At 34.4% G+C, this 72,089-nt stretch overlaps 1 protein-coding gene across 3 annotated transcripts; it reads right to left on the bottom strand.

Annotated features, from left to right (window-relative positions):
- Positions 1-26,508: 26,508 nt before the first annotated feature.
- LOC136306236 (sulfotransferase 1 family member D1) lies at positions 26,509-66,884 on the bottom strand. 3 transcript variants are annotated; one of them, XM_066232618.1, is made up of 9 exons: positions 66,726-66,838; positions 54,414-54,539; positions 51,680-51,837; positions 47,941-48,066; positions 46,791-46,888; positions 36,298-36,424; positions 33,210-33,304; positions 29,181-29,361; positions 26,509-26,863 (listed from the first exon to the last, which is right to left on the bottom strand). In XM_066232618.1, the coding sequence occupies exons 3-9, from the start codon at positions 51,825-51,827 to the stop codon at positions 26,751-26,753; spliced, it is 888 nt and encodes a 295-aa protein (XP_066088715.1). In that variant the 5' UTR covers positions 51,828-51,837; positions 54,414-54,539; positions 66,726-66,838; the 3' UTR covers positions 26,509-26,750. The 3 variants fall into 3 exon arrangements, with proteins under 3 accessions (XP_066088715.1, XP_066088714.1, XP_066088716.1); XM_066232617.1 differs by lacking the exon at positions 54,414-54,539 and having other exon boundaries at positions 66,726-66,884; XM_066232619.1 differs by lacking the exons at positions 54,414-54,539; positions 66,726-66,838 and adding an exon at positions 51,937-52,057.
- Between the last annotated feature and the right edge of the window lie 5,205 nt (positions 66,885-72,089).

Raw genomic sequence — 72,089 nt, 5'->3', positions numbered from 1 at the left:
TAATAGATGAGAGAATAAGAAAAACTTACAGAAAAGATTCATGGTTTGTTCATTTTTTTCCCTGAAAGCTTTGCTGTATACACATTAACAAGTCTAAACAGAAGTATTTAAGAAGTTTGAATGCTTTCAATGCTACTAAGAGTCTAATAAAATAAATACATACACTGTATGAGTTAAATAAAAATTAGAAAATTATTTCATTAGTTAGGAAAAATAAAATTTTCAAAGCTAATTAAGATTATTAAATATTTGCTTTTTCTATTTATAAAAATAATTCTACAAGGTACAGGAAATATGAATTTAAATTTGTTCTATATTTAACTCACAGAAACAACCACTATTAATATTTGGGTATTTACAGAATATTATTCTAAAAAATTTTAAAGATATTTCGCCCAAAGCTATTTTATTATACATACCACTTTTGAGCTGAATTTGGCTATTAAAAAAACATTTTCTAATACTGAAATTATTTGAGAAACAGGATAGTTAAATCAAAGGTATGTACTTTATAAAGTTTATGCCAATATAAAATCTCATCAGTAGAATATTAATGTACTTTACCCATCCTATTGACTAACATGTAATATGGCCAACTTTTGTGGTGGTGTACAATTTCAGAGACAAAAATTGGCATTTCATTGTTTTGGTTAGTTAGTATTTCTTTAATTCCATCAGAGCTTGACTTTTTTATGCTATTCTTCTTAGTTTTTTTTTTAGAAGGTGAGCAAACTCTATGAGTCTATTTTTTTTGTATTAAATTATGTATGTTCTTATGATTTTAAGCACCCTTTCTACATAAAGAACATAATAATTTTTCTTCCACTATGGGATAAATATTTCCCAAGTTGCCATTTTAATTTTTTTTACTTGTCTCACAGGAATTATGGTATGTAATTTACCTATGCATAGTACCTTAATATTTACAGAAATATTTTAATTTTTTATTATTTATATTTTTATTACATTTTTATTATATTATTTATAATTTCCCTTATAAAAAAATAAATTTTTTGAATATAAGGACTGTGTTTTATGCTATTAAAAATTGCATATTCAAGACAAATATTAAACATATACTTGCCCTTTTTAAATGTATTAGTGATGAAAAGGGCCTCTAAATTGCAGCCACACATGTTTATAACAAATCCAATGTTTATTATTTTTCACCATATTTTTATAAAATAATACTCTCAAGTTGTCAATCTAGTACTACTGAATAATGTTCTATATTTAAAGAACATGTTCAAAAGTGGGAAGTAAGAAGAAACATTAGAAGTGGAAATGTTGTTTTTGTATGTTTAACTTAAGGTAAAAGTGATGATATTTTCTGATGATGTTTTTTTCTAGTTCCTGCTTGCATTGTTAGGACAATTTGTTTTTATTTTTGCAGGAAATGTGTTTTAATATCTTAATATCTATGTTCTCAAAATTTCTTTTGTTTATGGCAGTGGTTTTTATATGTATAATATTTTTCTCAGTGACCTTTCTTATTTTTTAAAATTTATTTTTGTATTTTTCTGAAGTTGGAAACAGGAAGGCAGTCAGACAGACTCCCACATGCGCCCGACCGGGATCCACCCGGCACGCCCACCAGGAGGTGATGCTCTGCCCATCTGGGGCATCGCTCTGCCGCAATCAGAGCCATTCTAGCGCCTGAGGCAGAGGCCACAGAGCCATCCTCAGCGCCCGGGCAAACTTTGCTCCAATGGAGCCTTGGCTGCAGGAGGGGAAGAGAGAGACAGAGAGAAAGGAAAGGTGGAGGGGTGGAGAAGCAGATGGGCGCTTCTCCTGTGTGCCCTGGCCGGGAATCGAACCTGGGACTCCCGTATTCCAGGCCGACGCTCTACCACTGAGCCAACCGACCAGGGCCTCTCAGTTACCTTTCTTATGTATCCAAAGAAGTAACCAATCTTTCTTGCAACTATTTACTGCCCCTTAAATTCCTGATCAGGTGGTTGCGCAGTGGATAGAACGTCAGACTGGGACATGGAAGACCCAGGTTCGAAATCCCGAGGTTGCCAGCTTGAGTGCGGGCTCATCTGACTTGAGCAAAGCTCACCAGCTTGAGCCCAAAGTCACTGGCTCAAGCAAGGGGTCACTCAGTCTGCTGTAGCCCCAGGTCAAGGCACATATGAGAAAGCAATCAATAAAGGTGCCACAACGAAGCATTGATGTTTCTCATCTCTCCCCCTTCCTGTCTGTCTGTCTATCCCTCTCTCTGACTCTCTCTGTCTCTGTCACACACACACACACACACACACACACACACACACACATCCTGAGCACTGGACCATCTTTTTCCACCTGTAATAGCAATAATGATAACAATCACATCCTTGATATTTTTTGTGTCATCATAGCCAAGGTGTCAGGGATTAGGATGGAGATGAATCTACTTCCGTCTTTGAAGGAAGGTTACACTGACAGTTGTCATCAGAATGCTTTATTCTTCACTTACACCTTCAAAACTGGAGAAATCCTCATCTGAATATTGACATCATTGCATACATCATTCATCTTTAATGAGGAAGAAGGATGATACCAATAAAGGGTTATTTATGTATTAAAAAAACAGGCACGAGAAATAAAAATTATTGAAATTAGAATATAAATAAAAATATCCAAATGTAGCTTGACAGAATCTGGATATTCATTCCTTAAATGTTTTTAAAAACAAAGAAATTCACTGCTCAATACCAGTTCAAAGTCCATTGGTAGCAAAACTTGAGGCTTATTGTTCTTTATGAAGTAGATGTCTGTCAAGGTTCAGGTTGTGACAGTGGGCTCTGTAGCACAATATGAATGATACCTCCTGGAACTAAAGAGTGTACAATATGCACAATTGTACTTGCTGGTTTTATAGACTAATAATAATCTTGACCCTTAGAATATACTTGGTAATTATTTTGATAAATTAAAGACTTTAGACTTATGTTAAAAATCATTCTGATTTTTATCATATTTAATAAGGAGTTTTAGTCTTAGATACAGGAAATAGATTAATCTTGTTTAGTCAGTTGTGCTTGGTAAATATTAGAATACAACTAATTTTATATATTTTTTAATTTATTGATTTCAGCAAGAAGAATGGAGAGAGAGAGAGAGAAAGAGAGAAAGAGAGAGAGAGAGAGAGAGAGAGAGAGACAAGAACACCAAACTGTTCCTGTATGTGCCATAACCAGGAATCAAACCAGCAACCTTAGCACCTCAGGACAATAGTCTAAACACCTAAGCTACCCGGCCAGGGTGACATTTCTTTATCTTTAATTATTAAATTAACCCAAAGTCCAAATAATGAGCATTCAATGAAAATATAGTACAGTGATGAGATCATGAATTTCAATCTCTGGAATAAAACTTAAGCTTAAACTCAGATTCTTTCACTTGGTCCTTTTGGAGGAAACACTATTAAAACCACAATGAGCACAAAAATAAGTTCTCATACACAACTGCCACCAACCAAATATAGTCTCTTCTTCCTCAAGCAAGGGAGGTTTGTTTGGTTAGGCAAGACAAGATTCTTGGGACTATGGATATTGGGTATGTAGTCTTTTTTCTTTCCTTCTCAACAATAAAAATGAATATAGAACAATAGATAGTGACAACAGTGACTCTCTCAGCACCAGAGTTGTAATCTTGGATTAGCATCTAAGATATAAGAGTACTTCTTTATAAGCCAAAGAGAAAAGCCCTGTTTGACAGCTGTGCTTTTCGTATATACAGCTATCCTCTGTGTTTTGAAAGTTCACGTTAGGCCGTTTGTCTTTTACAAAAAAACTGCATTAGTACCTGTTCTCACGAACCAAGAAAGATATCTGAAAAGAATTTGGCTTTTGTTTAAAAAAGGTGAAACTCAAAGCTAGTGTTACGCACTTGTTTTGAGCCTACAGAGAAGCAGTGAGCGCAAGAGCGGCCCCACCAAGCTGCCTCCCTGGGAAACCTCGCCACCATCTCTCAGCATCAAGCTCTCAGAGCTTTTGACTGTGTCCATGAGCATCCGTGCTTTATCTCAATTTATTTTGTGCATTCCTGAACAAATTGCATCTCTACTTTACACCATTTCAGCTTATGAAAGCTTTTATTGGAAGATTCTACATTTGAATCGTAAGGGAAACCTTTACTTCCAACCTTGTCTTGTTCCTGGAGAAAGAAATAATAATCAAGTCTCCAACCTGATGTCCAGTTTTTATTAATATACACCCCTACTACACCCCACAACACACACACACACACACACACACACACACACACTCTTTCTTTCTAGGAAGAAACAGAGGACAAGAATTGCTTTCCTGAGAACTAGACCGACACATGAATTCCAATGCACTAAAATACAGGAAGGGTAACCCCACACATGCTCACCGTTGAGCTTGCATTGAAGACCCTTCCCTCTCTTTACCAAGATGAGGGGAGAAGCAATTAAAAATGCAAGTTGGTTTTTTCTTTCAGTAGCCTCAGGAGACATGGGCAGCTGCCTCCACTGCCCCATACTTTTGCCAGATTTTTTCATTTCCTGAAAAAAAAACCCTACAAACTTTCTTAAGGAAGGTGTCTTTGGTCTGAGACCTCATCAGTTGCCTGAACATTATATATCCTATTAACAAATAATTTGTAGTTTAGTACCCCAAAATTTACCTCATCATTCCTCCCTCCCTGATCTCTACAGCTTTGAAGATACCCCCACTCTATATCCAAACCTCATCCACTTTCAGCCCAATGGAGTGTATGGTTGGGCAAGAGTTTCCGTTGAATACATTGCTTGATATATGTTATAAAAATTGAACATTTAGAGCGTCGGCCTAGCGTGCGGAGGACCCGGGTTCGATTCCCGGCCAGGGCACACAGGAGAAGCGCCGATTTGCTTCTCCACCCCTCCGCCGCGCTTTCCTCTCTGTCTCTCTCTTCCCCTCCCGCAGCCAAGGCTCCATTGGAGTAAAGATGGCCCGGGCGCTGGGGATGGCTCTGTGGCCTCTGCCCCAGGCGCTAGAGTGGCTCTGGTCGCAATATGGCGACGCCCAGGATGGGCAGAGCATCTCCCCCTGGTGGGCAGAGCGTCGCCCCTGGTGGGCGTGCCGGGTGGATCCCGGTCGGGCGCATGTGAGAGTCTGTCTGACTGTCTCTCCCCGTTTCCAGCTTCAGAAAAATGAAAAAAAAAAAAAAATTGAACATTTAATGGTTTGTATTCTAAATTAAGTAATAGCGCTTTGTGAATATATTTAACAATTGAGTCAAAATACAATGTAAGCAATTTAAAAAGAATCTTTAGAAATTGTGGTTTTGTAGCTGAATCGGTCCTTAGAATAATTTTTTGTTGTCTTTTAATTGTCTACCTTCTATATTTTTATCCAAATTGTTTTAAAGATAATTGCTACATTTGCTGCTTTAGAAGAAGTACTGCTTCTACTGCTTCTGATAATTTTCACTTTCAGAGCTGGACTGGGTGAACCCATATCAAAGAGTAACTGATCTAAATGTTTGCTTTATGACCATGTGAAATACAAATGATTGTTTTTGATTTTACCTGCATTAAATAAAATAGATCTTGTTTCTTTTAAAGAGAGTAATATTTTCATTTTGATTTTAGTACAATTATGGTGATATTATACATTACAGCTATTAAACTTTCCAGAGTCTAACTTGAAAACTGTGAGACCCTCTAAAAGGTCTTTTAAAAAAAATCAAATAACTGAGTTTAGAGTTTAATTTTATGTCACCTGGCTATACAGGCCTTTAACTGACATAGTTGGGTAAATATAGACCTTATAAATATCTCAACATACTCAAAAATAATAAAAAACTTTAACCAGGAAATAAGTATAAGATGGTGATTTAGACTTCTATAAACATAGGTGGCTCAGGCATGTGCTATTCTAGATATAATTTTTAACTTTTCCCAAAAAATTATAACTTCCTGATACAGGTTTATTACACTGAAAATTTGTAAGAGGTAATGTTATATGAATGACATATAATAATAACATGTAATAATATACTAAATAATGATGATGATGATATATAATGATAATGATATATTACAACACACCCTAAGTCCTTGTACAATGTTGTCAATCTTTTGCCCAAGCTGTAGTCAACTGTTTTATTTTATAATGACTTTATTTTTAAATTTCTTTTACTTTCTGGTCTATGCCATTATTGTTAGAAATTTAGGATTGAGGGTCAGAACTGAAGATACTTCTTAATTTGGTCTCTGCCACTTTGTTATCAATAACAGCCTGGTAAATGTTTTTTTAAATTCTTCAGTGTCAATTTTCTAATTTATAAAGCACTGACTTTTGTCAACATAAGATTTTATAGCAAAGCAGAATTGCTTAGATTCAAATCCCAGTTCCGCTAGACATCAAGGAACTTACTATCTCTGTACTTCATTTTTATACTACTAGTATATACAATGGAGATAATAATGTATCAAATTCATAAAAATAGTATTCAGATTTAAAAAGTTGTTTGTGAAATACTCAGTACCATGTTCCACTGGTAGTCAGCATTGTGCAAGTGTGAACTTTCATTATTATTTCTGCTTTCACTTTCTAATTCAATAGCAGAAAAGGCTGGAATAATGGATATTGCTTATAAGAGTGACTAGGCAGAAATGAGCTGTTTTGTTGAATTCTTAGTGAGCCAGAAGCAGTTATGCTTACAGAGTTTTATAAGCACAAGTCATGACTTTATACCCCAGAAATTACTATTTAGAGCTGACTTCCTTCTCAACTATTCTAACTCTACTTTTCCTTAGAGAGCAGACTTAGAAATTATATTTAAGTTTTTTCTTTCTATTGTTTTAGAAATTTCCATCAGGATACAAACTATTGCCACAATATATCTACCTAAAGATGCATATAAAACTCTAATGTATATCTGCATTACTCCCCTTCTATAGTTGTCTTACTATTCTCCTTTCATTTAATACCTCAACCTCCAGAACTCACACAGTAAGCACCTATGGGTTCTATTGCTCACTACACTGTTTACTTAGCTTTTATCATATTTGCACTCAGTAATTTTTAAGCCATTATAGTACCTTGGATATCAATGCTCTTACTATAGATACAACTGAAGGAATTGTAAATTCTGTTTCACTGAAAATTTATTTGCTTCCAAAGAAAAGTAATCATGGGTTGTTGAGCTAAAATATGGTTTTGATTTATTAAACCTCTTGGTATAATCTTTAGCAGATATCTAACAAGGGAATATAAGTAGGACATACATATAATTGCAAACTGCTTGACTGTCAGAACCATATAAGAACAGATGTTATTCTTTTCTGAAATTGTCTTGTTATTCTTTCTGAAACTGTCTTAAATGGAAAGTGCTGGTGGTCTGAGAGTGAAGCAGAACATATGGCTTCATAATTTATTTATTAGGGCTTGCTTAATGTAAAACTGTTTTTTTTTTCTTTTTCCAGTTTTGTTCCAGCTGAAAACTAATTGAGTCTGGCTTCATGAGCACATTTTGGAAAGTGTTGCTAGCAATAGAAACCACCACAATTCATCAGAAAGCCCCACAATGTTGAAGCCAATGTCATTTTATACTTCATTTCTAAAATTTTGTGTGATCTCTGCTTTTTAATTTTGGGGTAAAATGTGCACAAAAGGTTTTAGTTTGTGCAAATATGTAGTAATTTCACCAGCAGTTCCTAGAAATTGGAAAGAAAAAGTAAAAACACAAAACAAGATTTTTTTAGTGTGACAGACAAAATGCTAAAAGAATTCTTTCCATGATAAAGTAGAATTTATTAAAGCACATATTATAGAACTAAGGAAAACAAAGAGACCTTAGAATGAAAGCTGACTCTTCCTAATAAAACTCTAAGTTGAGAATACAAATAATACCGTTACATTGGGTTTGTTAACATAAGCCTGAGAGTATGCGGGTCTGTGACTAAATGTGTACTCTTTATGAAAGTTTGAAAATTGAAACCCAGACATTAAAGCTTCAATAAAATTATTTCAGGGTTGAATGGACAGTGATATCTGAGAGTTACAAATATTTACTAAAGAAAAGTATTTTAAATATGGGTCTTTAAAGATTCCAACATGTTACTCTACAATACCACTCATGGGGGCCCAAATACTTCTGATCAAGGTCCCACCACCAAAAAAATTCCAACATGCAAAGTTTACACAATTATTACTTCACAATAAAATTACATGACACTCAAGGAAAAAGTCCACTTGGGTAAAGAGATGGTAGAAACAAAGATAATGCATATAAATCTTTTGATATGTCAGAAGTATGTAAAAATATTTTTAGAAATATTAAAAGTTAAATTAAAAATTGACTTTTTTTGTAGCTATAAGAAAACACAATAATATTAAAAATATAACTTTATTGAAGCAAAAAATTCATTTAATGAGCAAACAGCAAAATAGTAAAACTAAACAGCACTAAAAGCTGAACAGTTCTGAAAAAAGACTACAGCAAGAAAGATGAAAGCAAAGAGTAAGGGATGCAGAAAATAAGATAAAATTAGGAATTCTAATAAAACAGAAAAAAGATGGGAAATAAGTTATTTAAAGAAATTATAAATGAGGATTTTCCAGAAATGGTGAGTAAATGTGACTTCCCAGGCTCAAAATACACAACATATCATAAATAATATACACATTTTTTTTCAATGCAGACACAGAGCTGTGAAGTTATAAACAACAAAAATAAAAGAGTACATTTTAAAGGTAAGAAAGAGACAACCTGTAAAGAAATAAAAATTGTAGTGTCAATAGATTTCACAAGCAACAATGAAAACCACATAATTTAAATTTTATAGATATTTTCTCACAGCACTTTTGTATGTTACTTTATGGCTTTTGGTCTTTGAAACATACTGTCCAGAGAATAAAAAGACAAGCCACAGATTGTAAGAAAATATTTGCAAAAGACATAGCTAATAAAGAACCGTTCTCCAAAACAAAGAACTCTTAACGTCTAACAAATAAGCGAACAACACAATTCAAAAATGGGCCAAAGACTTTAACAGACACCTCACCAAAGAAGATAAACAGAGGGCAACTAAGCATATGAAAAGATGTTTCATATAGTGTGTTATCAAGAAAATGCAAATTAAAACATCAACAAGACACCACTATACACTTATTTGAATGATGAAAATCGGAAACACTGACAACATTAAATTGCTGGCATGGTGTAGAACAGCAGAAACTCTCTTTCATTGCTGATGGGAATGCAGAATATTGCAGCCACTATGGAAGACAGTTTGGCAGTTACTTACAAAAGTAAGCATACTTTCACCATCTGATCTAGCAATTCTGCTTCTTGGTATTCATCCAAAAAAGTTTAAAACTTAAGTTCACACACAAACATGCATGAGTTTGTAGCAAATTTATTTATAATTTCTAAAAGATGGAAACAATCAAGATAGTCTTCAATAGATGAATAGATAAATAAACTCCAGACTACACAGTTTTATTCAGCTCTATAGAAAGATGAGTTATCAAGTCATGAACAGGCATAAAGGAAATCTAAATGCTTTTTACTAAGTGAGATAAGAAAATCGGGGGAGGCTACATACTATGTGATTCTAACTATTTGATATTCTGAAAAAAGCAAAACTGTGGAGACAGTAAAAAGGTCAGTGGTTGACAGAAGTTAGGTGAAGAAGAAATGAATAGGCAAAATACAGAATCTGTATGCAGTGAAACTACTCTGTATGATACTATAATGGTGGATACATTTTATATAATTATAAATGGATATGCTTATATATGCATACCAAGTTTATGTATAAAATACAACCCATTATTTAGTGAATTATCTTTAAAAATAAATTTAGCTATGTTTATACTGCTTAAAATTTTTCAGGGATCTCCCATATCTTTTGGTTGAAGTTATAAACCCTTATATACTGCTCACAAAAATTACAGATATTTCAAAATGAATATGAAGCAATAAAATATCTCCTAATTTTTGTGAGCATATATTTACATAAATAGGGTCTTAAAGTTCCAGGTTGAGGTTTTTCAAAATATAAAATATATTTCCATTTTTTTCAGCATAGTAACCGGGTTTATTCCTATTTTTTAAAATAGAAGTACAAACCATACTAATGGGAAGGATTCATAAAATTAGTTTACCTTTGGTTTAAATTGTTCAAGGAATAACATGTAATTCTGTTCTTGTTAAAAAGATTGTGGCTGTGGTCAGGTGGCTCAGTAGATGAGAGTGTCATCTCATGCACCAAGGCTGTGGATTCCATCCTGGTCAGGGCTCATATGAAAACCAGCCAACTAGTGGATGACAAAATGAATCAGCTGAGTGGAACAACATGTTGATGTCTTTCTCTCAAAAATCAATAAAAAAACATTTTTTTAATTTTTAATTTTGATATCCAGTATTTCTAAATTTCATATCCTTAAGTAAGATAATGAATAGGAAGCAGTGGAAGATAATTTTTACTTTCCCACTGCTCAGGTAGTGGTCTTTCGGGACACAGACCACATATATAAAATGGAATTTATTCTCCTCTCTCTCTCTCTCTCCCTTTTTTCTTCCTCTTCTCTATTTCTTAATAATTCTTATATATTATTTTAAATATTTTTGTTATTAACATTTAATATAGAAATTCTGATCTATATCCATTTATTATTTTGAATTTAATGATTTCTTTGTACCTTCTTAGTCTATCTATCCATTTATTTATTTATTTATTTATTTATTTATTTATTTATTTATATTATTTGAGAGAGAGACACACAGAAACATTGCTCTATTTCTGTATGCGCCCTGACCAGGAATCAAACTCACAACCCTTGGGTATCTGAACATGCTCTAATAACCAAACTATCTTGCCAGGGCCTTATTCTTATTTTTTGACTTATTAGTAAGTGAATGTTTAATTGTTTAGATAATTAGTTTATAAAATTCTTTTAAAAATACCTAACTCTTTTCTCCTAGAGAAAAAGAGCAATATTAACAGGCAATATGCACTCTGTCTTTTCCAGCTGAAATAAACATATGGAATTCCAGAGCTATTTAAAGTGTAAAGAAATCAGTTTAACTCGGTGTTTCCCAACATGGGACCCACGCCCCACAGGGGGGGCAATTCGATAGTTAAGGGGGGCAGTTTGAAAATGGACTCGACAGGACTTTAACTCTTTCGCCCCGGGCCATTTAAATGCAATGCTAGATATCGGTGCCAAATTTAATTAAAATGCAATTCTTAAATAATTGCGGTAAATAATGATTAAGTATAATTTCGTTTGACGAGACCAAAATATCAACTGGGTGATTGGCGTCCTCAAGTAAACTTCGTCCTGGGTTCACCGAGGAGTGTGCCGTCTGCCGCAGGGAACCCCGGACGTTTTAAAAACTCGCTAAACAACGCAGTTATTCTCACCTAATTGGCCCATCGCAACTTCTGTAGTGTTTCACATCATTCAGTTGGTGTTAATTTGAAATAAGTGTCAGTCAAAACTGTTGTAAAAGCTCATTGATTTAATAAATATACATATATATTATATAGATATAATTGGTAAGTATTTGATTTTATTTTTATCAATATTAAACTCTTTATTAAGTACTTCTTGCATCGGGGCTAAAAAGCAATAATATTTTATAAATATTATTGGGGCTATAATAGTGCATGCCCGACAATTTTAATTTTAGAAGCATAACTTTCCAGAAAATTTTGTCAAGTGGAAAAAATATAGATACCTTTTGATTTGCGGTGGTAGTGTAGTAAATGTGTTATATACATTTAAATAAATATGAATTTTTAGTATACGTTTACTCTATGTCACATTGAATATATTTTAACACATATTTTAATATTAGTTTTTAATTGATCTTATTTTTATTATAGCCCATAGTAAAATGAGTGGTGCAAGCAAGAAAAAAACTCGTCAATATTCAGAGGAATATTTAAAATTTGGGTTCATACCCGCTGTTCACGATGAGCGGATTCCTTTTTGTCTTTTATGCCAGCAATGCTTGACCAACGAATCAATGAAACGAGGTCGTCTTGAGGCGCATTTGAAGGCGAAACATAGTGCTCATATTAATTCAGGTTTGAGTTACTTTAAAACTTTAAAGAAAAATTTTGGAAAAAGAACAACATTAAAGTCTCTATTTACTGCTCTTACTTCAACTAATAATCGTGTTCTTGAGGCTAGTTATCAAATTTCTTTATTCATCACTAAAACTGGAGAAAATCACACTATAGGAGAGAATTTAATAAAACTGTCAATATCAGCATTTCTTAACAGTTCTTGAAAAAGATGACAAAGATCTAAAAGCTATGCCACTCAGTAACAATTCTGTTAGCAGAAGAATAGACGAAATGAGTGAAGATATTGAAAAACAACTTATTGAAAAGCTGAAAACAAGAAAATTCTCCTTGCAAATGGATGAATCAACTTTGAGAGACAGTGAGGCAGTATTGATAACTTACATAAGATATATTGATAAAGGACATTTTGCTGAAGAAATGTTGTTCTGTAAAAGATTAGAAAGCACCACTACCTCCAAAGATATATATATTGTAATAAGCTAAAAAACTACTTAGATGTCAATCATATACCAATGAAAAATATAACATCTTGTGCTGCAGATGGTGCTCCCAATATGATGGGCAAGAAAAATGGCTGCTTAAAATTGATGAAAGATGTGAATCCAGAAATGATTCTTGTGCATTGTGTTATTCATAGGGGAAACTTGGTAGCTAAAAACATCTCGCCTGTTCTGAATGAAGTATTACATACAGTAATAAAGTGTGATAATGCTATTAAAGCTAGTGCCAAATGTGAGCATCTTTTCAAGCTATTTTGTGAAGAACAAAATGAAGACCATGTGAGACTTTTACTGCATACTGAAGTAAGATGGCTATCTAAAAGAAACTGTTTGAAAAGATTTATGGAACTGTTTGATACTCTTAGTGATTTTTTAAGCGACAAACCTGAAATGAAGTATCTGTTAACAATAGATGGTAAAGCATTTGTGAGTTATTTAGCCGATATCTTTGAAAAACTAAATATTAATATATTAAATAAGCAACTTCAAGGAACAAATAAAACTCTTGTCGATGCAAAAGCAAAGATATTTGGTTTTATTACCAATATTGAGTTATGTCAGAAACATATTAACAACAAAAACTTTAAACAGTTTCATTGGCTCCAAAAATGTGAAGTAACTGATACCACTTTACTTGTTATTGTCAATCATTTGAATATTCTATTGGCTGATTTAAAAGAAAGATTTTCTGATTTAAAACAAATTGATTTCCCAACATGGATGATGCAGTCAATGTTAGTGGGTTTGTCTGATATATCAAATATGCAGTATCAAGAAGAACTCGCAGAATTGCAAAATGATGAGTCAGTTAAAGCTTTATTTAATATCAAAGGAGTGATGGCATGGCTTTGTGAGGAAACAGAAATCAAATACCCAAATTCAACCAAATGTGCAAGAAAACTATTGCTACCATTTCCATCTTCATTTTTAACTGAATGTGGATTTAGTGCTCTAAATGATTTACTGGTAAAAAAAAGAAATCGGCTGGATATAACACAACGTGGAGACTTGAGACTAAAGCTAACCAAATTGGAACCTAATATAAAATCTCTGTGCAGCAAGCATCAAGCGCAAGGATCACACTAAATTAAAATAATAAATTAATATAGAAAAATGTGTATTAAAATTATTTGGAATTTAAATTTCTGTTTTTCATTATATGTTTTGAAATTTTACTTACTGTGTTTTGTTAACAATTTCATAGTGATTTCTTCCTAGAACCTATCATTTATGTTTATTAAGTGAACAAATCAATTTTTTAATGTTAAAAATTATGTATGTTACATAGGGGGGACATAAAAATTTTAGAAAGGCTAAGGTGGGGCATGGCACAAAAAAGGTTGGGAAACACTGGTTTAACTCATAATATGCAGTCATGCATTTCACTTTAATTTATTCATTTGTTAGCTCCCCCAGAACAGAAAGGAGCCATGTGCTCTGTTTGTTTGTTTGTTTGTTTGTTTGTTTATTTGTTTCTAACTTTGACTGGATAGTAATAAAAAAATAGATACACATGTTTATTAATTGGTTCACAGGAATAAGTGAACCAACTATAGAAATATATTGTTTAGAAAAACATTCTTTTAAGAATTATTTTAAAATTCTATTTATTAATGTTTCATAGGTTTCCATTTTTCCTAATGTTGTTATTCTAAGTAGAATATGCATGAATTTAAGTCATATACTTTTTATTTATATTCTTCTACCATAGGAGCAATTCCAATTTTTGCCTTTCTTTCTTTGAGTTCTTTTAAGCAATAAATATTCCAAGATATGTTACCTAGGATTAGTTTACTTGTGTGTAATGTATATAATATTGTATGGTAACTGAATTTATAAAACATTTGTACATTTTATAAAGTTGTTTAATCAACTAGAAATGAGTGATTTAATATGATGTATCAGTAGGTTATTGGACTGTTATATTAATGACTATCACAAGAAAAGTGACTACACATTATTCACTGTAACATAAGACTGTTGCTTTGAGAACCACCTACAATCTTAATCTTGAATACTTATTCCTTCTATCTCCATTTTAGTTTTCAAAGTAAAGTGTCATGTGTTGCATTTAAAATGGTATCTGAGAAACTGTCTTATAATTTGTTTTAGGTGAATGTGAGATATTCAAAATAAAACTACCACATTTTCTAAAAAAGATTGAGAACATGCCAAACTCAATTATGCAACTGCTAATTTCAATAGATTGAGATTTCCTAGCCTCAAATCAGTGCATTTGGTGGTTATTATAAAAGTAGAGTAGTTGAGAGTTGAAAAGGACCTGTTTGTTGAATTTACATGAAATTGCAATATTTGTCAATACCTTTTATATCATTTGTACATCAAATATTTTACATCAAAAGTACATTTTAGATAAGTTCATTTAAACTCTTCCATTTAAATTCTTCCACAATATTTTTGAAACCCAAAATATTATTTTAAAATATTTTTATTGATTTTTAGAGAAAGGAAGGGAAAGAGAGAAAGAGAGAAACATTGATCTGTTCCTGATTGTACCTTGACTGAAGATAAACCCACAACCTCTGCTCATCAGGATGACACTCCAACCAACCAGGCTATCTGGACAGGGCCCAAAGTGTTATTTTTATACTAATTAGTCAAGAATTACAAGTGCAGTGTCAATGTTTTCTGAATCAAAACACTGGTGGCATAATTTGAAAAAAATATATATATATATGTAAGAAAAAAGAATAAAGCATATTAATTCACCAATAAATTAGTTGTGAAATGTTCTTATTCCTGAAAAACACAGGATAGTTTTTTCATTTAAAACTATTGGGTTTTTTTTTTTTCTATTTTGGAAGAATCAAGTTCTATTTGCATATTTCATTTGAGTAGATAAACATTTGAACAAATGAAAAATAATGAAAAATTACAATGGGTATAATTTATACTAAGATAAATAGAGAACTAGTCTAAATTATTTTTGGAATTTCATACTTAAAATGCGGCATTATATAATTTATAAATTTTGCTTTTTCAGAAGCAGTACTTTTGAAATAAGTAGAATATTTTATTTCACTTTGGAGAACCTGAGAAACATAGTAAAGGTGTAGATAATTGAGAAGAAAAAATAAAAAATAAAACTTTCCCCAGGAAGAAAGGAAAAGATTGACTCCCTCTGTCTTAAAAGACTCTGTCTCAATTCTACAGAATGAATATATTTCTTTTCTTTTGAAACAGTCTGAGTATAGATTTTTTTTTCTTCCTGAAAATTCAATCTCTTTAATCAGCTTGCGTTAAACTGCTTTTCTATTAAGAGACTAATGGATAAATCATTCAACCACATTTCACATATAATTGAATAATGTAATGCCATTATTAAAGACCACCAAATGCTAATGAACATTATTTTCCTATATATGTTATTCTATAAACAATAATTTTAAAATTAAACTATTGAGAAAAATATTTGATCCAACCTTCCTTCTATCAAAGTCATCATAGCAGTTTGAACAAATTTTTTTCTTTCTTTTTTAAGTGAGAGATGGGGAGATAGAGAGACAGACTCCTACCTGCGCCTGACCAGGATCTACCTGGCAACACCCCTCCTGGGGCTAGAGCTCAAATCAACAAAGCTATCCTCTGTGCCCACCCAGGGCCAATACTTGGACAAACCAAGCCACTGGCTGTGAGAGAAAGAGAGAGAGAGAGAAAGAGAGAGAGCGAGAGAGAGAGAGAAAGAGAGAGAGAGAGAGAGGAGAGGGAGGGAAAAAGAAGTAGGTTGTGACTTCTCATGTGGACCCTGACTGGGAATCAAACCCGGGACATCCACATGCCAGGCCAATACTCTATCCACTGTGCCAATTGGCCAGAGCCTTGAACACATTTCTATGTTAATATTTTTAATATTTGCTGGTTGATATTACAAGACCATTAATCTTGTAGGACAAGGGCATATTCATCTCTGTATCCCCAGAGCTCAGAGCTAAGTGAGCAATATGAATAGGTAGCCAAGTACCCAGTAACTAGAAAGGTCCCTCCCTTTTAAGCTTCCCTTTATCACATCCTTCAATGAAGCCTTAGAAATTTCTTAAATTGCACCGTAATTGATTTTCTTTAACTAGGTTTTATATCAGGCTGTAGTTACAGAACTTTCTCAAAACTGTTTTTTTCTTAATTATTATATTTAAATTTTAAGGTACTAGTAGATTCATATAAAGTTATAAGAAATAATTCAAAGATTCTAAAAGCCTTTTATCTAGTATTCCTCAATGGTAATATATTGCACAGCTGTAGTATATTATCAACACCAGGATATTTAATAGTTAAGATACATAATATTTCTATCACAAGATCCCTCAGGCATTCTTTTTATAGCTTCACCTACTTCACTGCAGTCTCTTCCTTAAATCCTGTCAACAACTAATCAGTTCTCCACTTCACAAATGTCATTTCAAGAATTTTATATTATTAACCTTAAATGTAACAAATCAAAGTGAGAGGAAATATACATTGATTTAAAATCAAAGGATTACAATTCTGTAAGTACTGATTCAGGCAGAATCCAAAGGGTGTTCCAATTTTAGGGTGAAGTCAAGGGGTTTTATAAAAAAAGAAAAAGGGAAAGATTGCACAAATAAAGAAAGGAATTTTCATTGGTGTTAACAAGTTACATTACTCTCGAGCCGTACATGACTGGTTACTAATTCTAAAGAATGTCCATAATCTTTAGTCCTCAGGTCAGGATGTCTTCTTTCCCTGTTAGATTCACAGTTGTTTATAAAATAATACTGGTTTACATCAGTTCAAAGATTATTTTGCCCCAGTCAAACATTCAAAGGTTTCAAGGAGTAAGACATGTTAGGTTCAGGTCCAAGGCCCCTTACCAAAAAACCTCTACTAAAACAGGTTAAACTTTAAGTAATCTGGTGCCAGGGCAGTTCCCATAACTCTCCACCTGAGCAAACCTGACTGAAATCCCACCTCCCCTCACCCAACCTCCCACTGGGACAACTTTCTCGGTAAATGATCCCCTCATCCAACCTTCTGATTGAGCATAACCTTTCACCCAACCTCCCACTGGGGCAACTTCCCCAGTAAATGATCCCCTCATCCAAACTTCTGATTGAGCATAACCCTTCACCCAACCTCCCACTGGGGCAACTTCCCCAGTAAATGAACCCCTCATCCAACCTTCTGATTGAGCATATCCCTTCACCCTGACCCAAATTTTTGCACTAAAACTAACCTCTTAGCTAAACCTTGCTCACTAACCCTGCAAAAGCTTAAACCCCCAGACCCTCAAGGCTGACACCACCAGGATCTCAGCCCATCTATTTGCAAATGTATAAATAAATTTCTTATAAAACTCATCAGGTTTTTGTGTGTCTCTTGGCAACCTAACAAGATGTGCAAAGCATTTTCTCTGAACTGGCGCTTCTGACTCCATTTTGAAATGGCTCTGTTTTTTTATTTTTTACAATATAAATGAAATAGTTTTTGATCTTTGAGAATTAGTTGTGTTTACTCTTCATAAATCCCTGGAGATTTCTCCAAATTCTTTCATGTATCAAGAGCTTGTTTCTTTTTATTGTTTAGTAGCAAATACTGGGTAAAAGGTCTTGGTCTGCAACTAAGAATGCTTAATACCGGAGGGAGAATTACTATTAGCGAGTACTCTGAGGTAGGCCAGAAGCTGGGGAAGGAGAAGTCTGATTGAGAGGTGAGCTTATAAAAAAAAAAAAAAGAGAGGTGAGCTCATTGTACATGAAATCCTGACAGAAGGCATCCAAATCTAACTAAATATTGCAACCAAAGGTTATTCCTGCTGGGAAAATTTTGAGCAAATATCACCAACTACAGAAACAGAATTTTATAACAGCTTCAATATGTGACAAACAATAAAAGTAAATGGATCATCCTACACTTTTTGCTCTAGATGATACAGAATTAGTGGTGTTGACCAATTCTTTTGAAATGTAATGTATCTGAAATGAAGCATTCTGATATTATGAGTGATAAAATTATCTATGTTAAAGTCATAATGTCTAAGGTATAAAATTACTTCAGAGTAAATCAATGAGTTAATTGTAATCTCTGTCTAGATGATGACCTAAATGCTAGAGTCAAATTATATCCTCCAAAATCCTGGGTTCTAAGAGCATGAGAGACTGAGTATGAAGTTAGGGGAAATCTGTAGTCAGTCAAAGGTAGTGGAGCCTCTGAAAATAAATAATATATAGTTGGTAAATAAGTGTGGAAATTCTTCTATGGCAGAGAACAAGACAAAGATTATTGTCTGTGATTTATAAGATTGGTCTCCAGTGTAGCATGCATGCACTCCATGGAGAACCAAAGACAAAAAAAAATGTGATTAAAAAATATATATATCGTTTCTATTTCTGTCTGTCTCTCTCTCTCTCTTTCTACACACACACACACACACACACACACACACTTCTTAGTTATATAAGGACAAAATAAATAGAGATTGATCTTTATTTCAATACAATTTATAGATTCACACTGGCATCCTTACTTTGTCCTTATGTCAGTGTTGGGCAGATAAAATATATTATGCTCACTTTGTTAGAGATGGCGCTGCCCACGTGGAAGCCCGTCACCCAGGTGATATTAATGTGTGTTGGGGGCGGGCTGTGGGCAGGTAGGATCCTTTTAGCCTGGGGCTTGGTTTTAGGACTAAGCCTTTCCCACCTTTTTTTTTTTTTTTTTTACAGAGACAGAGAGTGAGTCAGAGAGAGGGATAGACAGGGACAGACAGGAACGAAGAGAGATGAGAAGCATCAATCATTAGTTTTTCATTGTGCGTTGCAACACCTTAGTTGTTAATTGATAGCTTTTTCATATGTGCTTTGACCGCAGACCTTCAGCAGACTGAGTAACCCCTTGCTGGAGCCAGCAACCTTGGGTTCAAGCCAGCCTGCGCTCAAGCTGGTGACCTTGGGGTCTCGAACCTGGATCCTCTGCATCCCAGTTCGATGCTTTATCCACTGCGCCACCGCCTGGTCGGGCACTTTCCCACCCTTTTTGATGTGGGGTGGTACAATCCCATCATGCCTCAGATAAGTGACTTTGTATTAGAGACTTTCCTATTTTGTATATTAGATTAAAGGTTTTGATATCTACACTATAAAGTGGGGACAGAACAGGAGCTTGCGCCTTCGGTTCCTGAGATTAGCATTAGAGTAGAGAGCAGAGAAAGGCCACGTGGAGGAGGCCAGAAGAAGCAGCCAAAATGGTGGAGTGCTGAAGGAATAGCCAGTTTGTGCAGAGTTTGTGCAGGGAGAAGGAAGGAAATGGGGAACAGAGGTGAATAAGTCTGGTGAGCTAGAAACCATTGATTCTAGGAAACTCGGATAAAGTCAGTAGCTTTGTGAGCAGTGAATGAGTGGGTTTTGGAGCCCAGTGTGTGTTTTTACTTGCCCACCAGGTGCAAGCTAAGATTAAGGAGGATGGCCCATCAGCTTTTGGCTCCATTGGTTCTTTACCGACTGTCCGAATCCAATGCGAACCTGCATGGGCCAGGCTGCTGTGATGGTAGCCATGCCTATTGGCTTTACAGTCAGATAACCATGAGTCATGTATGATAGCAACACAAATATTCTGAGAAAACATAGAAATCCTCGGAAGACAGACAGTTGACAATGACACTCTAAATTGTTGTTGTTTTAATTAAAATATAATTTATACATAACATTATATAAGTTTCAGGTATCCAACAAAATGATTCAATGATGTATATATTGTAAAATGATCACCGCAATCTTGTTAATGTTAGGTTCAGGTCCAGGGACCCTTGCCAAAAACCCTCTACTAAACTAGGTTAAACTTTAAGTGATCTGGTGCCAAGGCAGTTCCCATAACTCTCCACCTGAGCTAACCTGACTGACATCCCACCTCCCCTCACCCAACTGGGACAATTTCCTCAGTAAGCAGTCCACTCACCCAACTTCTTGATTAAGCATATCCTCTCAGCTGGCCCCAAAATTTTGCACCAAAACTAAGTTCCTGGCTAAGCCTTGCTCACTAACCCTATAAAAGCTTAAATCCCCAGACCCTCACAGATGCATAAATTTCTTATAAAACTCGTCAGATCTTGTACGTCCCTTTTTTGGTGACCTAACATTTGGTGCCAAAACCCAGGAGGGTCTCACATGCGCAGGATCCGAGCTAGGATCCAGTGCCCCACCATCTCACAGAGTAGTAGGCAGTGCTAGCTCATCCTGGGCTAACCTCTGAATCCTGCTCAAGGTCTGGGGACTGACATGCACTGGTTCCCTCCCCCATGACCTTCCTGAGCCAGCCAAGGAAAACACAGGATGTTGGGAACTTCTCTGGATTGTTGACTTTCAATGAGTGATCCTACAGTCCCCTTCACAAGGTCTTCTGATTTGGCCACTAACTCCCTCTCACTTTCAAAAGTTCTAGCATTAGGCACTAAGCCAGAAGATTCCTCCACCTCTGGGCTCAGGGTCCATTAGACTAGGGAGCACCTGACTTAAGGGACTTCCCTCACTCTCTCCTGGTGGCTCCTGGATGGGGACCCCTGCTGACAATGGGACACTTTCTGGAATTATAGTCAGTCACTCACTCATCCCTGCTCTTATTACCATTCTCTCTTCACTATGTGCAACACTCAATCCACATCTCCAAAATCCCTTAGGGTGTCTCCTCAAAAATTTAAGTCATCTCAGCCTTAAGGGATACATTAAGCTAAAATCATTCTTAATGCCGGGAGAATGGAACTTTCTATTTCAAAACTTTACCAGATTTCAACAACTTCTGTCAGGGCAATGGAAAATTGTCAGAAATTTCTTATGTCTGGGCCTTCTTCACTCTTCACTCTTCATTCTTTCATTCCTGACCCTCTCTGTCAGTCCTGCTCTGCCAGTCAAATTCAACTCAAAATTAGAAAATGCTAGCTCAAAAGATTATACTATATCAATGAAAAACATTAAAATATACTGTTTTTATAGTATATACTCTGTAAAATAGTCTCTCGATATTATTGTTTTAAAATTAGAATATGTAAGGAGCACTCATTTAAACTTAAATAAAATGGAATTGGGGATCTATTCTAAACATATTCCTTTGTTCTGTAAGGTATTGGCTTATTAATTGTTATGCTCTAGAAATTTTCTGTCTCTGACATTTAGGTTTTGTGTCATCTGGACCTTATAAAGGTCATTAGCACTACTGGTTAATGTGAAATAAGTTTTCAAGACTGGTGTCTCAGTCCTTCTTTCTGGAAGATTTGGTTTATAAATACCTTTTGTTTGAGCTGTGTCTCTATTTTATATTTTGTTTATTATGTTATGCACCAGCTTTCATGCTGTTCTTATTAAAGATTCTACTCAGAAAGGAAATAAATTAATAATTCAAAGTAAGAGGAAAGATCACATTCCCCTTTTATAGAGCAAAACTCAAAGGGAAAAAAGTTCTTTTAAACTTCTTAGGGGCTCTTCCTGGAGGCTCAGGAGCAGCTGTAATCCTGAAAACAATAAGATAATGAACATCATAAAGCCTGTAAAAATGGGTGTGGGATAATGCCATAACCTCAGAGTAAAGAAAAAAAAAAGTGTATATAGCATTTTTAAAATCCAAGCAACTCAGTAGCCTGTCCTCTCCCTTCTCTTTGACATCCTTGGAAGGACAAATGAAGAGTCTTGCCTTCTCCAACTATTAAGAATACTCTACATATAATTTATAATAAAATATAAAAGTATTCCAAATATTTTTAACCAGGTAGTCTAGAAAAACATTTGATACTACTAGTTTGAATTTAATTAATGTATTTTAAAGTTCTTGACAAAAAATATATGTTTGTGTTGTCTAGGTTTATAAAACATTACTTTATTTGTTATGTCTTTTGAAAATATGAGTGTGTTTGTATAAAGGTATCAGTCTAAAGAACGCTGACTACTCACCTTTGGTTGTCCCTGAAAGTTATTTTTATTTCTGAATGAGAAAGAAGGTTTGTGAAAATTGCCGAAGGTTTGTGCAGGTCATGGCCTCTCCCCAATACTGGCCTGTGCACAGCAGTAATTCTTGGCATCCTGAAGGAAGAAGACTGAAGGAGCCCAGCCTCACCGTAGACCTCCACTCCACCATTCAAATGACAGAGCCCCAGGTAAGTCTACATGTTGCCAATAAGGCCATTTCTTTTCTATTATATATGAGGACCACTAATTTGGCACTCCCCAAATTTTCAGGACTGCTGTCTCCAACTCCATCTCAATTATTGGGGTCACAGTATGCACACTAACCTACTGAACACTCCCACTCTCCTCTGTTGACTAGGAAGTCACCCCCTTACCCATTCTTTCCTCATTATTCTCACCTGTCCAACTTTAGTCTTAGGGTGAGATATTATTATCCAAATTTAAAGCCTCTCTAACACTAACAGCTCAACTCATCCATTCAGATCCCTCTCCCCTCCTCCTCCTTGCCGCCCCTGACCTTAAAGATTTCCCATTATCTCCTTCCCAGATTAACCCACTGGTTTGAGACACATCCACCACCCCCCTCAGTAGCCCATTGCCATACCCCAATATAAATTCAATTAAAAGACCCAATATTCCCTCTTCTTAGAGAGCCATAAGGGCCTACAGCCCATCATCACTTGTTTTCTCTCACAACACCTCCTCAAGCCTGCCTATTTACCAGGTAATGCTCCCATTTTACCTGTCAAAAAAACAGATGGTTTCTATCACTCAGTTCAGGACCTAAGAATTATTAATCAGGCTGTTCTCCCCATTCATCCAGTTAGTCCCAATCCCTATCTTATCCCTCATTCCCTGTAATGCTTCTCATTTCACAGCTCTTGACCTTAAGGATGTTTTCTTCACCATTTCCCTATATGCACACTCTCAAAACCTATTTGCTTTCTGGAGTAATCCTGTCTCACTACAGTCTCACAAACTCACTTAGACAGACCCCCACTCAGGGCTTCTGAGACAATTCCCACTTTTTTGGCCAAGTCCTAACCTCTGACCCATCTACTTTAGACCTAAACTCTAAAGTTCTTCTCTAATATGTAGACGATCTTCTTCTCTACAATCCTTCTTATCAATATCATAACAACATGCCATCACCCTTCTCACCTTACTAGCAAAAAAAAGGTTACTGTGTCTCTCTTAAAAATGCCTAAATCTCAACTCCCCAAGTCACTTACTTAGGACAACTGACCAGAAAAAATACTTTATTTTCTCCTTATTCATACCAGCCTCAACAAGAATTTCTATCTTTCCTTGAATTTGCAGGTTGTGTTTGAATCTGAATTCCTGACTTCAGTTTCTTAGCAAAACCTCTTTAGCAGGAAACTAAGGGTCCTTTATTAGAACCCAGAGATCCCACCGTAAACACCTCTCTCTCCTTTAAAAAAAACTCTAACAAGCCCTTGTCTCAGCTTCTGCTTTTACTTTGCCAAAACTCACCAAGCCCTTCAAACTTTATACTGATGAAAGGGAGGGTAAAGCTGTCCGTCTTTTAGGACAAGATCTAGGACCAGACCTACAAAGATGGCCAACCTGCCTAAAGGCTCTAACAGCAGCCACCCTTCTCACACAAGAGAACAAAAATTCACTTTTGGACAACCAACAACAGTTTTTTTCCTCCTGCAATCTTTCTAACTTACCATTTCACAAAGCTACACAAACTCTCATTTTCTCTTGAATGCATTTGGTCCCCTTGGCCAAATGCATACAATTTAATTCTGCCTCTACCTGACCAAGACACCACGTGTTCATGATTGAGCACTCTGGATTTCAGAGTGTCTCTCTTTCTCCACATCACAGACCAACTCTTGACTAATGTAGACCATGTTTGGTTCATTGAAGGCAACTCCTACATACACTAAGGAAAATGGGTAGCTGGGTATGCCATAGTTTTCCTCCACCAAACTATCAAGGCCAAGTCCCTTCCCTAGGGACCACATCTCATCGAGCTGAGTTAATAGCTCTCACCAGAGCCCTCACTCTAGCCCAGGGATGTCAGGGATGCAAAGTTAACATATACACTGACTCTAAGTACACATTTCACATCATACACTTGCATGTTTTAATATGGGAGGAAAGGAGATTTCTAACCACTAACTGTTTCTCAATAACTAATGTCCCACTAATACTCAAACTACTACAAACATCCTACCTCCCAGAGTCAGTAGCTATAATCCACTGCAGAAGCCACCAGACAAGGGAAGATCCTATCAGTCAGGCATAACATAATGAACCAAGAACCTGGATCACTGGCTCAAAGGACAACACCACAAAACAAACTCTTGGCTATCCCAGCTATAGCCCTCACTATACTCTTAAAAAACAGGTGAGGATTAGTTCTCCCTACAACCAAAAAAAGGGGGACTTTGCCTCTTCCTAGAAGTGAAATGCTCTTTATATATCAATCAATCAGACCTAGTTTGAAATGCAGCTCATAAACTAACTGAAAGAGCTGCTAAGATAGGAGAATATCAATACAACAGCTGCAGTGCTTAGTTAGACAAGACAGATTGGTATGCATGGCTATTCCCCTCATCGGTTCTATAATTTTCTTTATCCTTGCTTTAATTTTTGGACCATGTCTTGTACGCCACCTCTCTTCTTTTCTCCAGGACCGCCTTAGAGTATTTACCAACCAATCGGAGAGATTATGTTACTTCAAGTCACCATACCAGGCCCTAGTGTAACCCTCAGAAGATGGATATCAACAATCAGCCAACTCCCACTGACCTCCTCACCCTAAATGCTTCAGTGACCCTAGCCAACAAGAAGTAGCTACAAAAGAAAAAAGAAAAAAAAATACCTTTGCCCTTTTTTTGGTTAAACAACAAAAGGCTGAAATGTTAGGTTCAGGTCCAGGGCCCCTTACCAAAATAGCTCTACTAAACCAGGTTAAACTTTAAGTAATCTGGCGTCAGGGCAGTTCCCATTACGTTCCACCTGAGCAATCCTGACTGAAATCCCACCTCCCCTCACCCAGCCTCCTGATTGAGCATATCCCCTCACCCCGCCCCAAAATTTCACTCCAAAACTACCCCCTGGCTAAGCCTTTTTCACTAACATTAAAAAAACCTAAATCCCTAGACCCTTGGGACTGAGGCCACTAGGGTCTCAACCCAACTCTTCGCAGATGAGTAAGTAAATTTCCAATAAAACTCATCAGCCGACCCTGGCCGGTTGGCTCAGTGGTAGAGCGTCGGCCTGGAGTGCAGGAGTCCTGGGTTCGATTCCAGACCAGAGCACACAGGAGAAGTGCTCATCTGCTTCTCCACCCCTCCCCCTCTCCTTCCTCTCTGTCTCTCTCTTCCCCTCCAGCAGCTGAGGCTCCATTGGAGCAAAGATGGCTCTGGGGATGGCTCTGTGGCCTCTGCTTCAGGCACTAGAGTGGCTCTGGTTGCAGCAGAGCAACGCCCAGGAGGGCCAGAGCATCCCCCCTGGTGGGCAGAGCGTCGCCCCCTGGTGGGCGTGCCGGGTGGATCCCGGTTGGGCGCATGTGTCTGACTGTCTCTCCCCATTTCCAGCTTCAGAAAAAACAAACAAACAAACAAACAAACAAACAAAAAACTCATCAGCCTTGTGCATCCCTCTTTTGGTGACCTAACAGTTAACATCCATCACCTCATATAGGTATCATTCTAAACATATAACAAAGAAGAAATTAAAGCTCTTTAAGAGGATATTTTGGTACTAATTGATCTATCTTGAAGACTCCACATAAATAAAATTAAAAAATAAGAAGCCTGACCTGTGGTGGCACAGTGGATAAAGCATTGACCTGGAATGCTGAGATCACCAGTTCGAAACCCAAGATTTGCCTAGTCAAGTCACATAAGGGAGTTGAAGCTTCCTGCTTCTACCCACTTCTCTCTCTACTCTCTAAATGAATAAGTAAAATATTTTTTTAAAGAAGACTCCCCTAAACATCTTCTTTGCAAGTCCAAAAACCCAGAATTTGAATTTCAAAATAAAGCAGGTAAATGTATAGATTTTAAACTTTATTTTATTGTTTAGTTTTTAAGAATAGTAAAAACATTGGAACATAGAGACATTACTGATTTTTCATATGTAAACTTTGAAATTCTTTAAAAATTTTATTACAAACCACTAATATTAGTAAATAAGGGAAATGCTACATATAGAGTTTTCTTTCACTAAATGCTTAAAGAGATTTTATTTTCTAATTTAAATGCCAGCTAAAAGAGTTGGACAAGGAGCAGATATTTCTTAGATCTCTGAACGAAACTTTAGTGTAGACCCTCTCATTTTCTCTTCATAATCTTTTTCAAATTTCTCATATTGAGCATCAGTGAAGTGATTCTTCCAGTCTCCTGAAATACCTAAAAAGAAAGATAAATGTTAAATTTGAGATTACTATGAATTTTTCTTCTAAGATAAGTTTTATTATGAATTATCACACAGATTCTTAAGCCTTTAACTTTAGAATGTCATATTTACTCCACTACTTCATTCCTTAGCTCCTAGTACCACTTCCAGACTCCTAGATCTTAGTTTTCCAAAAATTTCCATGCATTTTCCCCATATCTTATATGAAGAAGAATACTTCGAGTAGTTTCAAGAAATGTCACTCCAACATATCAAAATATTTTTTCTTTGGCTTAAAGAGATATATCAACAAAGAATACAGATAATTTTTCAATTTATTTTAAAACTCATTTCCACTGTCAAATGATAATTTAAAAACATTTATGACCAAGTAAAATTGGGAAATTTCTGGATTAAATGTGATAAAACGTATGTCTTTATTATAAGATTCAATTTTCAAAATACAAACTATATTTAAAACCTCCAAGGAAGGACACAATTACAATAATTGTGTGACAAAAACAATGCCATTTTCATAGAATATCTCACAGAAGACAAATCTGGAGTAACTAGAAGACATATCTGGAAGTTGAGTGTTAGAGGGAAAAAAATGGAAGGAGATAAGCCAAAGTAACTTTGTCAACGTGGCCCAGGATTTTCCAACTTTAAAATTTTACTTATATCTTCACTTTTGATATTTGAAACAAGACTTTTTTTTTTTTTTTGCTGAGGAGGATGTGTGGATGCCCTGGAGTACATTGGAGGATGTTTTTCAGCATTCATGGCCTCTACATATTAGATACCACTTATATACCCTTATCATGACCATCAAAAATACCTGCAGATGCCAAAGGTCTGCTTGAGATTTAGATATTCCCAGGAAGACTTACTAATGGCATTCTTCATCTAAGTTTTTAAAAGAAAAATCTAGAATTCATGAAGACACATTATAATTAAAATTACCCTTCATTGTCCCTTTATAAGCTTCCAAAACACTTTCTTCAACACTGTCTCATTTTGTTTTGTTTTTTTTTTTTGTTTTGTTTTTTTTTTTTGTTTTTTTTTTTTTTTTTTTTTTTTTTAAATTTTTTTTTTTTACTTATTTACTTTTTTAGATTTTTTATTTATTTATTCATTTTTATTAGAGAGAGAGGGGAGAGAGAGAGAGGGAGAGATAGAGAGAGAACAGGGGGAGGAGCAGGAAGCATCAACTCCCATATGTGCCTTGACCAGGCAAGCCCAGGGTTTTGAACCGGCGACCTCAGCATTCCAGGTCGACACTTTATCCACTGCGCCACCACAGGTCAGGCAACACTGTCTCATTTTGTATTATTCACTCTCTCCTTCACTGTAAGATTTTACACCTTTGACAACTGTCATGTGTTGTGTGATTCCTTCCTGCTTCACTAACTTTGGGCTTGAATTTTTTATAAACTTTGGCCATTGGAATTAAAATATATGCAATATACCACACTTGAACAGAAATTTTTAAAAATTATTGCAAGTTTCCACTACCTCTCTTCCTCTATACCATGCTACTGGTCATATCTCATAAACAAACAGCTCTCTCAGGCTAGGTTTCAGAAAGAGAAGAAAAAAAGAGGATAAGCCCATGACAGCCAATACACACTGATCAGACTAAGAAATTGTTGAGAAGAATTGCAATAGCCAGAGGTGACTAATATTCATCAACATTAAATGAAAAATATCTCTTGGTTTTAAGGGGCTGAGATTTTTGGAGTTGTTTGTTTTATAACAAAGCTGAACTAACAGAATCAGTCTCTCTCTCTCTCTCTCTCTCTCTTACACACACAAATGCATTTCAATTCAACTAATTTATTATTTACTAATTAATTATTTACTAATGCAAGATGCTAGCTATACATTGAGTTCAGTGCTGACGGTGTAATGATTTACTATAATAATAGCAACAACTTCAAGGAGTTGACTCTCCCTCATTAATTTAGTATGCCTAATATCATGGAAGCTTGATACCTACCACAGTAAAATTTCTAAGGAATGAAAAATAGGTATCTTGATAAATCAGATAAATAAAGGGTGTTTTCTGATATAGCAATGGGTGCCAAGACTCACTCTTATTAATACATAGGTTCTTAAGTAAATATTTCTCATTAAAGACTCGTCTTACATGTTAGTATTATAGCAATAACAAAGTTTCTTTGCCATAAGTAATTTTCACTAATGTTTTTGGTTTTCCTAAATTTTTCTCTCAACTTCTTTCCATTTCTTACAATACTGCTCTTATTAATCCACCTACATGATCTTTAACATGACTAGCAAACTATAGAAACTAGTGTTTGATGTTCTTACCCTTTCTCATGAAGGGAGACACAGACTGATCCATGTCAAATTCTGGTACAGTAGTATAATTTGCACTAGGATTCTGCTTCATCACATCAAAAGAACTATGATGCAAGATTTTATTCACAGTTTCTTCTGGCAGGTCTTTTTCTAGAAATTTTAACAATTTCTGAATTTCACGCTTAGGATTCTAAAGAAATTATAAAGACAAGAAATTATTTCAGGTAGAGTTTATCACGAAATAGGCAAATACATTTAATTAGGTTCTACATATGTCAATGTGGTGGAGGAAATTATTTTAAACTTTTATACAATTTTTCACTTTGATTTCTCAAGTACATATCCTACTCTTGGTTATAACAGGCAATCATCTGCTAAAAGAAATTTGTTTCCAAAATGTGTAGAGAAAAAGGCTGAATTAATATTCAAACATTTACATTCAAAAATAAAATTAACTTACAGAATAACATATGATGATAAAGAAAATCACTATTATTGTAACTTATAATTTTCAAAATCACCTAGTCTGTTTTTTTCATAGATAACATCAAGAATAAATTATCTAGCAAAATTTTAGAAAGAATTAATACAGATTGTTCTCAAACTCTTAAAAAAAATAGAAGGGAAGGGAACACTTTTCAACTCATTTTATAAGACCAGCATTAACCTGATACCAAAGCCAGACAAAGACAACACAAGAAAATTATAGGCTAACATCCCTGATGAACATAGATACAAAATATTAGCGAACAAAATTCAATAGCACTTTTAAAGGAATGTACACTATGATCAAGTAGGACTTATTCAAGAGATATAAGGATGGTTCAACATCATAAATCTATAAAAGGGATATACCACATTAACAAAATAAAGAATAAAAATCATATTATTATCTCAAGAGGTGCAGAAAAAGCACTTGACAAAATTTAACATATATTTATAATAAAAACTCTCAACAAAGTGGGTATAGAGAAGACATATCTCAACACAATAAAGGCAATATTTGACAGACCCATACCTAACAGACTCAGTGGTGAAAAGCTAAAAGTATTTTCTCTAAGATCAGGAACAATTGGTAACTACAGTTAATATACTTTATCTGAAAGTTGCTAAGAGAGTAGATCTTAAAAATTCTCATCACAAAAAAAATTGTAATATTGTGCGATGAGGGACGTCAACTAGATTTATTTTGGTGATCATTTCACAATATATACATAAATTGAATTATTATATTGCACGCCTGAAACTAATATTATTTGTCAATTATATCTCAATAAAATAATACTTATTTTAGAGAGTTTTCTTATAGTGGAAAAAAAAATTTTTATTCCTCTCATACCCACATAGATTTTTTGGTAGTATGAGTCCATTGGATAAAGTAAGATAAAACCCTGTCCATTTTCTAGCCTAATGATGGGGCAAAGAAATCGGCAACAGTAAAGGAGACTCATTTAATTTATTTATTATGATTTTTCTTTTCTGTGCTTCAGACTATACACAAGACAGCATGTTAGATGAAATGAAAAGAACAGCATTCAGGCCAAAGAGTTTGTACCTTGCTACCTGTTGGGGAGGTGTTTTGGGGGGGGCACAGACTAAACTGAAGCAGAGAGACATAATCTCAATGACTTGGTGAGATTGGAAAGAAGGGAAATCTGAGCTTTAGGTTTCCTGAGCTATCCATCACAATTCATGGAACCAAAACCAGACAATTTCTGTAGTGGCTCTAAAAGAGTCTATTTCTTGTAACTATTCAATACAAAACTGAACTTGCTAGGAATTATTTTATTTTTTTATTAGGTGAGAGGATGAGAGACAGAGACAGACTCCCACTAGTGCCTCAACCAGGATTCATCCAGCAAGCCCCCTATGTGTGATGCTCTGCCCATCTGGGGTGCTGCTCTGTTGCTCAAAAATTAAGCTATTTTTAACATCTGAGGTAGAGGCCACAGAGGCATCTTCAGCTCCTGGGGCAAACTTGCTTCAATTGAGCCATGGTTGCAGGAGGGGAAGAGAGAAAAAAAGAGAGAGAAAAAAAAGAGAAAAAAACAAGAGGGAAAGGGTTGGAGAAGCAAATAGTTGCTTGACTTGTGTGCCCTGATGGGTCTGACGCTCTGCCACTGAGCCAACCTGCCAGAGCATGAAATTGCTAGAAATTAGACATACATCTTAATTATTCTGGTGAAAGAATTACAAAAAGTCGAATTCACAGTTGTGCTAAGTTTATTATGTGAAAGTTAAATGGGAGAGTGATAAGGAAAGGGTGGACTGCTCAATCTTGTAATGAGAATTTGGGGTCTATCTGATGACACAAAGACTCTGGGATCCTTGAGAAACTTTCTGTTAGCAGATATAGATTTTCCTCTCATATTTAAAAAGACTAAAATTCCTTTGCTGAAAGACCTTATTATGACCTCATGGGAAGTTTTCTTCTAAAATAATGCCTATCTTTGTCAAAAACTACACCAACCACTACTTATTGATTCTAGACTCACAACTGAGGTATCACCATACTTGAGAATCACAGGTACTAAATGGCTTAAACAGGATGAAGAAGAGACTGAAAATTTGACTAAAGAATTTACCAGAGGGGTCCACCTTAGCTGGGTAAGGTGGTTTCCCGAGAGGCTGTAGAAAAGATTTTCCAAATAAGAGATGCACGTTAGGCCTAGTCATTTAATGGAATAGAGAAATCTAAGGGAACAAGATAAGGCTGAGTCAAGGTATTAGACTCTGAACAATTGAGACAGAATAACCAAATACACTGTGGGGAAGGATATACTAATGACATGTTTTCCAGGAATCCCAGCGCATTCCTGTTCTTATTATGTCTTATATAATTTACCCTTTGACCCATACACACAGATACCATGTTAATGAGAAAAGAGATGTGTAGACAAGCTATCTGAGAAACAATTAATTTAAGAGATGTAGAACACTTCTTGAATGGATTGTTTAAATTACCAGATCAGAATAAGTTTTTTTGTTTGTTTTTTTATTTTTATTTATTCATTTTAGAGAGGAGAGAGAAAGGGAGAGAGAGAAGAGAGACAGACAGAGAGAGAAGGTGGGGAGGAGCTGGAAGCATCAACTCTCATATGTGCCTTGACCAGGCAAGCCCAGGGTTTCGAACCGGCGACCTCAGCATTTCCAGGTCGACGCTTTATCCACTGTGCCACCACAGGTCAGGCAAGATCAGAATAAGTTTTTGATGAAATTAAGAAGTGAATTATTTTTCATTCTAATAATTAGATAAAACATGATAAAGTTAAAACTAAATTAAATAAGAAAATTACATTGTTTTCCCACTGTGCTCTCCATTTGGGTAAACAAGCATGGACAAGATAATTTTAGTCTCTATATTCAAGAAGCTTACATTATAGTAGAGGGGACCAGGAAAACATAAAGAAACACATACATGAAATAATGAGAAGTTACAGTAGATATTATGAAAAAAACAATAGCAGCAAGAGAGACTTTCATAGATAACGACAAGGTAAATTATTTGACATTGTGGACATAAGAGAACGTTGTGGAAAAGTAACATTTAAGTGAAAACATGAAGGATAGGAAGAGATTAATCTGAAAATAATTGGGAAAAAATATTTCAGGTAAGCTCACGTACAGACAAAGGCAACGGTGGTACCAGAAGAGGTTGGGGAAATAGACAGGAATTAAATAATGATGAATTTTATGAGTTGTCCTAATGATTTTTATATTTCAGATAAAGAAATAAGCCATTAAAGATTTGAAAAAAGTTGACATATTTTGATATAGGTTTCAAGATCATTTTCTTTGAGTAGATAATAGATGCAAAATGAGATTCAGTTGTCTGCATAAATAGAGAAGATTGCCTGAACTAGAGTAGGAAGCAATAGAGGTAGAAAGAAGTGAACTGAGTGAAAGATGAATTTTCAGTGCAGAGTTAATAGTAGATTAGTTATATTTATAAATTGAGAGGAAAAGAAAATGTGATACAAAGAGGGTGAAACTTAGGTTTCCCTAAAAGATAAAGAAGAAATTGTTGTTGTCTCTTACCTCTTTCATGTCTTCATAGAATAGGTAGAGGATACGATAATCTTTCCTTTTCTCCCACCAGCCTTTCACATGATCATACCAAGAACCAAAAGCCACTACATTGAAAGATAAAATCTTTGCAAAATTAAAACTATTGTATTTACATGAAATAATTGTTACATCGTTAAATGTTATTTTAAGTCATCACTATCAATATATATATATATACATATATACTCTTACTTATTTATTCAAGAAAAAGAGGAAATATATCAAATCACCTCTGCTCTCACTGAATTTACAGTAAGTCTAGTTTGAAAGAATGAAATACTTCTGTAATGGGATGAATTGTGTTTCCCAAAATTCTTAGTTTGAAGTGCTAAACCCTAATCAGTTTTTCAAAATATGACTAAATTTAAACATGGAACCTTTAAAGAGGCAATTAAGTTAAAATTGAGGCCACTAGAGTAGTCTCTAATCCAATAACTAACAATTCTCAAGCCTTAAAATCCAATAAAATTTGCTTTGCTATGTTTCAGGGCTTTTTTCTTTCTGATTTCTTTCTTTTTTTCATAGGAAAATATCAGTTTTATGGCTGTCTCACCATTGTATTTTGGAAGATTATTTGGTTTCACAAGATCACAGCTAAAGATTAACTTTGTCTTAGGATGAATCATACCTTAATTACTAGCTATACCTGATTTATATAATATTTAGATGAGAGTTCAGATTCAGAGTTAATGCTGAAATAGTTTAAGACTGCTAGGGCTTTGAGGATGGAGTGAATGCATTTTGCATGTAAGCACATAAATTTGAGGGGACAGAAAACAGAGTATTATGGGTAAATTGTGTCAACCTCTAAATTCATGTGTTGAAGTTCTAAGTCAACACCTTAGAATGTGACTATCTTTAAAGGAAATGTCTTAACAGAGGTAATTAAGTTAAAATGAAGTAATTAATATGGGTCTGTGGAGGTTTAGAATGAGTCTCGCCAAGATGTGCCACTCTGACATGCAGATTATTTCAAGCTAAAAACAATCAAGGCTCAGATGCTCAGAAAGTAGCTTTGGCTTTCCCCTCTACTAACTAAAAGAACTTAAGATAGTGGATTTGTTCCAAAAATTTGAACTAGCTATGTTAGACAGGAAGGAACTTAGAAAAAACCCATTGGATCAAAGTCCTTCATGTGTCCCATTGTTTCAATATGGTCCATAAACATTTATTTACTAAAAATCTCCTTATACGTTTGCTTTACTTCCCTGGTTCAACCTCCTTGATCCAGAATGACATATATACCTCATTTTGCCTTCCTGTCCTTGAAATTTTTATGTTTCTGTGAATTCCCCATATGCAGGTGTTAAAACTTAATTTTTTTCAAGATAAATATTTTTATTGATTTAAATTTATTGTGTTTACTTAGATTCAAGTGTCCCACCGAATACATCTCCCCTACCACTGTGTTCCCCTCAATATCCCCTTTGCCTCCCTCCTTTCCAATGCCCTCCCCTGTTTTCTCCATGATTTGATTTTTTGCTCACTATAACGCTGTGTTATATATATATAATTTCACCAATCTCTTTCCTTTCTCTGATCTCATCCTCTCATCCCCTTTCCCTATGACCACTTTCCCTCTGGTCCCTTGATCCATCCTCTGTCTCTATTCTGTTCCTCAATTCACATTGTTCATTGGATTCCTCAAATGAGTGAGGACATATGATATTTTTTTTCTCTGCCTGGCTTATTTCACTTAACATAATAGTTTCTAGGTCCATCCATGTTGTCACAAAAGGTAAGATTTCCTTCCTTTTCATGGCCCCATAGTATTCTATTGTGTATATGTGCCATAGCTTTTTAATCTACTTGTCCACTGATGAACACTTGGGCTGTTTCTAGATCTTGGCTATTATAAACAATGCTGCCATAAACATGGGGGTGCATTTTTTCTTTTGAATCAGTGATGTGCTGTTCTTAGGATATATTCCTAAAACTTGATTTTCTTTTGTTAATCTGCTTTATGTTATTTTAATTATTCTACCAGTCAGAAGAACTAAGTAGGAAAGGAGAAATTTTTCACATCCCTGACACTTTCTAATCCAATATGACTGGACTCCTTATAAGAAAAGGTAATTACAACCAAGACATATATAAAAAAAAGACCATGTGATGACACAGAAATATAATGTCCATCTATAAGTCAAGGAAAAAGATCTCAGAAGAAATCAAACATAAGGACACCTTGAAGGAAGGACTTCTAGCTTCTAAAACTGTAAAAAAAAAAAAAATCTGTTGTTTAAGCCACTTAGTAGTACTTTGTTGTGGCAGCCTTAATAAATGAATATAATTTTTGATAATTAAAACTAGAAGAGCAAAATATCTGATAGTAATTCAGACAGTAAGTGGTACAGAGTTCACAGGAAAGGGAAAGAGGGAGGAAAACCAAAGGGATGGAGAGGTGAAGAAATGACTGTGGAGGATGTACACTATATCTTGTTCTAAGAAGATCTGGGTATTAATAATAAGAATGAATAGACATACCATAGACAGAGAACAGTCCAAAGGCAGGAGTACAAATTTTGCAAAATACCACTAAGATATATATATATTTGTCTTGAACATTTTTTATTGAAAAATATTTATGTGAAAATTAAAAGTAGAGTTACTACCATGGGTATGAGTATATTTTCCTGAAAGAGAGGATAAACAGACAGAAAAAAAATCTTGAGGATAAAAATCTTCATTCAAGGATTTTCAGTTTACAGAATAAAAGTGAAGGAATAGTAAATAAAAAGGAGTACAAAAATATGTATAAAATTCAAACAATACAATGATATGGACAGCAAAAGAAGAAAGCAATGAGCAGTAGTCACCAAGTATTAATGAAACAATAAGACTAAGGTCTGAAAAATCTATATGTCACATATTTCCCAAAAATCATTAAAGGGAAGGGAAAACTATGTACTCTTCTTCTATTATCTTCCTAATGCAATAGTAGAGTGCTGGGCACATATTAAGTGTATGATAAATACAAAATTTATATCCAAACTTTATATCTCCTTCTAAAAAAAAGACTCTTTATTATGGAACTTCATGATTAAAGAGTTGGACTCACCCTTCCCATTCATGAATTTATCCAGAAATTCCTCCCAGGTACCAGGCTCTGGGTGTATTTTTGCCATTTGGTAGAAATAATAGTAAGACACAGCCACATCTTTAGCATTTCGTGCTACATAGACCATCTGTGGGGAAATATAAAAAACCATAATTTTTTTTTATTTTTTAATGGTTTGTAAACTTTTGTTTACCTTGACAGAATGTTTATTTTCTCTTTCTTATTTCCTTCTTGATCTGGGTATGACTATATCCTTACATAAGATATTCACACCTACTTAACTGTTTTAACACAGAGACTTCCCATCTCTCACATGCCCGTGTTCTCATTAGCCTTTGAAAAGAACATCACTTGAAATACTGAAAACCAAGTATAATAAGAATTATAGTAAATATTAAATTAATAAAATTAATATTGTTCTAAAATTTAGAATATTTTTATCATTACTTACTAAAACTAATAAGAAGAACCAGTAATTTTTAGAGTTTAAAAATTTCTTATTTTTTATTAAAGAAAATACTATTTGGCTAAAATTAGTCAATAAAGATTAAACATTCTTTATTCTGTCCATGTTTATAATGATTAGTGTAAAATTAAAATTTATTTTATGGTGAAGGCCTCCAGTCTACTTAAAGGGAGAAATCTCGGACATATTTCCAAATAGAAATGACATTGTTATATTTCATTGGTAATTGGGCTTTCAGTCAAGTCCAGTAAACTCCATTAGGTCTAATTCTCCCCTGAAGCACCCATGCAAAACATATTCCTAAGGAAAATGCATTCAGGAAGAAATCTGCTTTTATGTAAGCCAATTCAGAGCTTCCTTCTTCTCTTCCAATTGATAAGAAAAGGAAATGAAAACTTTATATGCCCAAGTAACTAGTAGTAGTTCTCATATTCTGGGACAAGAATAAGAGAAGAAACGGAATGCCTGAAAAAGAATCTTGCAAAAGATTGAGTACAGAATTCTAAGAGTTGAGACTCTGCTGCTGAGGTAATTTCTTGAGAAAATACTATCTCTTATAAACATTATCAATTGCTTCCTATTTCAATACCAGGAGACTATGGTAATGAACAGTTTTTTGTTCCTATCATCATCACCTTAAAATCTTAATAAGGTCTCCTTCCACTTGCCTCAGTGTGGACAAAAATCTATCTAAAAGATACCCTCTAGTTCTCTCAATAACAAAGTCATGTGATTCTGGGGGCTTCTGTGATTTTTTAATTTCTGGAATAAATAGTACACCTTAGTTCTACTTCTTATCATTTTTGTTTTTTATTAGATTTAAATGAGAAAGGAAATCACATGTACAAAGACTTTTTGTATAACAAAGTTGAAAGTGTAAGCCACCAATTTTTCAAAAGAAAAACAATAGCTATTTTGGTCATTCCATTAAAGATATTGTGGTAAAGCATACTCTTTCACAGATCTAAGATTAATGACTGCCTACCTTCCCAGATTCACTTTTTCACTACACTGAATCACTTGTAAAATTTGACAGGTCTTGCTGTTTTACATATGTTTGCCTATGTACACGGAGTTTTCTCTCTGTAAAATGACCCAGGCATCTGAAAAAAAACCTCCTATTGTCTTTAGGATACTGATCTAATTTTTCTTCATTTATAAGATGTTAATTATCCCAGAGTATCTTTTATTTCATATATTAGCACTTATCTTACTAATGCATAATGATTTTTCATATACATACATATATATAGATATGTATGTTATATATATTATATATACATATATCTTTTCTCCACTACTTGAGATATTCTGTAGGATCATATTCTGTACAAGGCAGAGGTCATTCACTATGTAAACCATTGCGTAATATAGCCCTGGAAAGTGACTTGCAAGCAGACGATGCTCTATATATTCATAGAAATTAAATAATGTAATATGCTCTTAGATAGCAGAGAATGTCCTATTCATATTTGCTTTTATAATGACAATCACAATATCTGGTATATACATGGTAGCCCTTCTGTAAATGTTCACTGATTACATGATTATTAAATGATTTTGCTTATAGAAAGCTGAAGCAAAATTCCGAAAATGAAGAAATTATAGTCAGATTTCTATATCTTTCTCTTAATAACTAATAGAAAAATATGAAAAATGAGAAAGTTGAAGTCAGTACTGATTCTATGGACATTAGAAGAACATTAAAGAAATATCATGACAAAATTCTGACAATTTAAATGAAATAAGCCAATTTCTTAAAAGATATAAAACAAAGGCAGATTTAATGGTGAATGCACAGGACAGGTGCCCCAGATCCCAACTTCTGAAGAGCTCTGCAAACCCCAACTTGACACTTTTTTCTAATGACACCAAGTTTGGTTTCATATGTGCAATTTTAACATTATTAGTACATAATATTTTTTATTTATTTAAAAATATGGTTAACAGGTACTTTTATTTTTCCCTCTCTCTTTTTTTAAAGGGCCTAATATTTTATTCTGCACCCAGGGCCTCCACCAACTTTAATCCATCTCTGGACATATTGTGCAAGGAACCTGACCAGGCTGTGGCGCAGTGGATAGTGTCAAACTGGGATGCAGAGGATGCAGGTTCAAAACCCAAGGTCACCAGCTTGAGCATGGGCTCATCCAGCTTGAGCACAGGCTCACCAGCTTGCACATGGGGTTGCTAGTTTAAGCATGGGATTGTAGACATGACCCCATGGTCGCTGGCCTGAGCCCAAAGGTCGCTGACTTGAGCAAGGCATAATTTGCTCTGCTGTAGCCCCCTGGTCAAGGCACATATGAGAAAGTAATCAACAAACAACTAAGATGCCACAACAAAGAACTGATGCTTCTCATCTCTCTCCCTTCCTGTCTGTCTGCCTCTATTTGTCCCTCTCTCTGTCTCTCTCTTTATCTCTGTCACACACACACACACACACACACACACACAAGATTGTGCAAGAAAAAGAACATAACCTGAATAATGCTGTTTCTGTTAAGTACATTAAATTTGTAATTTAAAATCTTTTCAGATATAGAAAATTCCAGATCTAGATTGCTTCTGTCATGAATTATACAAAATATTTAAGAATGCAATAATACCAATTCCAACCAAACATTTCCATAAAATTAAAAAAGAGTAAATATTTCCCAACTATGAGGCCAACATTATCTTAAAGCCAAAGGGATTATACTATAATGACAAACACATTATAATAGAAAAAAAAAAACCTACAAACCAATATCTCTCATGATCAAAGACACAATTTTTTTAACTAACATATTGTAACTAACCATTTATAAAAGACAATACATTATAACTAAATACAAATTATGCGAGATTGCTTTAATATGTGAAAATTAATTGATGTAATTAATCACATTAACAGGCTAAAATAATGTAATACAATATGATAGGTGTTAAGAGATACAGAAAAATCATTAGACAAAATCAAAAATGCAGTTCTGATAGAAGTTTAGCAAATTAAGAATACAATGAAATTTCTTCAGATGAATAAATGGTACATACAAAAAAAATCACATAGGTAACATCGTCATACTTAGCAGTGATAAACTCATTTATTTTACCAAGATCAACGCAAGAGAACTCTTACTCTCATCATTCCTATTTAGTATTATTTAGAGGGTATATCCAGTTCAATAAGTCAAGAAAAAGAAGTAAAAGGCATCCAAATTAAGAAAAAGAAAGCAAAAATGTTTTTATTTACTGACAGAATAAGCATGTATATAGAAAAACAAATTTAACCTACAAAAAAACTACTAAATTTATTAGATAAATTTAGCATGGTGTCAGGGAAAAAAATGTATGTCCATATACTACTAACAAATATTTTGAAAATAATGTGTGTTTGTGTATGTGTGCACATGTGTGAGGAGAAAGACATAGAGAGAATATCAATTAATATATCAGAAATTTTTAAAAAAGATGTCTATTATGTTATAGATATTAAACATACTTAAATATAAATGAGATTGATAATCAAAACAACAAAGCCTATAGAAGTAAACAGAAAAGATAATATCTTCATGGTTTGGCAGATGACTTTTTCAAAAAGAAATACAAAATTCTCTAACCTTAAAGAAAAAAATTATATACAGACTATCCTCAAAACTAAGAACTTTAAAAGATATGATTAGGAAACTAAAAAAAGAAAAATGCTGAGTGGATTATGATAGAAAGAAATTTAGCAAATCCAGGATGGTGGTGGAGGAGATGGAAACTACACTAAATTGAAATTACATCTAAAATATAGAAAAATCAACCTGAAGAGCCAACCAAAGACAAGCTGAGCTGAAGTCTTATAACAAAGGATTTACAGAAGAAGCCACATCGAGACTAGTATGAAGGGGAGAGGTGTGGAAAGGGCTGGCCTACTTTACACAACAAGGCTATCACTTAAAATTGAAAGAGAAATAAAGTGCTTCCCAGACATGAAAAGGCTAGAGTTCATTACCACAAAACCAGTATTAGAATAAATGTTAAAAGGTCTTATTTGAGGAGAAGTAGGAGGAAGAGGTGGTGGAGGAGGAGGAGGAGAGGAAGTGAAAGAAAGAAAGAAAAAGAAAGAAAGAAAGAAAGAAAGAAAGAAAGAAAGAAAGAAAGAAAGAAAGAAAGAAAGAAAGAAAGAAAGGAGGGAGGGAGGGAGGAAGAGGAGGAGGAGGAGGAGGAGGAGGAGAAGGAGGAGGAGGAGGAGGAGGAGGAGAAGGAGAAGGAGAAGGAGAAGGAGGAGAAGAAGGGGAGGAGAAAAGGAGGAAGAAGAGCAAGAAGAAGAAGAAAAAGAGGAAGAGGAAGAAGAAGAAGAAAGAGGGCAGAGGAACACAGTTCTAGAGAATAAAATGGCAATAAATACATACCTATCAGTAGCACTTTAAATGTAAATGACTTAAGTGTTCCAGTAACAAAACCTAAGGTAGCTGAATGGATAAAAAAAAAAATAAGACCCACATATATGTTGTTTACATGAAATCCACCTCTGAGCAAAAGAACACAAAAACTAAAGGTAAAGTCATGAAAAAGATATTTCATGCAAAAGGAGATGAGAAATAAAAGCTGTTGTAGCAATACTTATCTCTGACAAAATAGACTGTAAAACAAAAGCTAAGGACACTATATAATAATAAAGAGATTAATCCCACAAAATGATATAACCCCACTACATGTTTATGCACCCAGCATAGGAGCAACTAAATATATAAAGGATATTTTGATGGACATAAAGGGAGAGATTTAGTAATATAGTCATAAAAGGGATTTTAACACCCCATTGACATCAATAGATGGATCTTCCAGACAGGAAATCAACCAGGGAAAGAACAGCCATAAATGTACACTAGACCAGATGTGTCTAATTGATATCTTCAGATGATTTCTCCCCAAAGCAACAATATATACATTCTTTTCAAATATATAGAGAACATTTTCTAGGATAGTTCATAAGTTAGAACACAAAAGAAGTCTTAATAATTTTAAAAGACTGAAATCATATCAAGCATCTTCTCTAACCATAATGGTATAATACTAGAAATCAATAACAAGAAAAAAGAAAAAGACATGGAGTCTTAATAACATGTTACTAAACAATAAATAGATTAACATGAGATGAAGAAATAAATCAAAAGATACTTTGAAACAAATAAAATGAGAGAACAACAACCTAAACCAATGAACACAGTGAAAGCAGTCTTAAGAGGAAATTCATAACATTAAGGGTATCCCTCAAGAAACAAGAAAAATATTAAATAATCTAACTTTACACTTAAAGGAACTAGAAAAAGAACAACAAATAAAGCCCACAGTAAGAAGAAAAAGGAAACAATAAAGATCATAACAGTGCCATGACTGATGATGCAGTGGACAGAGTGTCACCCAGTAGTGCTGAGGTCACCGGTTTGAACCCCAAGCCCAGGGCACATATGAGAAGCAATCAATGGCACAATTAAGTGGAAAAATTAGTTGATACTCCACCCCTTTCTTTCTTCCTCTTTATCTTTATCATTGACATATAGATCAATGGAACAGAATAGAAAGCCCCAAAATAAACTACAATTTATTGGTCAATTAATATTTGACAATGAGCAAGAGCATACAATGTGGTAAAGATAGGCTATTCAATAAATGAAGCTGGGAAAATTTGACAAATACATGCAAAAAAATGAAACTAGACCAACTGCTTACATCATACACACAAATAAACTCAAAATAAATTAAAGATTTAAATGTGCCTGACCTGTGGTGGTGCAGTGGATAAAGCATCAACCAGGAATGCTGAGGTAACCAGTTCAAAACCCTGGGCTTGCCTAGTCAAGGCACATATGGGAGCTGATGCTTCCTGCTCCTCCCCCTCTTTTCTCTCTCTCTCTGTCTGTCTCTCTCCTCTCTAAAAATGGACAAGTCTTTAAAAAGTATTATAAAAAAAGACTTAAATGTAAGTCTCAAAAGCATTAAATTCTAGAAGAAAACATAGATAGCAACCTCTCAGACATTTCTTGTAACAATATTTTATACATATCAATATTTTATATATTCAGGCAAGGAAAACAAAAAATATAAACAAATGTGACTACATCAAACTAAAAAGTTTTGCACAGCAAAGGAAACCATCAACAAAATGAAAATAGAACCCACTGAATGGGAGAACATAGTTACTAAGGACACATTTGATAAGGGGCTAATATTAAAAATTTATAAAGAACCCATAAAACTCAAGACCAAAAAAGCAAACAATCTAATTAAAAAATAAGCAGGCCCTGGCCGGTTGGCTCAGCGGTAGAGCGTCGGCCTGGCGTGCGGGGGACCTGGGTTTGATTCCTGGCCAGGGCACATAGGAGAAGCGCCCATTTGCTTCTCCACCCTCCCCCCCTCCTTCCTCTCTGTCTCTCTCTTCCCCTCCCGCAGCCAAGGCTCTATTGGAGCAAAGATGGCCTGGGCGCTGGGGATGGCTCCTTGGCCTCTGCCCCAGGCGCTAGAGTGGCTCTGGTCGCGGCAGAGCGAAGCTCCGGAGGGGCAGAGCATCGCCCCCTGGTGGGCAGAGCGTCGCCCCTGGTGGGCGTGCCGGGTGGATCCCAGTCGGACACATGCGGGAGTCTGAGTGTCTCTCCCCGTTTCCAGCTTCAGAAAAATACAAAAAAAAAAAAAAAGAAAGAAAAAAAAAGATGCAAAAAATCTGAATAGACACTTATTCAAAGAGGACATGAAGATGGCTAATAGACATATGAAAAGATGTTCAACCACACTAATCATCAGAAAAATTCAAATTAAAACCACAATGAGATATCACCTTACACCTATCAGGGTGCTTATCAGCAATAAATCAACAAACAATTTTGGTGAGGATGTGGAGTAAAAGAAACTCTCTTGCACTGTTAGTAGAATGCAGATTGGTACAGCCACTGTAGAAAACATTATTAAGTTTTCCCAATACATTAAAAACGGAGCTGCCTTATGACCCAGCAATTCCACTACTGGGAATATATCCAAAGAAACTCAAAACACTATATTGAAGGAATATATGCAACTCTATGTTTATTACAGCATTATTTACAATAGCCAAGGTTTGGAAGCAGCCCCAGTGACCATCAGTAGATAAGTATATAAAAACGCTGTAGTACATTTACACAATGGAATACTACTGGGCTATAAAAAAGAAGAAAACTTTACCTTTGGTGACAGCATGGATGGATATGAAGTATATTATGCTAAGTGAAATAAGCCAGTCTGAGAAAAATAAATACCACATAATTTCTCTTATATGTGCAATTAAAGAACAACATAAACAGACAAACAATATAACAGATACAGAGAACAGACTGACAGCTGTTAGAGAGATGGAGGTTAGAGACTGAAAAAGGTGAAGAGATTAAGCAAATAAAATTCAACTTATAATCATAGACAATAGTATGATGATTACCAGAGGTAAAGTGGGATGGGGAAAACAGAAGAGGGTAAAGGGAGGATAAATGGTGACAGGAGGAGACTTATCTTGGATGGTAATCACACAATACAATTGAGACTCATGGACATAGATAAAAGTGCAGTGGTTACCAGGAGAAGGGGAAGGGAGGGGCGGGAGGGGAAGGGGTTTAAAGAGAAACAAAATATAGGGTGACAGAGGATGATTTGACTTTGGGTGATGGATATACAGCATAGTTGACTGTCCAAATGATGTGCAGATGTTTTCTGTAAATCTATGTACTCTGGTTGACCAATGTCACCCTGTTAAATTTAATTGTCTAAGTAAAAAAAAAGAAAAGAAATTGTACACCTGAAATCTATATATTCAATAATTTTACAAAATCATGTCACTCTACTAAATTCAATAATTTGTTTAAAAAGGAAATTTAATAAAAAATTTTGTATTGAGAGCATATGAAGAATTCCTACCTTAATAATAAAAAGAGGAGAGCCCTTATACAATAAAATGGTGAAAAATTTGAAAAGATACTTCAGAGAAAATTATATAAGCTATGTAAGGTTTTCACATAATTAATTATTAGAAAAGTACAAAGTAAAACCACAGTGAACTATCACCAGACATCTAGTAGTATGGCTAAAGTTAAATATTTTTAGTCTAGTCTTGTGTTGATGAGGATGTGGAATAACTTCAATGTTTAGAGAATATTGTTCATAGTTAAAATTGGTGCATATAATTTGAAAAGATGTTTGAAAATATCTACTAAAGGTTAACAAATGCAAACGCAAAGGCTGCAGCTATTCTGTCCCAAGATATCTAAGAAAAATGTGTACATATATTACATAAGATTATGCAGTGCTGCACTATTTTAATTGCTGACAACTATCAAAAACCCAACTGTCCAACAATAGTACCATGGGTAAGTAAGCTGTGAAACAGTCACATACACACAAAGAAATGCCTTACATGATTGGCTTTCAAATGTTAGCATGAATCAAATTCACCTGAAAAGTCTTATTAAAACTCAGGTGGCTGTACCCTTCCATCTGACTCAGTAGGTCCGAGTTTGATCTGAGAATTTGAATCCCTAATGAGCTACTTTTGCTCAGCATACCATATTTTGTGATCCAGATAGCTACATTAAGCAAAACAGAAACAAGATTACATAGCATGATAAGAATTGATCTCACAAACCTTATGTTAAATGAAGTAAGTTAAATATGCAAGGTTATATACTTTATAATAGAGACAAAACAAGCAAACTAATTCATGGTGAAAACATTCTGGCTAATGATTATCCTTAGAGATAAGGATTCTTGCCTAGAAATATACAGGAAAAGAGCTTTTGGGGTACAGGTAAAATTCAATTTCTTGATCTAGATGCTGGTTTCATAGGTACTGTGAAAATTCAGCATCCTGTAGATTATGATATATACACTTTTCTCCCTAAATGTTATGCTTGAATAAAATGATTATTTTAAAAAGTCTAATACTAATTCATAAATATATAATTGTATATAATTGAAATGATATATAACTATTTCTCAAAAATTTTAAAAATGTAACTGCTTTTTGAACCAACAATTCCATTTCTGGGACTATATGGAAAGCATACATACACCCTTATGTTCACAACAACATTATTTACAATAGTCAATATCTAAAAACAGCCCAGCCCAAGTTCTCATTAGTAGATGAGTTGATAAAATGTTGTGGAACATTTACACAAAGAAATACTACTCGAACCTCTAAAAGAAGAAAATCTTACCTTTTATGATGGCATGGATAGACCTGGAGATTATTATGTTGAAGGAAATAAGACAGTCAGAGAAGTACAAGTACCATATGACCTCACTTATAATCTATTGAACAAAGTAAACTGATGAACAAAATAGAAACAGAATCCTGGATAGAAGGAAGGGGGGTTTGGGACTGAATAATAAAAGATGAAGGGATTAAACAACAAATATATACATATTGTGTGTGTGTGTGTGTGTGTGCGCATGTGTATCACATAGACACAGACAACAGTTTGGTAATAGCCAGAGGGAAAGAGAGTAAGGGGTAAGGAGATGGGCAAATGGAAGAAGAATGGGGACAGAAAGACTTTGCTTGGGGCAACGGGTGCATGATATTTTGTATGCAGATAATGTTTTGTTGAGTTGTATCTTTGAAACCTGTGTGGTTTTGCAAACCAGTGTCATCCCAATAAATTTAATAAAAATAAATAAATAAATAAATAATTAAATAATTAAATAAATGGAAATGACAATGGATTCATGAATAAGCAGTTCTGGTGTTATTTAAATATCTATGGTTTATGAATGGAGAGTGAGTGAAGTGATTTCAAGGCAGCAAGACATTTTAGAGCACAGGAAACCTGAGAGAGCCTCAAACTTGGGCACTGAGTGCAATCCCTTAGCTATAGCTGTGAAATTTATTGATATTATTTTGATCCTTAGGCTATAGGAACCACATTATTATTTTTCAATGACTTGTCTAGGGGTTAAAACCCCTCATCTTAATTTCTGCATAATTACTGAACGAAATTACAGCACACATAAAGATTTTTTCTTTAAAATTTGCTACCTTGCAGTTATTCTTCCAAAATGAAGAAGGAAGAAGTTGAACAGGTAAGTGTGTTTTCACCAATCGAGGAGACTGCATGTTTTTCAAATCCTCAATGCCTAAAAACATAAAATTTAAATTACATTATAAATGTGTAATAATAAAGGTCAATTACAATATAATCTAAGACTTTGTAAACTTTAACCCCACTGTATGGCTTCAAATGACTATATATCTAAATGGCCTCAGATAATTCTAAAATTTACAATGTGATTTTAAAATGATAAATTCTGACTAGTTAAGCTGTTTTATTGCCTATGAATAGTAAAGATTATTGTCTTTATGAGTGTCTATAAAATCTTTAGATGTAACAATATCTTGATAAGGCAGAAATAGCAGTAGGTCAGGTGTCAAGATGTTCAAAATCTTTTCTCATTTTTCTTCCTCTTCATTTCATTTACAATAAGGGAAAATTAAGCTAGAGGATTTCAAAATTCCTTCCCAGCTTTTTTGGTATTTAAAAATACTTTTAAATTTTATTTTAATATTAAAATTACATACAATATTATATTAGTTTATATTAGTATCAGTTGTACAACAGAGTGATAGGACATTTTAATACCCTGTGAAGTGTTCACCCTGATATATATAAAGCTAGTACCTTTTATATCTTATGACTATTTTTATAACTGGCAATTTGTACTTCTTTATTTCTTTCCAGATTTCTTAGATTAAAATTCTGAGAACAAATTAAGCTGTGAGTTTCATGGTTAATTTTAAAAAATTAAGAATGTAAGACCTTATATGGCCATATGTATTTCTTGAGTCTGTGAACATCAGCTAACTAGCACAAGATATGATTCTATATTGCAGTAAATCCTAAATTTTTGATGTAAAATAATCATCCATATTCAACTGTTAAAGACTTCTGCTTGTCCTATTAATAAAAATATACTCACCAAAATGTCCTTTTGTGTAGATATAGTGTTTGTGTGAAAGAGAAGTATAATATGGGTATTGAAATAACCAAATTCTTCCTCTCTGTTATGGATATTTATGATTCAACTCTTCAAACCCTGCCTGTATCATTTTCTATCATGACTGCTCTAGATACCACAATTAGATAGGAGAATTTACTCCTACAGTGGAAAGAAACATTAAGAGAAAATACCATTTGCGATTCCAGGAATTATAAGTTCCATGAACGGCACTCGGTTGTATATCGCATCCCGTTTACACTTCTCTGCATCCCCATTGTTATAGATCAAGTCCAGTATTTCACTGACCCAGGTTGTTCCTGAGGGGAAAAAAAAAGAATAGAAAGAATTCTAAACTTTTCTGTCAAAAAAGTGTGAGAGGGTCACAAGAAGCTGTGTAACAGTAAAAACAAAAGTATGCTCTCTGTATTCATTCTTTTTCTCTTTTCTTCATTTTCCCAGTAGACATCCTTATATGTCTTGAGTACTGTGTTTGTGTGTAAAATTTAATTAAAACCATCATAAACATAAAACTTGAAAAGGAAGTAAAATATAAGGTATAAAAGAGACATTATGTAAGTAATGATAGCTCACCTTTCTGTGTGGGAGAGATGAGGGGAGCAGCCAATAATATAAATGAGTCTGAATACCATTTTTTAAATTTTCTATTAATCTCAAAAAGCTATTATTATTTGGGACTGAAGGGTACTTGGGGTAAAAATGTTCAACATTTGGTGGAGGAGTGAAGAGAAACAAAGGGGTGAAGGGAAACAAAGAGAACTTTGTGATGTTATCTGTGGTGACCAGTGTGTCACTAACAAATCAAAGACAATATATCCTGTTAGAGAACAGTGGATCAAGCCACTCTGATCTTTACAAAATTGTGTTTTAACAGCCTTTGAGAAATGGATCTAATGTACCTGAGCATATGGTCTACTTAATTTCCTGTCACTGGATGATCAGATTATTAACGTACTGTTAAAAAAGTGATTATAAGACATAGGAGGAAAATATATTTTTAACTGTTCCCATCTTCTTTCTCATTACCAAATGTGTATGACAGTATCTAAATTGAATAATCATGAGTGAAAACTAAAAAAATTAATTACATAATTAGTCTATGCAAACAGCAAAATTTTTGAAGAATGATCTGCACATGAAGACACCTTTGAATTGGTTTCAGATATTAGAGTACTTTGGGCCTTATTATTATTATTATTTTTGTATTTTTCTGAAGCTGGAAACGGGGAGAGACAGTCAGACAGACTCCCGCATGCGCCCGACCAGGATTCACCCAACACGCCCACCAGGGGCGACACTCTGCCCACCAGGGGGCGATGCTCTGCCCCTCCGGGGTGTCGCTCTGCCGCGACCAGAGCCACTCTAGCGCCTAGGGCAGAGGCCAAGGAGCTCCCCAGCGCCCGGGGCCATCTTTTGCTCCAATGGAGCCTTGGCTGCGGGAGGGGAAGAGAGAGACAGAGAGGAAGGAGGGGGGGGTGGAGAAGCAAATGGGCGCTTCTCCTATGTGCCCTGGCCGGGAATCGAACCCGGGTCTCCCTCACGCCAGGCCGATGCTCTACCACTGAGCCAACTGGCCAGGGCTGGGCCTCATTTTTATTTACTCCTTTTTTCTAAATCATGAGTACAAGACTCTCATCTCCATACTTCTAATTCAGTTACAGTGTTAAGAAGAAGATGGGTCAAATCAATATTATACTTGAATAATTTTTTGCCTGATCTGGCTTCATTCAGCTTAAGCAATGATTCATAGAACAACAACCAAAAAAAGACCTAAATATAACACATTTTATTATCTATCAATGGGTGATTAAAATTGTGGCCCTTGAAATCTGACCCCCAAAAAATGCCAGTTTAGATACGCTTTAAATTGAAAATGTTTATTACCCATGAGTTTTGAAAAGAAAAAGAAAAACCATGGTTTAGCTTATATAAAGAGTTAATTAACTTGGAACAAAATAAAAGAAAATAGTGACCAAAGAGAGCACATGATTAATTTATGTGTAGTCATCTACCTATCTAACATTTAGTATGTCAGAAAAAAATTCAACTTCAAAGAGCACCTTTGTAGATAAAACATTTGTATAATGATATCTTCCAAAGATTATTTTAATCATTTCCTATCTGTAAATATATCAAAATAGCAAAAACAAAAGAGCATGTACATTCCCAGAGATTGCCCTCTCTTTTCTAAACTTGTGTCTCAACAAGAAAATGCAAAGTAGTTTTGATCCTAAATAATTTGGTGTAAGGAGCTACTCAAAGAACAATGCAAGTAGTAAGAAAAGAAAGAAAAATAAGCTTTTGCCAAAACAAGCTTGATTTTAGTAGCTACAAAAATCTGTATAATACATTTGTTTACTTTCTGATAGGACCCATTGTTCCCAGGCAATGTTTGTAATGTTGGCACAGTAGAATCCCCTGAAATTAAGAGCTTTCCTGCCAGGATTTGTTACATATTTCTTTGAAGTGGTTTTAATATTTACCATATAATATAAAAATGTCTTTTTCTTATTATTGTTAAGAAATGAGGCAATAATATAAAAAAAAGTTGACAATAGAGAATTTAGTAATTAGATTGATCCTGGGCTCAAGTAGATTACTTTGATAAAAGGTGAAAGAGAGCCTCTTCTCTAATATTTGTCTGTACATCTATCACTGAGGAAAGTGGAAGACTCTGTCATAAAAAGATGAAGAAATAGGCCCTGGCCGGTTGGCTCAGTGGTAGAGCATTGGCCTGGCGTGCAGGAGTCCTGGGTTCAATTCCCGGCCAGGGCACACAGAAGAAGCGCCCATCTGCTTCTCCACCCCTCCCCCTCTCCTTCCTCTCTGTCTCTCTCTTCCCCTCCCACAACCAAGGCTCCATTGGAGCAAAGTTGGCCCAGGCGCTGAGGTTGGCCTCATGGCCTCTGCCTCAGGCGCTAGAATGGCTCTGGTCACAACAGAGCAACGCCCCAGATGGGCAGAGCATCGTCCCCTGGTGGGCATGCCAGGTGGATCCCAGTAGAGTGCATGCAGGAGTCTGTCTGCCTCCCCGTTTCCAACTTCAGAAAAATACAAAAAAAAAAAAAAGAAAAAAAAAGATGAAGAAATAAAAGTCATTGATTCTGAGCGAGTCATCTTAAATTCTCTTTTCTGAGACTGTATATTAAAGTCAGCAGTTGTTTAAATTTATAACAAAGTGTTTCTAAATATGTTTATAAAACATATTTAAAGTAATAATATTTCACAAAATATTTTTAAATATTAAAATGAAGAAAATATTTAAACATTAAAATGTATAGAATATTTATATATTCATATTTTATGTACCAAAATAATTTGTATGTGCAACTTTCATAATATTTATTTGAACTTAAAAATAACATACAACAGCATTAATTTTCTTCAGATAGAGCCTTCATTTAATTGCAAGCTTTTCATAATAGGAAGTGAGTTTGTCTAATTTGAGACAAAATTATCTCAGCAACTGTTATAGTGGTACCCTGACAAGTGATCTGCCGATCAGTGGGCTTACACACATAGATCAATAGCTCATCAGCAAGCACAGTTGACCCTTGAACAATGTGGTGGTTAGGGCTGCCTACCCTAACTTTTGACTGCCCAAAATCTCCACTACAGACATCCCTCTTTGTATTCACAAGAAGTTGGTTTCAGGATCCTTGTAGATACCAAGATCCCTGGATGCTCATGTCTCAGGCATACAGTCAGTCCTCTACATCTACAGATTCCCATCTCAGGATCAAAAATAAATTTCCATCTGTGGTTGGTTTTAATTTGCTGATGCACAACCTAGAGACATGGATGGTCATCTGTATATTTATTTCTCTTTTAAATTTGTAAATAATTATAACCATGCAGTTCAAACTCATGTTGTTCAAGGGTCAACTGTTCAAACAAATGAAAAGATCTTACCAGATTTGGGGTAGGTGGCGATCAAAAGGTCATCTGGTCGGGTTTCAAATGACTCCACCTGAGACCACTCCTCAGCAATGCTCCAAAAGAGAGGGACACCCTGAACATCCACTAACTCTCTTCTGAAGACATCCAGCTGGTTGTCCATTTTCAAGAGACTAGATTTTGTACAAAGAGGCACAGGTTAAAAAGTCTTTGTTTTAATAATATTTATCAAACTAAAAAATAAATGAAATTTTATTTAAAAAAAATAATACTTCCTTCCTCTAGATCTAAGCAGCCTCAGGTCACGGTACTGTGCATTATGAATCAGCAGCAAAAGAAAAAGTATTATAAAAACTAATGAGGTCTTGCACAATTTCTTTCCCGTGTGCCATTTATATGATCATATCATCAATACTCTTTGTGTGTGTGTGTTGAGCTATATATAACTTTTCCTCAGGCAGAGATTTGTGGGATATATAATAAAGTTATTGGACTTTGGAGTTAGAAGAAAGTATCTTAACCACAGTGCTGCCAATTCATTGCAATGGGAATATCTGAATAATCCCCATAACTGCACTGAATTGTCTTAACTATAAAACAGGAGTGGCCTAACTTAGTACTTCCCTCCCTTAAATTACTGGCTGGACTGGTAAACCATTCTAAGTTATCTACAAACAAACCACAGAATAAGGCATGGAGAGGGTCTAGAAGAACTCGATGTAAGTGTAGCGTTGGAAATACTACATTGCTCTGATAAACTTTTTAACATTAGTGACAATGTATGTCATCTTATATTCTGAGCAAGGCTCTAATGAAGGCACTCCTACTCTTCTTTAGCTGTTCTATGTAAAAAGTGAAAAACCTTGAAATATATCCCTCAGTCCTACTCCAAAACATGTTGTTTCCCAATTTATCACGAGCTGAGTGGTTATTTTTCTTTCTCTACAGTTCTAGAAAAATGAAACAATCTGACAATCTCAGATTTAAAAGACTTCTTGAGACCCTCTAGTAACTGCTGAAAATTCCTTCAGTAATTAAAATCAGAAGTCTCTATAGTCAATAACATAATTTAATTGTACCTTTTCCAATGTGCAATTTCTTATCTTCTTTTTTTTTATTTTTTAAGGTCTTTCCTACTCGACCCTTATCCTATCTAATGAAATACTTTTTATTTTAAAGTGCTATGAAGTTGCAGGGTACTACTGCTTCTGGGATGTTCCTGGGTGTCACTGGGGGAGGCGTATATTAATTAGATACTGGTTGTATTAGTTTGTTTTTGGTTTTTTTCACTTTTACCAAAAATATTGGGCTTTATAAATACCATAAAGTTTCACTACCAGTAGGAACTAAGTTGATTCTAGTGTTTGTTATAACTCAAAAGTAAATTTAAGACAGCATTACACTATGAGTTAATTGTATTAAAATATTACTATTTCCTGTTAATTTATCAATTTCATGGATATCTGCCTGTGAAAAGAAAGCATAAGAATTCAGAAAGTTCACAGAGGTTGCTTCTTCCCCTTTCCTTTTTCTAAATAACAAATCCTGACATATGTATTTAATAGTATTTGCTGGGAGCTACCGGGTACCAGACAGTATGCTGGGCACTGATGATAGAGCAGGTGCTGGGACAGAAAGTGCTGCATATGTACCACACCTTCATGTCTTTCTGAGCACAAAGGCTGTATTTTTCACTTTCCATTGAAATTAATTTGGGAGCAAGGACTGAGTTCTGGCTGCTGGGCTGTGGGTGATGTAAAACCTTTTCTCTACCCCCCAGTCTGCTCTCCAATGCCTTGGAGCCCTTGTAGTTTCTGTGTTCAGTTGGCTATTTTACCTGTCACAGTCTTCACGTTTCTTCAGACAGTGACAGGTAAAAATAATTCTTTATTATGTTAATCCATTGATTTGTTAATGTTGTTTGTAGGGTTATTTTTCTTTCTTTTTGCTTTTCTTTTTTCTTTTTTTTACTCCAGTGTAGCTGAACATATTATGGATAGTACAGGAAAATTCTAAGACAAAATACTTACTCTTAGAGAGCTTACAGTCAATGTGGAATTTGATAAAGAATAGATATTAACAAAGATAAGTATCAAGAAAAAAAAACATTGTAAAGAATGAAGAGTTAAATGATAAGGAAAAAATGATAACTGTAATTCATACATAAAGGATAGATAAATGAATGGAATATCCATATCATAAAACTGATAAGCCTCACATGTAGCTTCAGGATTTTTATGTACTCTATGAATTTTCCTTCAGGAATTTCATCCAATTCAAAATTTTAAACACAATCTATATTGCTGATTTATACATATAGTGTCAATATTACCAGCCTGACAAAGACTTACCTGACACCAATCTTTATGTGTCAACTGTTTTGTAAATTCAAAATGTTTAAAACTGAGGTCATTCCCATGCAACCAAACCTGCTTTTCCCACTCTGTTATTTAGGCCCTAACTTAACTAAAATTCTTTAGAAAACACACTACCGCAACATAAAACCACTCACTCTGAGTTCTAACATATCTTGTGCTAATTTAAAGATAATTAAGTTATGAGAAATGAAAAATAATTTTCTAAAATGAGATTTGCTCTTCTAAATGATAGACATAGCTTCTGACAGTCTAAAATATGTATATGTCAAATAAATATATTTTAAGTTACATACTTTATATTGTTACTCAATATAGTATCTTTACCCAATATATTATCTCAAAAGTATGGTAGAAACAGAAACGTTTCTTGCCTGCACAGTTGAAGCTGGCTTTACTTCATCTCTCTGGTTAGCCATATTTGCACTCCCCATGTGGACATAGTTTTCTTATAGAATGATATGTATTTCAGCTCACCTCTATGACCTTACATTTCTCATCTATAAAATGAGAAAATTAAAATGTATTAACTCTGAAAGCACTTCCAAATCTATCTTTCTATAAATTTGTATTTTTGGATACTGAATCATGGGTTGGCTACCATGGGAATTAGGTTATGGTCTATGTTATGACACTAAAACATCTAAACCCAATAGATGAAATACACTGAAATGAATCAGATTATTTTTCATGGTAAATTTACATTGAAGTTATATATCAATACATTGACTTTATTACAAGCTTTAAAATATTTTATATGTATTATAGTCAATAGTTCTTGAAGTACCTACTATATGCAATGCACTAATACATGCACAGATATTTTTTAAGTTCTTTTATTTAGACAATTAAATTTAACAGGGTGATATTGGTCAATCAGAGTATATAGATTTAGAGAAAACATCTCCACATCCTTTGGATAGTCGATTAAAATATTACTTTTTAAAATAAATTCTTATATTAATAAATTCTTGAAGATAAAAATGTTTATATACCAAAGCTAAATAAATATAAGTATCCTAAAATAGAATCTTTGATTGCTATTCAAAAAAGAATGGCATCTGATTGGAGCTATTAAGAAAGATCTGGAGAGCCTGACCAGGTGGTGGCGCAGTGGATAGAGCATCAGACTGGGATGCAGAAGGACCCAGGTTCGAGACCCCGAGGTCGCCAGCTTGAGCGCAGACTCATCTGGTTTGAGCAAACAGCTCACCAGCTTGGACCCAAGGTTGCTGGCTCCAGCAGGGGGTTACTCGGTCTGCTGAAGGCCCACGGTCAAGGCACATGTGAGAAAGCAATCAATGAACAACTAAGAAGTTGCAACGCACAACGAGAAACTGATGATTGATGCTTCTCATCTCTCTCTGTTCCTGTCTGTCTGTCCCTGTCTATCTCTGCCTCTGTAAAAAAAAAAAAAAAAAAAAGACCTGGAGAATAGTAATAGCATTTGGGTTCCGGTATAAGAGTTTGACAAGAATAGATGTTATGATTATTTATGAAAGTGCATAATGCATAAACATAAAGGAGAAGAAATGTATGTGAAATTTAGAAGAAGGTGAGTGGATCATGCTGACTGAAAGTTTTCTTATTTTCAGAAGAATATCTCATGCATTTATTGATTCCTTCAACAATATCAATTGTATCAACTATGTGCCAACAGTTGACCAGGCAAAAGACAGAAAAGCCTTTGCCTACATAACATTTGCTGTGTGGGGGGTAATGAAAGGCATGGCTGGAAAATTGTCCCTATTGTGGACGGCTCTGAATGTTGTGCTCCACAGTTTATCATTAATGAGGAAATGGAGGGTTATTTAAGATTTTAAACAAGAATAACATGATCAAACTAATATGGAAATCTGTGAAAAGGCTAAGAAAGGATGAGTGTAAACATATATAATTCTCATTACTTGCTAATGTTCTTGCAATGTTCAAACATAATGTAATAAGTCCACATTTTATTTCACTTATATGTTTATATTTTTAACCACTTATTCTTCTGAAGTTCTCTTGAATGTTACCACATTCTGATTGATCTTCTATATCTTTAATTCTCAGTTTCCTAAAGATATATTTAGGACAGAATTGTTATTTTTTTCTTTGTAGTCCCAAAGAACCTACTTGACTCTCTTATCTTTTCCATGGTTTTAACAACCACTTGTTAAAAGTAAATTTATCATTAGCTTATTCTGAGTTTGAGACCTATATAAACAACTGCTACTGCCTATATTTTCCCAGATGTGCTTTAGACATCTCAAATTTAATAATGAAACATTTAACTCAGAAACCTTGCTCTTCAGTAAAAAGTTTTTGTCATAGAGTTCCTATGTATATATAATTGGGTGATACCACATTCACCTCACCACTCAAGTCAGAAATATCTGAAAGTCATTTTAGATTCTGTCTTCTCATTGATTTTCCCAAATCCAATCGACTCACATACACATCAGATTCTTTTTTCAAGTGTCCCTGGGAAAAGCAACTTTTCTTCTTGAACTAGCTGAGTAGTTAAGACCATAGGGTCTCTAGATTTATAATTAATATGCTAAATCTGTCATTCCCTACCAATGTAACTCTGGAATTCAATTTTCTAATTTTAAAATGCAAGTAATGATTTACTAACTTAATGCAGCCATTATGATAGAGAAATAAAATGATGGATGTAACATGTATATTGATAAAACGTGGTGTATATTTGATAAAGGTAACCATTAGTAATACTATAATTATTATTATTACTCAGAAAAATACAGGTATGCCTTAATTTATGTCCTTATCACTGTAAACCCTGTACTATAGCAAAATGATCTTAAAATTAGTCCCTTTATCTCCAAGCTCATTTTCTCTCTTCTCCCTGCCAACTTCAGCAATATATCTCTAAAACCTGAGCAAACCTGAACAAAACCGCTTTGTTGAAAGGGTAAAGTTTAAAGAGCTTCACCATGGTTTTTAAACTTTAAACTTCTCTGACTCTTTCTCTGTTTATCTCATACTTAGACTTTAGCCTCTAGCACAAGACAATTAAAAAAAAAGCATGCACCCCTTCACATCTCACTCTTGCAACAGCATGCTTCTGTCTTTGAGCTGATACTCTTCTTTTGGCTATCTGGAAGAATCCTGCTTGTTTCTCAAAATCTTGTACAAATTACATATCCTCTGAAAAATCTTCTTCTTAACCTCAAAACAAAAGTAGTTACCCTCTCTTCTCCATTTTCATATCTTGACTATACTGATATCTCTTTATTCATTCTTACTGTATTGTTATCAGTTTACAATGTCTGATTTCTTGATTAGAACTTAAGTTCCTTGTCCCAGGAGGCCATTATTATTGAAGTTAATAAATGTGTATTGAAACAAAATGAAGCTTCCTTAATACTCAAGGTGGAATAATTAGGGATTGATTTATTTTATATTACTAGTATAATTTAAATTAACAACTTAATAGTTAGGGATATACTGAGAAGTATCAGTAGGTCATAGACCCAATCAAGAAAAAGTTGACATTTTAAATCATTATTTAAAACACACACATACACTGCCCCCCCTTTCTAGTGCATGTGTTGTTATTTAATCCTCATAAAAATTTTCTAATTTAAATTCTATTATCCCCATTTTATCAAAGGGAAAATTAACATAAAGAAAGCTTAACTAACTTGTCCAGGTCACATCAGCAGTGAGTGTCAGGACTGGATTTGAACACAGAGAGTCTGACAACAGAGTTAGCAATATTAATTACTTTTCTATACTTCCTTCTGAATATAAACTCAGAAAAGATAAATTTCAATACAGACAACACAATAGAAATGTCAAGGTGGTTGTCAGACCTGGTACAGATGGTATGTGATTTGATTTTGGCAATAAAATTTGGTTACTTAGAGATGCAAAAGCATATTCTAGGTAGAAAAAATAAAAAGAAACAATATTCCTTTGTAATAGTAAGGTACTTTATAAATATATGGAGATTTAATTTATTACAATGCACATGAAATGACTTTTAGAAAGTCTAGTTCATACTAATGATTTGTTTTAGTAATATTTTTCATTCGATATTCATATATTTAGGATGATAATATAAAATTTTATTTGGAATTATTTCTAAAGGAACAAATTATATGTTTTTAACCTTGTTTTATATGTGAGAACTGTGTAATAAGATATTTTAATTCAATTGAATTTAACTTATAACTTTTGGAATAGCTGTTTCTGCCAACATCTGGTTATTTTAGCTCATCTATTAAAGAGTAACTAATCACATCAGTGTATTTAAATTTTGCATGAGTTCAATATTTTTAATTAACATTATTACTCCTAAAATACCCAAAAGTATTCATGGAAGAAATGCAGTCAAATTTAACTTACCTTTAAACTTCTGAGAGCTTTAATGAATATATATCCTCAAGATAAGAAACAGAGCCAAAAAATCATTAAAAGGATGAAACCGTTGAGTGGTGTATAACAACACAATATGAGAGAAACTGAGTTGGTAAAAAAAAAAGCACAGGAAATGTTGTAAAAGATGATTGTGTCACTTAGGCATCTTTTGTTTACTTCTCTGAACATGTCCCTTGCAATACAACTTCCTCTAGAGGATAACTGTAGAACTTGGACACACTTTAATATCCTTCATGTTGTTAAAGTCAATGTTAACACACATTTACCTTAATGAAACTATTGAGTCTTATGCCCACTGGTGATTTAAAATAATGAAATATTGTACCTAAAGTTATGATTTGCCTTAATCATTAAGAAAAGTTGAATATTAAACTGATAATACATTATTCTCCTAGAAAGTGATATTTTGGTATTAACAGTCTTGACCTAACCAGAACAGATTTTATTAGCTTCATTTTGACTATGTAAAAGCTAAAGAAAGGAATGAGCGGTTGAACGGAATACTCTTTTTATCACTGAAATATCCCATTAAGATACTGCTTCATTTTTATAAAAACTTCAAGAAGACATTTAAAAAATCTTCTCAATTATAAAAACTCAAAAGTAATAAAATGCTATTTTGTACTTTTCACGGGGCCTATGGTAGTTATCCTGAAATAATTGTTTCAATTTCTTTGTTTTTGACTGTTGCATTTTATTTGTTCTCTGCATACCTAGATATGAGGCTATATTCATTTCCTACCATCTGTATCTTCTAAACAATCTTACTTCATATTCCATAATCAAATTAAGCTGGCTAAAATAATACTGAGTAATACTAAGGCATAGGCTGTCCAGGTTAATATTTGTTGAACACTTATAGGCATTATAATTTCCATATCATATATTTCTAATTCTACCTAAAATAGTTTTGAGATACATTTTATCATTAGATGTTTTTAGAATTAATGTAACTTGCCCAACTACAAAATACTTATAAATGTAAAATCAGGTTTCACATCCTGGGATGTAACCTAATGGTGAAAAGCACTTGGCTTTGTTGCTGGAAAGGTCACTGTTAGACATATCAAAAACTTTCCAACTATGTAGCTTTGAGACAAGGGGTTGTTCTTGTTATTTTTTGAGCACAGAATTGTTTCTTTTAACAGTATCCAAAATCATAAGACTCACTGTCACTGTGTCATTGTCATTATTATAATCTCATAAATGAAATAATTTAATGTGTATAAAGATGCAGCATGCTGTCTGGCATGTAAAAATTGCTCTATTTAGCTTAAGTACTACTTAAAGGATCATATTATCACCATTTATAACATCCTAATGTAAAAGGTTGCACAATTTTTTTTTTTTAATTAGAGCACTGCCTCAAATCAGAAGAAAAAAGCATTCTCTTTCACCTGGAGAACTATTATCCTCTATCTTTCATTCAGTCCCACACTAAAAACAATAATGGGTTTAAGTTTTTATATTTAATCTCTGCCTTATATTCAGTCCTGAGCAAATCATTAATCCTATAAGTGCTTGGAAACTTTAGCCTTTAAGAGGAGATAATTGCACTTCACTTATCTGTCTCCTGCATCTCATTTAGAAATTCTAACGTTAGTTAAATATACCTTGTTCTTTGTTATCCTTAGACAATACATAATTGTACAGAGTTTGGAAGTACTGGATGTCATTTGCTCTTAGGCAGTATTTCATTGTTAGGGTCTTTTAACATAGGTATTTGTTGGTAAATAGTTAATTTAGGATCCCAAGGGCCTAATACAATCCAAAAAACAGCTTTCCAGTACCATAGCAATGGAAGACATTGGTGATATCATCATCTCAGTTCCTAAAAGCATAAACAACTCTGCTTTATAACGGTCCTTGCTTGTCAGCCCGAATAAAATATATACATATTAGAAATAAGATAATAAATATGTATCTCTATTGAAAATATAATTGTGTGTGTGTGTGTGTGTTTTCCCTTCAGAAATTTGTCTTTGCTGCTTTCTGTAATGATTTGGTTTCCTATCACTACAGTACTGTATGATTTTACCTGCAGATTTAAGTAGGAGATTGAGAAATAGATAATATCCTGCAGAGTTGGTTGCAAGACAGTGAAAGTTTCTTGTTTTACTAAAATCAAAAGTAGGCAAGGGTAGATAGATGGAGAAATAAACATTTATGGAGTACCTACTATGGATTGGACTAAGTTTTCAAAAGGACCTATCAAGTGTGATTTTAAATAATCTTCTGTAAAATGTCCTCATCTATAAAATAGGAATTATGTCCCATTACTTTCAATTGTTGTGAGAATGAAATGAGCACAGTACTTAGAAAAATGCTTGATTCAGAATAAAGGTCAATATAAATACTAACAACAAAAATAACTATAATAATATTTAACTTTAGAGTAATTTTTGAGATAAATATTATTTATCCTTATCTTAAAGAAAAAAACACAACTAAGTCTTAGAGAAGTTATGAGCATTTTTCAAAGTCAAAAAAATACACATAATCAAGTAAAAAGTCATAACCAGTTATATGGGTTCTGAAACCGCCTATTCTTTTTTATCTTCTTTACTTAAATAATTTAAAAACATTTTTTCACACAATATGAAAGTGTTTAAGGTTTGAAATTTGCAACTAATCACAACTTCGGCCAAACCCACGAGATTTTAATATTTCCAGTTTTTATTTTACTACATAATTTGTGTTTAATTATATGATGACTGCTGACCCAACAGATTATTTTAAAGAAAATATATTTGGTTTGGCTTTAGTTTTTCTAAATAATCACACTTTGCAACAATTTTTAATTAAATTTTCAACGTTCATTTGCTGGTCTAGAGAAGGCAAGCATTACAAATTTTATATTTTGGATTTGATGATGATTTTCTTGTACCAATACATGATAATTTTGGTGCAAGTTGTATCAGTTATTGGTAATATAAGCATAAATATGGCATTTATATATGCCTATACAACTTTTTTTATTTTTTTTTATTTTTTTCATTTTTATTGACTTTAATAAGGTCATACTGGTTAATAAAATTATATATTTCAGGTGTACAATTTTATAATACCTCATCTGCATATTTTATTATGTGTTCACCAGCCAAAGTCAAATGTCTTTCCATCACCATTTACCATTTATCCCTCATTTACTTCTTCTACCTCCCTCCTCCCTCCACCCCCATTTCCCTGTAGTAATCAACATAATGTTGTCTGAGTCTTTGAATTTTTCCTTCCTTCCTTCTTTCTTTCTTTTATTTTTTCTTTTCTTTTTTTCTTTTTATTTATTTATTATTTTTTTTTGCTTAGTCCCTTCATCTTTTCACCTCACCTTGCAACCTGCCTTTCTTTCAAAATAATGTTTCAGGTTTCTTTGGCTATATTCCCAGAAGTGCAATTGCTGGGTCATAAGATGATGCTGTTTTTAATTTTTTGAGGAAACTCTGTACTGTTTTCCACAGTAATTACACCAATCTGCCTTGCCACCAACAGTGTACAGTGTGTTCCCTTTTCTCCACAACCTTGCCAACACTTGTTGTTTGTTGATTTATTGATGATAACAATTCTGACAGATGTGAAGTGATACCTCATTGTGGTTTTCATTTGCATTTCTCTAATGATTAATGACATTGAGCATCTTTTTACATGTCTATTGTTCATCTGTATATCCTTTTTGGAGTAGTGTCTATTCAGGTCCTTTGCCCATTTTTTAGTTGGACTGTTTATTTTTTTGGTGTTCAGTTTTATATAAGTTCTTTATAAATTTTGTATATTAATCCTTTACAGAGATATCATTGACAGATATGTCTGCCCATCAGTGAGCTGTCTTTTCATTTTTTGATGGTTTGTCAAATAATAATTGTCTATAAAAGTGGGTTTAGGCCCTGGCCGGTTGGCTCAGCGGTAGAGCATCGGCCTGGCGTGCGGGGGACCCGGGTTCGATTCCCGGCCAGGGCACATAGGAGAAGCGCCCATTTGCTTCTCCACCCCCTCCCCCTCCTTCCTCTCTGTCTCTCTCTTCCCCTCTCGCAGCCAAGGCTCCATTGGAGCAAAAGATGGCCCAGGCGCTGGGGATGGCTCCTTGGTCTCTGCCCCAGGCGCTAGAGTGGCTCTGGTCGCAGCAGAGCGACGCCCCAGAGGGGCAGAGCATCACCCCTTGGTGGGCAGAGCCTCGCCCCTGGTGGGCGTGCCGGGTGGATCCCGGTCGGGCGCATGCGGGAGTCTGTCTGACTGTCTCTCCCCGTTTCCAGCTTCAGAAAAAAAAAAAAAAAAAGTGGGTTTATTTCTTGGCTCTCTATTTTGTTCCTTTAATTGATGTGTCTTTTTATGTGAGTACCTTGCTGTGATTTTTTAATTTTTATTAATTTGAATTTATTGTGTTAACATGGATTCAAGTATCTCACTCAATATAACACCCTGACCCCCACCCCCCATGTCCCCCATTACACCTTTTTTGCCCTCCTCCTTCTAACACCCTCCCCCCTTCCCTCTAGAATTTGCTATCCTGTTATCTGTACATGCTGTTTTGAATTCTATGGCCTTTTAGTTTAGTTTGATATCAGGTAGTATGATTCTTTCATCTTTGCTCTTTATCAAGGTTGCTATGGATATTTGGGGTTTTTTGCATTTCTATATAAATTTTTGGAATATTGGTTCTAGTTCTATGAAATAAGAATTGCATTGAATCTATAGATTGCTTTAGGTGATATGGACATTTTAATGATGTTAATTCTTCTTGTCCGTGAACATGATATATGCTTCCAGTTAGTTGTATCTTCTTCAATTCCTTTCTTTAGTGTCTTATAATTTTTTGAGTAAGGTCATTTACATTTTTGGTTAAATTTATTAGGTATTTTATTTTTATTTTTTGAGGTAATTATAAATGGGATTTTTTTTTTTTTTTAGTTTCCCTTTCTGATAGTTATTAGTGTATTGACCTTTTGACTAGTGAGGTTTTTTTTCATGCTTGCTGACCCTTGAGAGTGAGGATTTTTTTAAAAATAAAATTAGTTCCCGTTTTATTAACTTAAAATCATGTTTGTTTGATAACAAAATTATGAAAACAAGAAGAACATACATTTACCTTTTTTTAATGTTGCCTTACACATTATGAAAATAAATTGATCATATTCTGGATGATCAGGAGGCATGAGGTCATACATGAATGTTCATACTACTCAAAGGGTAAAAATGCAACTGATTTCTGGATATTTACTTTGTATTCTGCTACTTTACTGAATTCACTTATAGTTTTTTGGTAGAGTCTTTAGGGTTCTATATGTACAGCATCATGTCATCTGCAAATAATGATGGTTTTACTTCTTTTTCCAATTTATTTCTTCTTGTCTGATTGCTGTGGGAAGGACTTCCAGTACTATGTTGAGTAAGAGTAGGGAAAGTCAATATCACTGTCTAGTTTCTGATCTTAAGTGAAGTGGTATTGGGTTTTGCCCATTGAGTATGATGTTTGCTGTAAGTTTGTCAATATTAATATATTTTAAACCTTTAAAATGTTTTAAAATTTAATCTGTTAAATATATTATTATTGTGTAAGATATTCCTCTGCTTGTTTCTAATTTCTCCCAAAAATTTTAACATGTATTATATGAATTTTTGTTTTTACTTTGAACATATACTCTTTAAAGAATAAAATTTTTACTATTTTGCCTTTATTATGTAATATAATATTTATTATTATAGATTCACCTTTTTCCACTTAACCCCTTTTGTTTTGATTCTATCTTATGTTGTTGCCTCTTTTCCCTATATCTGTTATCTGTTTTTTAACTCAAACTTTAAAAAATTTTATATATAGGTCCTGGCCAGTTGGCTCAGTGGTAGAGCATCAGCCTGGCGTGCAGGAGTCCCAGGTTCGATTCCCAGCCAGGGCACACAGGAGAAGCACCCATCTGCTTCTCCACGCCTCCCCCTCTCCTTCCTCTCTGTCTCTCTCTTCCCCTCCCACAGCCAAGGCTCCATTGGAGCAAAGATGGCCCAGGCACTGAGGATGGCTCTGTGGCCTCTGCCTCAGGTGCTAGGATGGCTCTGGATGCAACAGAGCGATGCCCCAGAGGGGCAGAGCATCACCCCCTGGTGGGCATGCCGGGTGGATCCCGGTTGGGCGCATGCAGGAGTCTGTCTGACTGCATCCCCATTTCCAGCTTTGGAAAAATGCAAAATAAATAAATAAATAAATAAATAAATAAATAAATAAATTTATATATATATGTATGGATACATATATATATACACATATGCATATATGAGTATATTTATTCAGTTTTGATTTTAAACCAAGATAAGATTATTTTTAGAGGTATTTTATTATTCTTTTATAGAATATGTTTTCTTCTTCCTTGTCCATCTTAAACTTCTATGAGTACAGTAACTTTTATAGAATGAATTTCTTTTGAGGATAAGAGACAAAATGCAGAGTCTTTCAGAAATTGTGGTATTTATGTAAAGCAAAATCATTCATTGTTAAGTTTGGTAACTTGAGAAAACTAGAGTGAGGGTTAGTTTTAATGCCATGTTTCCAAGGGCAAAGTGATCCAATGTGAGCTGAATCATACCTAGAGATCTCTGGTGTCATATCGCTGATCACCAAAGCTTTTCCCTAACAATCAGTTTCTCTTCTCTATAAAGGATTAATGTTATCTCCACTCTTCTTACTCTTTAAAATCTATTCTCAGGATGTGGTGAGATAAGATGGGATGAGATGCGTACATTGTGAAGCTTAATAAAGCTGCTTTTCAATTCTTCATGGAAGTGATAACTACCTGCTTCAACTCACTTGTGTTTTTTAGATGAACAGATTTATAAAGACTTTTGAAAGCTATCTTTTACTAACTTTTGAACTCAGTTTCAAAGACTCTTTCAATGTTACTTGTATCAAGTTTCAGAACCAAAGGGAGCATTGCTCTGTGATACAATGAACAAATATTAAATTTGATAACATTCTAGAGAGAACAAAGAATTGAATTGACATTAAAAAATACTCTTTTAATTCTGTGGGCCACCATAAAATATTTAATGGGACCAGTGACCCAAAATGTACTTTTTTATATCACATAAAAACTTCTTTTAGTTTATCTGGGAAATTTAAATATGGTATGACAGCATAAGTATCCAACTATATATAATATAATCTGAATTTTAAATGGAATATGTAATGATTTTAAAGTCCAGTATGGCTTTAAACATGTTGATAGCTAACACATCTACAAATCATTTAAAAATATATATAACTTTGGAACATTTTCAGAACACTGACTTATAAATTTCAAATATTTAAATTTTCATGTATCTGAGGAAAACAGTGAGATTTAAAAAAATAATGACAGTAATTGTGAAGTATTTATCTATTGGGAGAAAAATTATATTGACTGGTCACAGGCATTAACCTAAATATTGACATACTGACTTAGCAGAATTTTAATTTAAAATATTTAAGTTTAAAATATATTAAGTTAATTTTTATTTGTTGTTATATGTTAAGTATCTTTATTATTATAATAAAATAATCATATTTCATGACTTTTTATTTATCAGAGCTTTCTGTACTGATGTGTTCTTAGAATATTGTTTTGATAATACACTCAAGGGAAAATACAAAGAGATATAAACAAGACTACCTTGAAGCAGTTATTCATGAAAGTGACAGCTGGAGACTGCATGGGGGGGGAAAAAAAGCTCAAATCTTGTTTCAAAATCCTTGAGGAAGTAATTAATAGTGGTTCTCTGATTTAATGATTAAAAGGTTTGAATACATATTTTAGTGAAAAATATTCCATATAGACAAAATAGTTTTGAAATAGGAAATAAAGCATTCATCAGTGGAAAATGCATTTATCTAGCATCTGCACAATACATTGTTTTAGGGAATTTTGAAAAGCGCACAAAAGCAGACTTCTGAACACTACTTTTGGTGAGATCTGATTTTCATGTTCCTACACATAAAACTTTTAAGAACTCATCCTAGCATCAGATCATACAAGAATATTCCTTTAAACTAAATAGAAATACTGAGAAGGTAGAAGACCTTCTAAGCTTTTAAAAAGGTGTCTAGTTTTAAAAACTTGAAATTTATAGTGTACACGACCTCAACACAATTTTAAATATGAAAAATAATCCTGTCTATTTATGATAAGAAATCTTGATCTAATAATTCTCAAACAATTCCCTTTTTAAGGTAAACCACTCATAAGAGAATTTTCTATTTTGCATTCTCTAATCTTTCAATTGTGATTTGAGCTTTATACAAAACATGGGCATGTTAAAAGAATTGGTAAATCACTTACCAGGTACTTGTCTTGAGGAGCTGGATGTCCAATTTTGTTTCTAGAGTAGTTCGTTAATGGATGTTTTACTCCACGGTGTTTCAGTCAACCAAGATAATCTGTTTTATGCATTAAGAAAGCAAAAGACAAAGTCTGTAGAGCGATATCAAATTAATGATTAAACTGTTCAAAGTCTATGGCTGTTTTAAACATTAAAGGTTTTAGGGAAGGCTTTTTGCTGTTTCTTGTGGGAGGAAACAGAATGAAACAAAGAGCCCATGGAAAGCCTCTAGAATTAACTGCCATCAAATAATTAATATAGTAAATGAAGGCTTTTTACGTTTACTTTTACTTTTGCTTCTGGTTTCAACTGTAAAAGCCAAACAAAACACAGATGGCTCCAATATGCATATTAGAAACCTTCACTTAAAGGTGTTTATCTGTTTATCTGTACCTCTAGGACTGTATGGGCAAGTTAGAAAGGCAAGAGCATGCTCCCTGTTAGGAACAAAACGGAAAAAATGCAGTCAAACACATTGGAGCACATTCTACATCTTAAATAATCCATAGACCATCCAGAGACAGGTCTGTACATCACCTTTCTTAGTTATCTAGTAACAGTGGTGGCTGTGGTAAAAATGCCTGTTCTGAAATAGAAAAACTGGTTTTACACTTGTCATTTTCTATCTGACTTAAGTATTTTCTGATGTAGTTCTTTTTTTTTCTTTTAACCCTAAACTCACAATGCTGAGAAAGGGTAAAGTTTTTAAAATCTTTGAGTTTATCAATCTGTACAATATCATGAGAAGCACACAAATAGAATTTGAAACCTTTCATTCAACAAAATATGGAGATGTAAATATTTATGTTATCATCTTTTGAAAACATCCCAAACGGATATTTTCTTTGAAATCAATGGGAAAATATAGAGTAAGGGTTGTTTTTTTTATTTTTCTGGATATTTGCTTCAGAGAAGAAATAAAGGAACAACCTAAAGTCATGCTGCAGAATTATACGTAGGCAAAACAACTGGAGGCAACTAGATATTTTTAAAGATTAGTCTGAAAAACAAAGAAAACTATTCCTAGTTGGCCTCTCCATGTGCCTTGTGACCAGGAAATAATCCTCAGGCTCTCAGGAGGCCCCATTTCTGCCTCTTGCAGGAGATTGAAGATTTATGTGCTAGAAAAAAAATGCAATACAGGAATACAGCTTTAGAGCAGTAGATATAGCTGAAAAAAGTACATTATAATGAAAACAAAGGAAATAAGAGTTAAGACCCTTCCGGTTAATTTGACTGAAGTATTCAGTCCACTTAATTTGATTTCATGGGAAAGAGCCAGGGAAATAATCAACTTGACTTTGCTTTCCCCTTCCTTCAGATCTCCTGCCAAATAGAGACTGGGTGTCTTAGAATTCTGTTGACGTAATCCGTACACATTAGTCCCTGGGGCATAGAGCTGGATGAGAAAAAGTAGAGAATGAGCCTGACAGGGTAAACTAATGACATCCAGCGCTTGCCTGGTGTTTCAAAGGGAACACTCTAAGCAAATCCTACTTATTATTGTCATATGATTAGTGAAATGTTTTATTTTTCTGTAAAGATATATATATATATATATTATAAATAAATATCCTCTTAGAAATAAATTTGCAAAGTTTCAGAACATAAATTAGACATAAGTCAAGATTAATAAATGGAAAGATATATTTTAGTCTAAAGATGATTTTTCACAGCATAAGACTACGAGTTTCAGAGGACTATCGCATTAATGCATTTCTTCAACATTATCCTGGTTCTGACAAGACTGAATCTAAGGGAAAGATATTTCAAAGCATGAATTTCTAGTTTCTTATAACTATACTAGCGTTAGTGGTATATACTATGAATGATCTTTAAGATGTGGATCAATCTGATGTTTTCACCACGACCCAAGAGTCTCTAATGTTCTGATATTTTGACCGAACATTGGGATTCTCATAGGACTTAATGTGATTACTATATCATGAATTCAAAATATTTATAAAAACAAAATAAATAATTAACTGAGTTTCAGGTGTGACATGGGAATAACAATGAAACTAAGAAGTGTTTGAATTCTTGATAATGTATTTTTTCCTGCAAATTTTCAGCAGTCCTGATTATGAAATGCTGTAAAATTGTAGGAAACGACCATAGGAGTCGATTATATTAATGTTGAAAATGTTCACGCTCTGTCACTGCCTGTGAAAGAATATGTACTCTTCTGCCCAATGACTCTGAACTTGGCTACAATATCTTTGATCCATTAAATGTAACAGAAGTGAGAAAACACCAATGATGCTTTAAGAGACATTTCATTTTACAATGGATCTCTTTATGTGTTGATTGATTGATTTTGTCTAAATTGAGAATGAATATGTCCTGCAAATCGGCTTCTCCTTAAACTTGAATCCCAGAATGAAAAACACATGCATCACAGTCTCAGCCTCTCTAAAGCCTGGAACCACAGGCTAAAAGTAACGTGAGCAAGGAAAAACCCGTTGTTGTAAGTATGATAGATTTGAGATGATTTTCTTTTGTTTCTTTAGTAAAGCTGATTAATCTGACTAATAAAATTTTTTTCATAGACTTCCCTAAAATAATTACTAATTTAGAGACTAGTTTAATATATTTTCTATGAATGGTTGTTCTAAAATGTGTACAATAAATCTTTTGCTATACACAACTTTGGTCTTGATTTTTGGAGATCTAGACAAAAGTACTGAATAGTTCAGTTAAAAGTAATGTTAATTATTTCAAGAGTTGAAAAAATAAAAAATCACATTTTCAGTTGATAAGTAAGGAATTTTTTAAAGTTTTTGTAAGTAGCACAAAATGTACGTATGTACATGAGTAAACATTCATTAATTTATGAAGTATTTATGAGTACCTAATATATACAAATCTCTGTTCTATGTACTTTTTTATCAATGAGAGAAACAAATTTCCTTCATTTCTTGAAGGTTAATTTTATTTGTTGTGAAGAGAGACAAATAGGTATTATTCGTATTATTCTTGGTTGATTGGTCAAGCTGGGTTCTGATAGATTCTACATCTTAATGTCACCATTTCTCTCTTTGTAATTGATTTGTATGCTCTGGGATAATATACTTAGTATTTGCAATATATAGTTCCATAATGGATTAGTTTCATATTGAGAGAGACAGAAATTGAGAAACAGAGAATGGGATAGCTGTCCATAAGAAGCCTTAAAAACAATGATAGCTTAGTAACAATGAGCACACAAAGTACACAGGTCTTGATTTCTAAATGTTATCTTCTGCTAAAAAGAACTTGAGTTTCTTGGAAAAAAGATAGTCCCAGGGCAGAGACAAGGAAAATACATGAGAAGCCCTAAAATAGGAAGTTATTAAGATATGATAAAGAAGTATCTGAAAGACAAAAGACTTGTTTGGAGAGACTCCTACTGGCCAGATAAAGACAATATATTATGGTATGATATATTATGGCTTTTGAATTAAATAGGACTCTATGAGTTTATATTGATATGAATAAATAAATAGAAAAAAACAAAAGTTATTTCTTATAATATAATGCCATTTAATAAGTTAAGGTTGATAAAAATGGAAACGCCATTGATAGAATCTGCAATTATTATTTTATGATGAGTGATTCAGGCTAAATGGTGAATGGATGTTAAATACAGAGGTGTGAGTATATTCTCAGGTTATCTTCCCACAAAATGCTTATTAATTATAAAGATAGAAATGGTGACATTCTGGTAAAAACACAGGGCAGAACCAATTTAGCCAAATGATCAGATTTGACAACACCAAACAGTTGGGCCAGGCTAATATTGCATGCCTTTGGATACTCCGAGAACCAGAGAATATTCTTCTGTTCTATTCCTGCCAAGAATATATGTCCTGAGTGTTACGATGGGCAAGGTTGAGTAGTTGCACAGTTATATACTTTACAAAGTGGTTCCCCATGGCACCAGACATAGTTATTACAATGTTAATTGACTATAGTCTCTATGCTATATTTTATATTCGCATGACCAGTGTTGGGATTCAGCCAGATTGCACTGGTCTGGCAGAACTGATACCTAATTTTTTGCTGAGTTTAGCAAATTGGTTGTTAAAATGGCACTTGTAATCAGGGTTCTCTAAGGTGGGCACTTGAGCAGCCATCCAATGTGGAAATCACAAATTTACATTCCTTGCTCTATTTTTTTATTATTATTAAGCGAGAGGTGGGGAGGGCAGAGGGACAGACTCCTGAATGCACCCTGACCAGGATCCACTCTGCAAGTCCCCTACCAGGTAATGCTCTGCCCATCTGGGCTACTGCTCCTTTGCTTGGTAACTGAGCTATTTTAGTCCCTGAGGTGAGGCCATGGAGCCATCCTCAATGCCTTGGGCCTACTTTGCTCAAACTATTCCACATGGCTGCAAGAGGGGAAGAGAGAGAGAGAGAGAGAGAGAGAGAGAGAGAGAGAGAGAGAGATAGGTGGAGGGGTGGGGAAGCAGATGGTTGCAAATTCTTACACACAGAGCTGGCACTCTACCACTGAGCCAACAGGCCAGGGGTTTCCTTACTCTTTTTAATGTTCATCGATGCAACCATATTCTTTTTTATTTTCTTAAGTGAGAAATAGGGTGGCAGAGAGACAAATTCCCACATACATCCTGACAGGGACGCCTCCAATAAGCCCTTTAAGGGGCGATGCTCTGCCCATCTGGGGCATTGTTTCATTGCTCAGCAACCAAGCTATTTTAGCACCTGAGGCAAAGCCATTCTAAGTGTCCAGGGCCAATGTTCCAATGAAGCCATGGCTGCATGGCTGCAGGAAGGAGAGAGAGAGAGAGAGAGAGAGAGAGAAAGGGAGGGAGGGAGGGAGGGAGGGAGGGAGGGAGGGAAGGGAGAGGGGAAGGGGTGAAGAACCAGGACATCCACACACTGGGTCAGACACTCTACTGCTGAGCCAACTGGCCATAGTGCAACAGCGTATTCTAAGCACCTGTAGTAATGTTCATTCCATCCATAGGTGAAAAAAATTATACTTGAGAATGCCAATCAAGAAGCAGTATGGAAATAACTTAAATAACATTTTTATTATTTTTGTCAGGTATTATTTAATATTTTTTCATTGATATTTTAAAACTTTCTTACAACAGTCTAGTTTTGTATACCTCTTTTATTGTTCTTATTTAAGTATTAAACATGTTGTTAAGTTATTTGAATCCCATCATTGCCCCTGACTATTTTATAATTATCAATCTGTACTTCTTAATCCCTTTACCTTTTTCACTCAGTCTCCCACACTCTCCCTACCTCTGGCACAGATCAGTTTGTTAATTTTGTTCTTTAGATTCCATATGTAAGTGAATTCGTATGGT

Source organism: Saccopteryx bilineata, chromosome 5 (assembly GCF_036850765.1).
Source record: "Saccopteryx bilineata isolate mSacBil1 chromosome 5, mSacBil1_pri_phased_curated, whole genome shotgun sequence".
NCBI lineage: Eukaryota > Metazoa > Chordata > Mammalia > Chiroptera > Emballonuridae > Saccopteryx > Saccopteryx bilineata.
The sequence above is the reverse complement of the archived record's forward strand: the minus strand, read 5'-3'. Positions and strand labels throughout refer to the sequence as shown.

Bases quoted from the DNA above. Each gene is read 5' to 3' on its own strand.
- LOC136306236 (XM_066232617.1), bottom strand. From the start codon at position 51,827: ATGGACAACCAGCTGGATGTCTTCAGAAGAGAGTTAGTGGATGTTCAG. The intron at 33,305-36,297 runs GTGAGTCCAACT...CTTTCAATGTAG, and splicing joins TAAATTCATGAATGGGAAGG to TGGCTTTTGGTTCTTGGTAT. The intron at 26,864-29,180 runs GTAAGAACATCA...CTTTCTTTTTAG, and splicing joins GTCTCCCTTCATGAGAAAGG to GTATTTCAGGAGACTGGAAG.